The 68,163-nt window shown below is 36.5% G+C and overlaps 5 protein-coding genes across 5 annotated transcripts; 4 read left to right on the top strand and 1 right to left on the bottom strand.

Annotated features, from left to right (window-relative positions):
- Positions 1-8,761: 8,761 nt before the first annotated feature.
- Positions 8,762-19,841, top strand: LOC141359321 (uncharacterized). Its single transcript, XM_073861590.1, has 8 exons — positions 8,762-8,893; positions 11,755-12,072; positions 14,017-14,346; positions 14,428-14,745; positions 15,789-15,926; positions 16,622-16,906; positions 17,193-17,510; positions 18,269-19,841. Exons 1-8 carry the CDS (start codon positions 8,848-8,850, stop codon positions 18,319-18,321), a joined length of 1,806 nt encoding a protein of 601 aa, XP_073717691.1. The 5' UTR covers positions 8,762-8,847; the 3' UTR covers positions 18,322-19,841.
- Positions 19,842-22,880: 3,039 nt separating this feature from the next.
- Positions 22,881-24,882, bottom strand: LOC129452901 (uncharacterized). Its single transcript, XM_055216986.2, has 4 exons — positions 24,523-24,882; positions 24,093-24,422; positions 23,242-23,520; positions 22,881-23,163 (listed from the first exon to the last, which is right to left on the bottom strand). The coding sequence occupies exons 1-4, from the start codon at positions 24,623-24,625 to the stop codon at positions 23,045-23,047; spliced, it is 831 nt and encodes a 276-aa protein (XP_055072961.2). The 5' UTR covers positions 24,626-24,882; the 3' UTR covers positions 22,881-23,044.
- A 625-nt stretch (positions 24,883-25,507) lies between these two features.
- On the top strand, positions 25,508-27,332 carry LOC129452896 (SLAM family member 5-like). Its single transcript, XM_073861741.1, has 4 exons — positions 25,508-25,918; positions 26,028-26,357; positions 26,492-26,779; positions 26,853-27,332. Exons 1-4 carry the CDS (start codon positions 25,879-25,881, stop codon positions 27,056-27,058), a joined length of 864 nt encoding a protein of 287 aa, XP_073717842.1. The 5' UTR covers positions 25,508-25,878; the 3' UTR covers positions 27,059-27,332.
- A 1,018-nt stretch (positions 27,333-28,350) lies between these two features.
- LOC141359382 (uncharacterized) lies at positions 28,351-34,930 on the top strand. The gene is made up of 4 exons (XM_073861740.1): positions 28,351-28,733; positions 30,713-31,024; positions 33,329-33,667; positions 34,587-34,930. The coding sequence occupies exons 1-4, from the start codon at positions 28,688-28,690 to the stop codon at positions 34,913-34,915; spliced, it is 1,026 nt and encodes a 341-aa protein (XP_073717841.1). The 5' UTR covers positions 28,351-28,687; the 3' UTR covers positions 34,916-34,930.
- A 13,823-nt stretch (positions 34,931-48,753) lies between these two features.
- LOC129452902 (uncharacterized) lies at positions 48,754-50,882 on the top strand. The gene is made up of 3 exons (XM_073861800.1): positions 48,754-49,195; positions 50,311-50,595; positions 50,716-50,882. The coding sequence occupies exons 1-3, from the start codon at positions 48,754-48,756 to the stop codon at positions 50,865-50,867; spliced, it is 879 nt and encodes a 292-aa protein (XP_073717901.1). The 3' UTR covers positions 50,868-50,882.
- Positions 50,883-68,163: the final 17,281 nt, after the last annotated feature.

The following is a 68,163-nucleotide window of genomic DNA, read 5'->3' as shown; positions in this document are numbered from 1 at the left end:
CTCTCTGTTTATATTTCAAACTAAATTTCATTATGCTGCTGCCTATTAAGTGTGTCCGAAAGTGTAACTCACACCTGCCTTCATGCATCTTAAGTTATTGCCTCATGCTTTCAGACACAGTCGTTTGGGGACACGGGAAGTAAACTGTGTCCCGTAAACTGAATGGCTTAAAAAACATACTAAATGATCATTTTTATAAATTTAAGACAATGGTCTTTGTGATAGTTGGGGTTAGGGACTGTGGTAAGTAAGGGGAATAAAATATACAGTTTGCACAATATAAAATACATTTTGTCTATGGAATTGTAAACCACATATGCTCGTGTGTGCGTGTGCATGCGTGTGTTGAAATAGTCCAAACCAAACATTTTACTACAAACTAGCGTGCACTGAAAAAAATTATTCATTCAATGTTTTTAAATTATTTTTAATATCTCGAATGATCTGACCATTGTGAGGCGATATCTTAATGGTGAAAATGGTTTGGGATGGTCATCAGTCACTCAAAAACTGTAATCGTGTTATAAGAATCTGTCTCTGTTTGTGTCTTTAGGTGTGTTTGGTGATGAATTGAAGTCCATGTCAGTGATGGAGGGAGATTCTGTTACTCTACACACTGATATTACTGAACTACAGAGAGAAGATGTGATCCACTGGAGGTTTGGACCTCAAGAGTCTCTTATAGCTCGAGTCAATAGAGAAGCTAATGCAGTCTCAATATACGATGATGCTCTTGATGGGAGATTCAGAGACAGACTGCAGGTGAATAATCAGACTGGAGATCTCACCATCACAAACATCACAACTCAACACACTGGACTTTATGAAATGAGCATCAGCGGTATGCAGAAGATCTCATACAGATTTAATGTTACCGTCTATGGTGAGTAAAACTGGTTGCCGGTTTGATCAGAAAGAAAGTGAGCAAGGCACCTTATCCTCCATTGCTACCTGTGTTTGTGTGTGTGTTCACGACTGACTGGATGGGTTAAATGCAGAGGTCACATTTTGAGTATGGGTTACAATACATTGGCCATTATGTCACTTTTTTATGTCACAAAATATTTACAATGCACCATAGATTTTCACATGAATTAAAAAAAAATCTATTTTATGTTTATAATATGTGTATTTATTTTTGTGCATTCTCTTCTCTTATGAATATTCAGCTCGTCTGGCCATTCCTGTCATCAGCAGCATCTTTTCTCAAAACTCATCATCATCATCATCAAGCTCAAACTGTTCCTTCGTGTGTTCAGTGTTGAATGTGAGAGATGTGAATCTGTCCTGGTATAAAGGAAACAGTTTATTGTCCAGCATCAGTGTGTCTGATCTCAACATCAGTCTCTCTCTTCATCTGGAGTGTCTGGATGAATCTTACAGCTGTGTGGTGAACAATCCCATCAGTAATCAGACTCAATATCTCAACACAGATCTCTGTCAGCCGTGTTCAGGTATGATAACAGTTCTGTTTGGAAATGACTTAACCTTTAATCTTATTAAAGATACACACTGATCAGTTTCATGTTGTTTTTATTCCCTCAGATTGTTTTTGCTGTGGTTATGGTATTGAATCTGTGCTCCGATTGGCTGTCTCAGCTCTGGTGGTTGTGGCTACTGTTGCTGTTTTGGTTTATGACATCAAATCTTGAAGAATTCAGGCTTTACCATCAGACCATCACTGATGATCTGTACAGTCTCACACTACTAGATAAGTGTTAGTTTAACAGATGCATTAGTAGTCACTATAAAATTTCAATTGCTTGTAGAAAATCTTTGAATTTTTCACTTAAAGGGGTCATATGACTAGCGGATGAAGTGCAAACACTGATCACAATGATGGTGGTTTATTGTAATTGAAACTCTATTGTGCTGTCAAGTCCAAAAATGTGTCGTTTTGGGTGTGTTTTTTAAAATGCAAATGAGCGGATAAAGTGCAAACACTGATCACACTGATGGTGGTTTATTGTAATTGAAACTCTATTGTGCTGTCAAGTCCAAAAATGTGTCGTTTTGGGTGTGTTTTTTAAAATGCAAATGAGCGGATGAAGTGCAAACACTGATCACAATGATGGTGGTTTGTTGTAATTCAAACTCAATTGTGCTGTCAAGTCCTTCTTTTCTCTCTCTTTCAGAGTTCAGATTAAGGAGGCGGTATTATTCTAATAAGATATCCTTATGACATCATAATGAAAGCCAAATTTCAATGACCTGTTTTTGCTCACACCTACAAAGTGGCAATGCTAACATTTTCATCATATGACCCCTTTAAAGGTGCAATGTGTAAATTTTAGCGGCATCTAGTGGTGAGGTTGCGAATTGCAACCAACGGCTCAGTCCACTGCTCACCCCTCACTTTTAAAACACATAGAGAGGCTACGGTAGCCGCCACCGGAAAAACATGTCATCATCGGAGACAACTTAGTAAAAAAAGTTTGTCCGTTAAGGGCTTCTGTAGAAATATGCTGGCACAAAATGTAGATAAAAACCTCTCGTTCTAAGGTAATAAAAACATAACGGTTCATTAAAAAAGGTCTTTATACTCCCCTGATAATATAGTCTAATATAGTCTGTCAAGAGATCCTTCTAAAAATTACACACTGCACCTTTAACTGAAGCAGGAATGTTAAGGTCAAATTTTGTATAAAATGTTATAATTAAATAATAGCATAGTTAAAAATTAGTAAAATGAAAGCGAGAGAAGTTTGGAATGATGAATTGCAATATACAGTGGCATGTTTATTTTTTTATGATTTTTAAAATCATTACAATAATGTGAATGGTGATGTACAGATTGCAATAACATGCATGGTTATTATAATATGGCATATCAAATGCCAGACATAAAATTCAGCACTTGGGTTTAATTATGTTCCTGTGGAGACTATACGGGGCGGTTTCCCGGACAGGGCTTATAGTCCTAGACTAAAATGCATGTTTGAGCTGCATTTCATAAACATATGACACTGACATATTTTAACATATATTAGTGCTATTGTTTTGTAATGTATTTTTTTGTAAAGTTTGTTTGTAAAAACTACTTAAATGTCCTAAGCCTAGTCCTAGATTCATCTAAACCCTACTCGGGAAATTGTCCCTATGTTTGTGTAATCTGTAATATGATTTTTGTGCCTGTGATGTCATTGTTAAAAAAAGAGACGTTACATTTAAATTGTGTGTTGGATCATATGAAAAGAATGCAATGGTCCTGTAATCACCAAGATGGTAATTATGTGCATTATTTGTTTATCTCTTAATTTTTCTACTTTTCACGCTGACTTTAAACTGTGAAGTATTGCTATTGTGTCTGTTTTCTTGTCACACTGCAAAATCCCCGGTGCCAAATCAACACCGGCTCGGTGTCCACACGGGCACCACCAGCAGGGTGCCAAAAGCAACACCGAAGCAGTGTTAGAGTTAATTAGATAATTAAGCAATCATTTGAGTGATTATTTGATTATTGAAGACACCTGATGATAATGAGCCGAACTACATCTACAACTTCTAGTCACTGCCTTAGATAAAATCAACTGAAAAGACATCTCTCTTATTACAAACCAGACTGACTTTTGTCTACTTTGAAATTGTTTGGTCACCATTATGGTGATCTGTGGTTCCTTTAGTTGGGCAGTTTGACTCTTGTTTTTCTTTTAATGTCTTTGCAACAGTGTTTACTGAACACATTATTTGTTGTAAAGGTTGTTAAAGCAAAGTTTATATAGTTTTTATAACAGAGATTATAGATTTAAGTATATTGTTTAAACAGTCAAAAAATTCAGTATTCATGGAAAATAAAATGTTGACCAAATATATATTCTCTACACTGAAAAAAATGATTCATTGAATTTAATCAATTTTTTTAAGGTAAGTGGTTGCAATCAATTTATTTAAGCTACATTTAAACAAAAGTTTTATATTTTATTTTACTTTACTAATCGTTTTTGTTTAAATGTAGCTTAAATAAATTGATTGCAACCACTTACCTTAAAAAAATTGATTAAATTCAATGAATCATTTTTTTCAGTGTATTGGTTTTAACTTACAGAGCTTTTCAAATATTATTGTTAACAATACTTGCCGGAAAGTTTATATTGTGCCTCATGTGCAGATATCATGAATCACCCCATTAATCGCAACAAGGGTGACATAATTTATGTTGCAATGCATGATGGGAGTCATGAGTTTTATACTATGGTGGATCCCAGCATGCTTTGCAACATTATTGCTGGGTCCCAATTCGCCTACTTATACTACGACCTAAAAGTATGTACTGTTTTTGTGAGGAAAATGTACGTACTTTTGAGTGTGTAGCAAAAGAGTATGCACGTTCTGGGACGTACTTCGATGACGTCATGCAACGTGAACGACAACGTGGTTGCCTAGTTACGCACACCAAACGCAGGTCGTTTGTGAGGCGGCTGGTTACGATGTTCATGTGCAACAATGTGTGTAATGAAAGCTACTTATTTTAAATTCAAAATAGTTAAAGTTTATAGTATAACTATTGTTTAACGTATTTTATGCTTATTTTATACTTATGTTTGCAAATCAGAAATACCGCGATGAAAATGAACCATGCTTTTATTATAGTAAAAGTTAAGTAACTATATTTCTTAATAAAGTTAACATTTGTACAGCCACAGTATTACTACAAATAAGTCAGTGTGGTTAAACTATGATTAGTGTAGTAAAAGGTGTTTTTTCATAAGGGTTTATAGTAAGGTAAGACAGAAACATAAAAACAAATACATAAAAAAGACAAATGCATGACACAGTACTACAGCCATGGTACTTTATTTTCACAACATCAACCGAATATTACAAGACAATGAAAGATAACTTTAATTAGGGTTAAACATTTAAATTCTTACACTTAAAAGCTGAGGGCGCATCTCCGCTGCTGCGTCTGGCTGCCATATTTACATCACCACAAAGCTCCTCCCTCCCGCACGCAATGGGTTGTGGGCAATATTAGCCGTTAGAGTGTGGATCGATCTGCACTTCGAAATCTAACCGGAAATAGTAGACCATCCGGGTATCTTTGGGATACTCATTTCAACATACTACGTTTTGGGACGTACTAATTCTAGTTTCGAATACTATTTAGGACGGATAGTATGCGAATTGGGACTCAGCATATGTTTGTCACCATGATTCCGATTAGTGGGGTGATTCATGATATCTGCACGTGAGGCAAAAAAGTATTTCCAGCAAGTATTTAACAATACAATTTGAAAAGCTTGGAAAGCTATGTTACTGAAGTCCAATAGAGAATATATATTTGATCAACATCTAATTTTCTATGAACACTGAATTTTTTGACTGTGTAAACAACTTACTTAAATCTATAATCACTGTTATAAAAACTATATAAACTTCGCTTTAACAACCTTTACAACAAATAATGTCTTCAGTAAACACTGTTGCAAAGACCTCAAAAGGAAAACAAGAGTCAAACTGCCCAATTAAAGACACCACTGATCACCATAATGGTGACCAAACAATTTCAAAGTAGACAAAAGTCAGTCTGGTTTGTAATAAGAGAGATGTCTTTTCAGTTGATTTTATCTAAGGCAGTGACTGGAAGTTGTAGTTGTAGTTCAGCTCATTATCATCAGGTGTCTTCAATAATCAAATAATCACTCAAATGATTGCTTAATTATCTAATTAACTCTAACACTGCTTCGGTGTTACTTTTAACACCCTGCTGGTGGTACCCATATAAACACCGAGCCAGTGTTAATTTAACACCGGGGATTTTGCTGTGCAGGACATCCTTCAAAAAGTTACACACTGCACCTTGAAAGTACCCAGCTCTGTTAAAAAAGTAGTGTTCATTATTTAAAGTTTGTCATTTAATGCCAGGGCAATATACCGCAATGTAATTGGTGATATCAATTACATGTCTTTATCAATAAAAGGAAAATGTATAACTTGGCTAAATTTACAAATTATTATATGTTTTATACGGTCTCACTCTAAAACCTTCAGTAAGGCAAGTGTCTTCAACAGGTGGTCCTACGCTACTAGATATGAGATAGATCGATAAAGAGATATTACTCAACCACATACACTCAGCCACAGTGATATTATGCTCTCTCGTGCACACGCGTCTGTTGTACTGGAATCTAGTTATTTTAGTTTGTAAAGTTTCAAATATAGCACCAAAACACAATAAATTGCTGGTCTTATGCTGTTTATTCAGCAGGGGTCACTGGGACGGAACCTTTAAAAAATGTCCATTTTGGTACTGATATGTACCTCTGAGGTAACTTATAGAGACCAATGTGTATCTTTCAGTGGCGAACCGTGAGTATTACAGCTGGGCCTTCAAAATATGCAATGAAGTGCAAATGCCTCTCCATGCGCAATTACGCATGGCGCAATAAATTAAAGTCACAATTTTAATGGATAGGTTCTACTTACTACACCGCTTTAATTCTTAAAACAGGGAAACGGAGACAAGTGAGCATGGGGGAAAAAACACCAAAATAAATTGAGAGTAGTTTGTTTTTCATAAATTTTAAAATTCAGAATATAATACTAGGCTATTCGTATTTCGTTAAATCATACAGTGAACGTGTCAACAATTCTGAGCACGCAAAGTTAAATTACAGAATAGGCATCGTTTGCCTTTAAATGCAGTTTTAAAGTTTAAAATTACTTTAATCTAACTGATACAGACAAATACAGACTCTGCTGCTCTGTAAATTTGCATTTAATTTTTGTTTTTTGTAAATATATATTTAGCTGTAGGATAGCTTGTTAGTCTTTTTTCATAAGGGGAAATATAGCACCCTGCGTTCTCAGTGCACCTCCATGTGGCTTATAACTGTTATATTTTGCGGGCTCGCAAAATCCTTAGCCAGAGCCCCTGTGAATGTTTTTGCATTCTCTGAGATTTAGTTAGGTAATTATATTGTATGTAATTCGGCGTCTCCTGCAGTCATTACTATCCTCAAGTAAAACTGTCAGGAAGTGAAAGTATAATTAAACCCATTATTTTTCTCGTGTTCACGTCTGATATGCGCAGGCAGCTGCACGCGCATCTCTCGGCTGTGCTCTTCACGAGTACCCGCTTAAGTAATTTCGTTTTTACCTCAGCCCTATCAAACTAGCCACAACGTCAATCACGTTTTCTGCCATTTACCTCAACCACTCTCACCGCAGAGATTCGGGCCATTAGACGGTCTATGATTAGGACTTCTTCTTCTTTTGTGTTTTACGGCAGCTCGCATCCAGCTTGTTGCATGATTAGGACTTCATGAAGGCTTACAATGCTTTGTTTTTTACCCGCCCACTTGAAATCAAAGTGTGATTGGTCGATTTGCCCGTCACTCTCCACACCAAAACACAAATGCTGAGTCCCAATTCGCATACTATCCGTCCTAAATAGTATTCGAAACTAGAATTAGTACGTCCCAAAACGTAGTATGTTGAAATGAGTATCCCAAAGATACCCGGATGGTCTACTATTTCCGGTTAGATTTCGAAGTGCAGATCGATCCACACTCTAACGGCTAATATTGCCCACAAACCATTGCGTGCGGGAGGGAGGAGCTTTGTGGTGATGTAAATGTGGCAGCCAGACGCAGCAGCGGAGATGCGCCCTCAGCTTTTAAGTGTAAGAATTCAAATGTTTAACCCTAATTAAAGTTATCTTTCATTGTGTCGTAATATTCGGTTGATGTTGTGAAAATAAAGTACCATGGCTGTAGTACTGTGTCATGCATGTGTCTTTTTTATGTATTTCTTTTTATGTTTCTGTCTTAGATTTATACCTTACTATAAACCCTTATGAAAGTAAACACCTTTTACTACACTAATCATAGTTTAACAACACTGACTTATTTGTAGTAATACTGTGGCTGTACAAATGTTAACTTTATTAAGAAATATGGTTACTAAACTTTTACTATAGTAAAAGCATGGTTCATTTTCATCGCGGTATTTCTGATTTGCAAACATAAGTATAAAATAAGCATAAAATACGTTAAACAATAGTTATACTATAAACTTGAACTATTTTGACTTTAAAATAAGTAGCTATCGTTACACTCATTGTTGCACATGAACATCATAACCAGCGGCCTCACAAACGACCTGCGTTTGGTGTGCGTAACTAGGCAACCACGTTGTCGTTCACGTTGCATGACGTCGTCGAAGTACGTCCCAGAACGTGCATACTGTTTTGCTACACACTCAAAAGTACGTACATTTTCCTCACAAAAACAGTACATACTTTTAGGTCGTAGTATAAGTAGGCGAATTGGGACACAGCAATAGCTTGGCCTTCCTTGGGATTCTTGAAGTCCTAACCAATGAATGAGCCAGTTTACCGGGCCTTAATAGAGACAGACGATTCTGATTGGATATGAACCTGACAGTAAGCTTAACGTTAGAACATAGATGAGAGAAAATATATTACATGTATTAAATTAAATTAAATATAAATTTAAACATGTAAAAACATATTTTTATTGAATACTTTATTATTTATTAGTATTATTATAAAAAATATTTTTATTAATTTTTTTAGGCCTTCTCTGAAGGCGTAGAAGGCCCTGAAGGTTCCCCATACGTATCTTTAACCACGGGAATGGGAATTTTAGCATATGAACCCTGCCACAACGCAATTTTTACACCCGGAAAACGTTTGTTTCTGGAGGTTGGGATAGAGGAGCAATTGCGCGGGGTTTGCTGTGAAAACCTGGCAACCCACGCCGGTGTGATTTCGTCAGACTCCAAAACAAACACTACATGCGTCAATCCCACCCGTCAAGAAGTGCAGAAGTCCCATTTACGTTCAGCGCTCAAAAACACTACGTGGATCTTAGACACAGGAGTATGAAGATCAAATTTTTATTCCTAACCTTTTCACTATTCACAAACGGTAAGTTAACTTCTAAAACATTTGGATCCAGTAGGCTAGTTTCACTTTCGCCTTTAACAAACCGGAAATTTGTTTATCTCAGATTTGTTTTGGAATGGTCTATTTAAAGACAGATGTTGTGCAGATTGGCAGACGTTGTTGTAAGGGTTGTTTGTTGTACGATTGTATAATGTGAAAATTTAAAGTATAGATCAATGGACACTCAAAAGGCTTAAATTACCCACAACAACTCACCGCGAGATTGCGGAGATTAGTTGCGCAACATCGAATTTACAAATATAACAAAAATTATTGATGCGTCACTGAATCAATAAATTAAACAACAGGGTAAACATAACAGGACAAGTAATGAATGAAGAAATGCTTGAATGCAAATATGAGTTGTAGTAGGTCATTTAAATATGCACAGTAAGAGCAGGGCTGCGTTCCACTCCAGTTTTAAACACGCACTCGCGAACTTCCCTAAACACTTCCCCTCGAGGGAATCCCTGTCGCCATTTTAAAGTGCGTTCCATTTCGTCAAGTGGACGAGATATGAGCTGTGCCCCAATTCAAGGGATGCGACCTTATAAGCATGCAGCCTTAAAGGTGAGCACTCGGTCTTTCAAGGTGCCGCCTCAGAAGTTCGCGAAGAGAACTAAAATGAGATCTAACCTTCAGAGGACCCATAATTGGCGTCACCTGATGCACGCGCCCACCGCACCTGTCAGCAGGACACAGCAGAGACGTGTCTTATTAAAATAAATATGAAATCACAAAAATATAAATTTATTTTAGAAAATATGGCACGTTGATGTAGATTAAACTATTCAACAGTATATTAAATTAATCAACCTTAGAAATATACACAACATAAAAAGAATAATATTTACACAAAACATAACCTATAATACTGAAACAGTGACAAGAAAAATGTTTTCTGATAAATACACACTTTTATTTAATAAAGGTTTTAATTGTTTATTTTAGAATATCCAGCCATTATATGTAGCCGTTGCAGGGGCGCAATGAATCTTGGGATAGCCTCAACTGTTAAGGATCCATTTGTTTTATCCTTAACAGCGCAGAGAAATGAGGACGCATTTTGAGGCTTCATTCTAAGCATCCTTTGAATTGGGACGTGATTACTAGCCTCATGTCGCGCTGCTTAACGCAATCAGTCTTAAAATACGTCCTTAGAGGGTCGCAGCCTTTGAATTGGGACACAGCCATGGACAGACCCTAGCTCCCTTGATTTTGACAGAGGGAGCGAGTCTACTTCATATGCACACTTCAGGCAGCTCCATATACCACAATGCAACACGATTGTGTGACGTCACTTCAGCAGCTCGCGCTTTGCACAGTTCAAATGATGGAGGGGGCGGTCTTCACTTTTCATGTGAACAAAGACTTAGGGCGATCCATTTGAAAAACATAGATATAATACAAATATTTGAAAAATATACGTTTAAGTAGAAAGTAAACCCCCTGCTTGATAGTGACCCTAGCAACTTGTCAACCCACCTGTGGTCTGTGGAAGTTCATAGATATGTACACTAGATTTCGCCTTGGCTTCGGTAGTTCATTGGAACGAATGCGTCAAATAGAGCCGCCATCTTAAAACAGGGGATGTCACGGTTAAATCCGTGTCATGTTTTGTTTCTGTTCTGATCGTTGTCACCTGGACATTCATTGATTAATCACCTGATTGTTTCCACCTGTTTGTCATTAGTCTGTGTATTTATACCTGTGTTTGTGCAATACTGACTGCCGGTTCATTGTCCTTGCTACCTCGTCTGTTCCCTGTATTGGATGTTCCTGTGTTCACTGTATGCACCGTGTTACCCCTCGTGTTTTATCATTAAATGTTATTTATTTTCGAACTTTGCGTTTGCGTCCTGTCTCTCCTACCGTGTCATGACAGAATGAACCGGCCATTCAAGGACGCAGCAAGTTCACGGAGGGCGGCTCCCCCAGGAGTTTCGTCGAGGGGGAGTAGTGACATCGGGGTTCATTCCCCATCAGCCCTGATGTCTCTTGGGGACCACCGTGAGCGATCGCTCGCTCCTGCGGGCCTGCGGGAGGAGGATCTGCCCAGGCGGTCCCCCAACGGTTGAGTCGTCGACGACGGTCCCTCGGAGGACCACCGTCCCGCTTGTAGGGGGATCCGGAACGGACCACGCCCGATCATTTCCCCGGGGTGGCTACCGAGTGAGGGTCTCCATTTCCACGAGGGGACGGGAGATGATTTCCGGGGGGCACCTCATCGTCGACGATTCCCAGAAGGGGGGTAATTCGTCTCCCTCGGTTCTCGGAGCGATCGCTCCGGTTCTCCTGGCGCTGTCAGGCCCACCGTCCTGTTGGTTTCGTCCCGGCGGCTGCCGGCTTCGCCAGGGTCCCCAAGCCCTCCACCCCTCCCTTGGACTCTCGCTACCAGACTTTGTTTTTGTTTTGTGTTTATGTGAGTGTCTGGTAGCCACTCGTAGAAGGAGGGGTTATGTCACGGTTAAATCCGTGTCATGTTTTGTTTCTGTTCTGATCGTTGTCACCTGGACATTCATTGATTAATCACCTGATTGTTTCCACCTGTTTGTCATTAGTCTGTGTATTTATACCTGTGTTTGTGCAATACTGACTGCCGGTTCATTGTCCTTGCTACCTCGTCTGTTCCCTGTATTGGATGTTCCTGTGTTCACTGTATGCACCGTGTTATCCCTCGTGTTTTATCATTAAATGTTATTTATTTTCGAACTTTGCGTTTGCGTCCTGTCTCTCCTACCGTGTCATGACAGGGGAGCCCTGCATCAACGTCATTGTAGGCAATGGTGTAACAAGATTACATAAATTCAATCCTCCTTTCACTGTCTCTATATGTGTTTCAGGTGTGTTTGGTGATGAAGGGAAGTCAGTGTCAGTGATGGAGGGAGATTCTCTTACTCTACACACTGATATTACTGAACTAAAAAGTGATGCTGTGGTAGTGTGGAGATTTAAAAATAATCGCATTGCTACAATCAATAAAGAGGCTAAATCGATTCGTATGGAGTCAGATCGTAATAGGGACTTCAGAGACCATCTGCAAATAAACAATCAGACTGGAGATCTCACTGTCAGAAACATCAGAGCTGAAAATTCTGGAGTGTATGAAGTGGGTATCACCGGCATGAAGACTTCCATTACAAAGCTATTCAATGTTAGCTGTAAGTATCTTAATCATTACATTTGAACAAAAATGACCTTATTACATAATTTTTCTTTCTCTGTTTGATTAGTTTATATTATATTTATTTTTATTTGTATATGGTTCAGTAGTTAAGTAATTATACTTATATTTTTATAACTATACTATAGTTATAACCAGTAGCGGAGTGGCCATCGGGAGAGTCGGGATATTTCCCGGTGGGCCGGTAGTGTTTAGAGGCTGTGAGGGCCGGTCTGATAATAGTTATACATTGCAAGTTATATAGCAACCCTGTCTGGCGGCCTGATGTGCGGCCGCTTCCCTCTTGTCAAACTGTGCAGCCTCTTTGCTCAACACAGTAGGCTATATAAAGTGCTCAACCTGTTTCGGCAGGTCCAACCATGTTTTTAAAAAATATAGGGGGATTATTGAACGGCCCCTCTCCAAATTGCATAGCCTGTCGGCCTTTGATGTGAAAAGCCGCGTCGCCGAATGCTTGTTTATTTCAGTACATATTCGGTCAGATTGATCCATCAAGCGGAGACTATTTGATATAAAGTGTGGATTAAGGATGTTTAAAATCTCTAGCCTGGTGGTCAGTACTTGAATGGATAAAATCATCACATTTGCAAAGGTTTATCTCCATATGGCTGTATATAATAAATAAAATTTAGAAGGGTAACTTTGCAGTATCACATTTTATATTTCCTACTATTAGATTTCTATTAGATTTCCATATTAATAGACGAGAGTATTCAACTGAAATATATAAATATCCTCACAACATTATTATTTCTCAAAACTTATTTTCAAATGAACTGTATTCTTACAGTTATTCAAAGATGCACACATTATTCCGGATATGATTTGAATATTAGACGAGATAATATAACGGCAATGAACGTCTCATATGCCAATAAATATCCACATATAAATTAACATTACAGCATAATGAAATTAATAAAAAGACAAGGTAGCAGGATTGGCATGTAAATTGTATTATTATTAGCGAGAAAAAAAGCAATATTACTGAAATAAACTCTGAGGTAATGCGCCAAACACGTTAAAATAAATATGCAATAACCGTGGAAAAAAACATTATTATCTCTCAAAACTTTATATGACAAAAATTATATTTAAATGAAATATTCTTACATTTATTCAAAGATGCACAAATTATTCCATATTACTCCCGTTTATGAGCACATTCATCTCTGGTCTCGCTCTGTTATGTAATAGCTGATTGAGGTGCGCATCTCCACAGGTATAATTTTTTATACTCATTTAGGAAAATTAGCCATGATTTAATGATTTTATTATTATTATGATTTTTTTTTTTTTTTGGGCAAATTGATTACGATTTGTATTACCCTAGTTTTACTACAAATAGGCTACGAGACATTTTTTTTTTACCTCGGAGGGCTGGTGGTATACGAAATTTCCTGGTAGAGATTTTTTGGTCCCACTCCGCCCCTGGTTATAACTAACTTATATAGTTAGTATAGTTATATTTAATAATAATATTGTATAATATAATATATTATATAGTTATAATATTTTAGAACAGTCTTACAACTTTGGGTATTTGTTAACCTTGTTTATGATTGTATAAACCTGCCATTTTGAGGTTTTCTTTCCTTTAAAGGCGACATTTCACAAGACTTTTTTAAGATGTAAAAGAAATCTTTGGTGTTCCCAGAGTGCATATGTGAATACCAAAATACCATATGGATCATTTATTATAACATGTTAAAATTGTCACTTTGTAGATGTGAGCAGAAATGTGCCGATTAATGGTGTGTCCTTTTAAATGCAAATGAGTTGATTATGCAAATACTGATCACCATAATGGCTGTTTGTTAAAATCAAAACTCAATTTGTGCTGTCAATTATTCAAATCTCATCATTTGATTATGAGACTTTAACTTGGATTTCAAATGAGTTTGTATTGTATTGTCTTCAGGTGTGAGTGATTCTTCATCAGATGGAGTAAAGTCAGTGTCGGTGATGAACAGAGATTCAGTCATTCTACACACCGGTTTTACTGAAATAAAGCCAGATGATCAGATAGAGTGGAGATTTGGACCTCAACGTTCCCTTATAGCTTCATTTAATAAAACATCAAATATGTATAATGCTGTTTGGGGAATTGAAGACAGACGTCATTTGAACAACTGGAATGGAGATCTGACCATCAGACACATCAGAAATGACACAACTGGACTTTATGAAGTACAGATCAGAGGTGGCAGGAGCTACACTATAAAAAAGAGTTTCAATGTGACTATCAGTGGTGAGTAGATTTATGTGTGTGTGTGTGTGTGATCTCTATCTGTGTATTTATAATAACTGTCCGTGTTTGTTGTTGAGACAGATGGACTAAAAAGGGTCTCTGTGAATGAGAGACAATCTGTCACTCTGTGGTCTGGTGTTAAAGAAATACAGAGAGCTGATGTGATCCTGTGGTGGTTTGAACACGGAGATTATCCCATAGCTGAAATCAATAGAAAAGCTGGAAACTTCTCTACGTATGATGGTGATGATGGGAGATTCAAAGACATATTGCAGATCGATCATCAGTCTGGAAATCTCACCATTAAGAACATCAAACTTGAACATTCAGGACTTTATCATGTTGATAGCAGCAGCAGCACACACACTTTATTCACAAGATTCAGTGTTACTGTCTGCGGTGAGTAGATCATGCATTTCAATATTAACAACTACTTTATTATACTGTAGGGGGGTCACAATTAATCGATTGGGCGGTGCATTGCAATTCTGGTGTGGACGATTCTGCATCGATGCAGTAATACTCATAATCAATTATAAACTGCTGACGCCATTTGTCAGGTACGCACTTGTCGCGGTAAAGAAAATGGCGGAGGGTAGCGACAACAAGTCCTTTTATTGTCACAAAAATATATTTATTCATGTTACTGACACGACTTTCCACAGTTTTTCGTGCCTCTGGAGCACGAATGTCGTTTTCGTGCTTCCAGCACAAATTTCTATAAATGGTTTTTCGTGTCTGGCATTTTATATTTTTTTCTCATCGTTTTTCCCTATTTTTAAATCATTGTCGCTTGGGTTTAGGGTTAGATTCGGGTTTGCATTAGGATGTAACTTTATGCATTGGGTTCTACATGTTTTTTTTTATATGCTTTTAAAACTATTCTTGGAGTTGGGGTTAGAATTGGGGTTTGGGTTAGGAAGTTGCAGAAAGTGATTCTAACCCAAACCTCAAACAACACAATACAAAGAGGAAATTACTTCTGTAGCTTTAAAAAAAGTATAATTATATTTAATTTACAATAAAGACAGTGGTATCTGACTTCTTGCATTCATTGATATAAATGTGCAGTAATTCTAAAAACAGGATGCAACGCATCATGATATTGAATCTATTGTTAGCATAGTGAAGATTCACAGCTCTACTTTATTATTTTTATTATTATAAGTTAACAATACATAGGTGTTCCTGTATCTCAGTTGTAAAGCATTGCATTAACAGCACTGAAGGTTGGGGGATCGAACCCTAGGGAACACACATAATGATTAAATGTATGTCTATGGATAAAAGCATCTACCAAATGCATATATGTAAAACTAAAATTTAGAATATATAAATAAATTAAATGATATGAAAACATTTAGATACACATATTTGTCTTTAACTGTTATAGTTTAATACAACATGTATTTTTACACTTTTTCCTGTCTTTTTCATTACAGAAGAGTCTCTATATTCTGGTTTTATATCAAGAATATTTGTTCCCTCGTTTCTGGTTGCTGTTGCTTTTTGTGTTGTTGCTGCTGTTGTTGCGGTTATTTACTTTCGTCACATGTCCCCTAAAGCACGAGGCCTATTGGGTAAGAATACAGCAGGGGGAATATAATGATCTTTCGATACAGTAGAGATGTAGGGCCTACTAGCACTATGCAGTAAAGTTAGAAAAAGTAGATTTTCATAATATCAAAACTTTCATTTTTTTCTGAACTCAATGCCAAATACATGTCTGACTGTTGAAACGAACCAAAAGAAAACCAAGAAAATCACATTCATGACGATTTATGGTGATTTTATTTCCGTTACACCATTGCCTACAATGACGCTAATGCGTGGGTTCCCCTGTTTCAAGATGGCGGCTGTAGTTGACGTATTCGGTCCAATGAACTGCCGTAGCCAAGGCGACATCTAGTGTACATATCTATGAGTAATAATAAGGTCAGTCGCAAAAATAACTAGACCACACCCTTTCAGCGCTAATTATACACTGTGCGTCTTTAGTAAATCCCCACAGTTTGTTATTTAACGTCAAAATGATGGTTTGCTGTGATCAAGCTGTTATTAAATCTGGCCCTTAAAATGTTCATATTCAGGTTTAAACGGCATTATAATGACAATCTATAATAACTTGAAACTTAGGCTGATCTTTTGCGGTTTGTATGTGTGTGGGGTTTGAGTTTCAGAAGACATCAATTACTTTGCTTTTTTCTCTTGTCTAACTCCTGTTCTCTTTTTATTTCGTCTTAATGTGTCTCTGTTTTTGATGAACTGATGACAGTGATGGAGGGAGATTCAGTCACACTACACACTGATGTGTGTAGTATGGAGAAACAAGATATTGATGAGATGGAGTGGACATTTCAAAAGACTGTAATAGCTAAAATCAAGAGATCCAACAAAACAATATATGATGTTCTTGATGGAAGATTCAGAGACAGACTGACACTGAGCGAGTCTGAATCTGTCATCAATGACACCAGAACTACAGACGCCGGAGTTTATAAACTAAAAATCGTCAACAGAAGTGAAACCTCATACAAGAGATTCAGGCTGACTGTCACAGGTGAGTAGCCCGACCTTTTTCATACATTTACACATTGCCCTGATGCTTATTTTCAAAGCCACTTACAGTAAATTCACTTTAAAAATGTTTATCTTTATGCATGCTCCCTGAGAATTAAACCCATGACCTTGGGTTGCTAGCGCAATGCTCTAGCAGTTTACATACAGTGACACAATCAGTGTAATAATGGTCTTACTATATACACTTTGAAGATGTTATAAGTATCGAGTTACAATAGGGATTCTCACATGAATTGTACTAATTCCTGTGCTTCTGTGTGGTGCAGGTACACATAAACGAATGACAGTGAATGAGGGAGAGTCTTATACTTTACACACTGATGTCACTGATATACAGACATGTGAGGTGATCGAGTGGAAATTTGGAGATGAAGAAACTCTCATAGCTGAAATCATTCCTGCCAAGAATATCTTCAGTAAATATGATGGTGATTATGGTCTATTTAGAGATAGACTGAACCTGAATCCTCAGACTGGAGATCTCATCATCAATGAAAGCAGACAGGAACACTCTGGAGAGTATATGCTGAAGATAATCAGAGATGGAAAAACCTCATACAGGAGATGTAATGTGTGTGTCACAAGTGAGTAACTTCATAATCATAATTAAACATTTCTGAATATTCCAAAGAAATTATTAAGAGATATTGAATGACATTAAATGAAAAACAAAACTTTTATAATGTTTTTAATGATCAGACTTTATCAGATTTGGAACATAATTATCATCTGAGCTAGAGGATTTAAAGATGCTCCAAATCAACATAGATATTGTTTGAGAATATTCTTTATTCGTCAACATGATCTCACAAAGTTCCGTGGGATAGTCACGGAATTTTGTGCTCATTTTTCCGTGGCATTCTCACGGATCTCCGCATTTTTCCTTGGCCCTGCTATGGACTGTCTTTTTCCGTGGCATTCTCACGGATTGGTTACTCAACTGCTTTTTCCTATTTTCAAACCATTTTCGCTTCGGTTTAGGGTTAGATTTGGTGTTTGCGTTAGTATGTCACTTTAAATATTGGTTTATACAATTTTTTCTGATTTATTCTTTTATATTTTCTAAACTTTAAACAATTATTGCCTGGCGTTGGGGTTAGAGTTGGGTTTGGGTAGGGATGTCATTTCATGTAAATCTAACCCTAAACCGAAGCGAAAATGGTAAGAAAATAGGACAAAACAGTTGAGTAACCAATCCGTGAGAATGCCACAGAAAAATGAGCACAAAATTCCGTGACTATGCCACGGAGATTCGTGAGATCAGGTTGTTATTTGTACACTCGATCTTAGTCACAGATTTTCCTTTTTGATCCTTTTTTTCTGTCATCTCTGTTTCTTACAAAACCCAGTGAAGCTATGATGCCTTTGATCAATAGACAGCGTCGTGTAACCTGAAATCATGTCTGTATCAGTGAGTTTTAGCAGCTTGATATCCACTTGTATGTGCGGTTAAATGTGTCATAAATATAGAAACAAATTAAACAAATAGTGTTTCTTTAGCTATACCCACACTTGCAGTCTTTGCAGTTGACCACTTGACTACTTACATGATGTATTTCCTGTATTTGGGCCAAGTATTTAGTGGCATGAAGATCCTAAGCGTAATTATTCAGCAGATGGAACACACTTAGCAAGTGTAAAAATATCAAGGTAGTGGCAGCAGTTTGCACCAAAACATATTTGTTTTTTATTTAGGCTTAAAATATATATTTTTATATATAAGTTTTTCTTTAAATAAAATGAACACACACTATGAAATGAACTTAATAATTATTATCTTCACTGTTTGATGTAGAAGCAGAATTCTTTGCAACTGTGTAAACTTTTTATTTTGTTCATATAGTTGATTGTTTATTCAGTAGTCCCTGAACATTTGCAGATGAAGAGTTAGTTGAACTGTATAAAACAGGAATGGGACATTCCTACTGTGAAATACGAAGGTGCTGATGTTTTAGACATAGATATGTATATAAAGGCTAGATGGCTCGTCCGCGCTGCTGGCCAATGGAGTGCAGCGTCCGCATTTTGGCGGCCATCTTGCGACGGGGTGCTCGCTCACTTGTAGCATTGAGTTTTGATGATGCAGGTACTTTTGGATGGCCATGGCTTGCTTAATTTTTTACCGATTTTCAAACGGTTTGGTTTGTTATAAACGTCAAAGATGTACCTATGACACTGCATACCTATACTAAACATAAAAAATAAATTCATGAAACATGTTAAAGCATCCAGAATTATAGCCACGTTAATAACGTTTGTAAAAACCCAAACCGTTTGAGAATCGGTGGAAGGTTGAGCAAGTTGTGGTCATTTGGAAGTACCTGCACCATTGGGCTCGGCGCTACGAGTGAGCGAGCGCCCTGTCGTGGGATGGCCGCCAGGTGATGCCGTTAGGGACTCCGCCTTGAGCCATCTAGCCTTTATACATATCTATGGTTTTAGAGATGTATGAGTGACAAAGGTCATATACTAATATAGAGCATTAGTATATATAATAAAAAAATGGTTACAGTTACAGTGTAATACTACAATCTGTGAATTTTTTTTGTGTAGTCTCACTCTTTTACATATGCACTGAGTAGGAGTAAAAGTGATATTGTCATCTATTATATAAATGTGTTGATCATTGAATAAAGGGGAAAGGTACCAGTTCATGATGTTTGTTGAATTGACATTGGTGCTGCAGTTAATTTAAAGGTTTTGGGTATCTTTTCTTTTTATAATTATATCAATGTTCATGTTATCAGAACATCTTGGGTAAATTCTATGTTTCATAATTCATATTGTATCTAATTTCCCTACAAAAAAGTAATATAAATTTTGAGTCATATGAGCATTATAAAGTTTATTGTTTTGTCATTGGTTTAAAATATTCAAGATGTTGACGTCTGTAATAAATAAACATTTTGAAAATTGACATTAAATTTTGAGTCTGGTGACTTTTGGGAGACTTTTGTGCAGTGTTTCAGTAATTCACCTGATAATATATATTGTATAGTTTATATAAAATATACATCCAAAGCTCACTGTTAAATCACTTTGAATGAGAGCATCTGCCTATTGTGCCTAATGCATAAATGCATGCTTTACATTGTAAGTGCTACACGTACTAAGAAAGTGACATGCACTTTTTTTGCAGTGAAGGGGTGGATTTAATGTCCCTTCCCCTGATTTTAATTATTTTGTACGGTGTGCATGAGGGTTTCCCTGAGAGAGAAAAATATCCCAGAGGTAAGGAATTTCTTTAACCCTCAAGAGATCCTACAGTCATTTTGTGCCATTCTGATTTCATTTTAAACCATCTTGACTGTGTTGATTGAATATTGGCCAAAATTTCAGATGTTAATCATTTTTGATAAATTTTAGAATTTTGGTTTCAGTTTTTTTTTAATTAGCTTAAAATGGCTAAGCTACGCAAAAACCGACACATGTGGTCAAAATGCCCCATGCATTGAAAACCATTATAACTAAAATTTTTGACCCCCTATTTATCTTAACATAAACTAATACATACCTTTATGTCAATATATCATTAAATATTGACGTATGATATTTTTAGAGCAGTTTTTGTGAAGGTGTCATTTTTGGCCTTAGAAAGACATAGGCTACTTACGTTTTTTTGTAAGGATCTCTTAAAGCAACACTAAAGAGTTTTTGCTCTTTGCTCCCCCTACAGTTTGGAAGCGGAATTGTCCATTACCACTGTCGTAAATAATTTAGCCTACTGCAGCATAGCTGGCTCTGATTGGATTGTGGGTCTGCCATAAACCAAGTTTTTGTAGTTTTCACTCGAACTACAGGACCGCGACCCGACGGTTGGAAACTTCTTTAGTGCGGTTTTGGTCGATAGAGGGCTGCAAAGCGAATGTGAAAGTGCCATTCACCCTGTTTCGAGTGGATGAACGACTGAAACTATTTTAGAAACATTATTTTAAGGTAAAAAAAACTCTTTGGTGTTGCTTTAAAGGTTAAGAGCGTTGCATCAAACGTCTTAACTGTGTCACCCTTAAAGGAACAGTATGTAGGATTGTGGCCAAAACTGGTATTGCAAACAACAAAACTTGTGGCTAAAACTGGTACTGCAGTCAAACAACTGGTGGCCAATATACAAAATGACAACATTAACATCAGTTGAGGGCTGCAACTCCACTTTTTAAATGACAATATCCTGGCCAGACCACTGTTGTCAGTGATATAAGTATTTGAAATAAAAATGATTTCTTAATGTCTAGTGACATATCAGGGCCATTTTATGATTCATTGATATACATTTCTTATATACTGTTCCTTTAAGTGTTTATACTAAGTATTTTATGGTAGTTTCTTGCAAAACACGGCAATAGAGAAGCGCTTGCTATAGTTACAAAACCTCACAGCAACAAATCAAGGCACGCAGCTCAACAGACAGCGGATCTGTAATGATTCGTCGCAAATAGCAGACTGTAAAGTACCACATAAAGTCTCAAAGTATAATTAAAACTTGAAGCACTTTGGATTGACTGCTGATCAAACCAATATTCTCCTAAAAAATGCGCGCTTTTCTCTAAAGGATTATTTCGATCGTTAGAAATGCGCATTGGTACTTCCTCTTCTGAAATAACCATAAAATCAGTCATCGCTATACAACCGGACCTGAGGGGCGCAAATTCAAAATATGTGTTTGGAGTGTTATGTGTGTTACTCGTCATTCCAAAATATCTTTTTGTTGGGTCATGTGAACGATGTGCATGATGCGTCTTATCTAAATACGTGTCCGCTGGAAAGGTTTATGATAACAGAGACGTTCACAAGACACTAGATTAAACTAAACTCTGGTTACGCGAGTATCTGGCGAACACGAGTGTCTCTTTTATCAAAAATTCTTAAGATGCATGTGCAGCAGGCACTTATTTTGACAGTTCACATGACGCACCAAACACATATTTTAAAAACTGACGAACCACACACATAACAGGCTAAATTGTGACGAGCTTCGCATTGTGCGGACATCAAAAAGAAGACACTTGCCGCCACTGTTTAGGATACAGATTTGCTCCTGTGATTAACTGATCTTAACCGATTAAAATGATCAATTACATGCACAGAGGAAGAATTTAGTTATATATACTAACATTATTCTAATAACTCTTAAATTGTTTATTCTTAGTTGTGTATTTTTGCTCTTGTGTGTAAACTCTGAACACTGCAATGCTCTTCTGCTGCTTTATATATCACTGAGTTTTATCAACTCATTCTCTGTTTTCTTCGTTTATGTGATAAAGTTTCCTGACACGTGTCAGGTAAACATCTTTCAAAATTAAATATTCTTTCAGATCTTGAACCAACATTTTCAGGACTCACTGCAGGGGCCTCATTTATAAAGCATGGTATGCACCGATTTGATCGTAAAGTGTGCGTACGCAAAAATAAGTATAGTATATTTCATAAATATACAGATGTACGCATATAGACGCACACGTGTGTAAGATCAAAGCATGAGCATTAAAGTGATAATCATGCAGCGCAGATGTTCATGCATGTTTTTAAATTGATACAAAGCTCACAGTGGTATCCCTTTGATTGGTTGTGAGGTGTTTTGTAATTAATGGAAAATATTGGCTGGACAGGAAATGAAAAGTCACGTACTGTTCACACCACTTCCATAAACACACAATGCACCCACAATCACACATCTCATGTCCACCAGCACAACGAAACCACACGACTTTCCACGCCTACAGAATAAAGCCACACCGGGTTTCACTTGAAATGAAGCTAAAGGTGTCATATACATTCAGTGACAAAAAATAAACATACTTTGTGTATAAATATTTTTATTAATCACTGACTTTTCTATCTCGTTTTGGTATGATTTTTATTATGACTTACTTTGATTAGAAACACATTACAATAGTGTTATAATATAACATTGCCCTGTAAAACCCTTGCAATTGACCTGTATACTTCTGAAAAAATATACAGACCCAACATGATATTGAAATTAAAAACAGAAAAAAGTGGTGCAGAATACCATTAATAAATGATCAAATTGATATACCATAAAATTAATATATTTTAAATACATATATGCGAAAGAAATGTCATTATTTTTTTAAATACTTTTCTCTTTATATAGTTTTCATTTAACCTGCTGATGTGTCTTTCTGTGTTCCTTGCAAAAGCAGAAGATAAGAACCGCAGCTATCATCAGAAATCCAACAGAAGATGAGATCACAACTTTATGAATGAAGGTGAGAGCTGTAATGAATAATAAGAGACATTAATGTAACTGAATCTGATCTAAGATCAGCTCAGTGAACATCACATGTGACTCACCTGAACACGTCTGACAGAGATCCGTGTTGAGATGTTGAGTTTGATTACTGATGGGATTGTTCACCACACAGCTGTAAGAATCATCCAGACACTCCAGATGAAGAGAGATGTTGTTGAGATCAGACACACTGATGCTGGACAATAAACTGTTTCCTTTGTACCAGGACAGACTCACATCTCTCACATTCAACACTGAACACAACAAGGAACAGTTTGAGATTGATGATGATGAAGAACTTTGTGAAGGATCTCTCCTGATGACAGGAACTGGCAGATTAGCTGAAAAACATTTGTGAAATGAAAACATATTATACCAATATTATACCTATTATAAGTTAAACTATTTCAACTTGTTTTTATAAGTTATGTCAAAATTTTTTACAATAAGTAGGACTTTCCCCCATCTAGTGGTGAAATTGTATTTTGCATTCAAACGAATAGTGCTCTCTAGCGCCTCGCTTTTCCAAATGCGTATTGCAACTACGGTAGCCATTATGAATCACTGATCTCCGTGTAAAACATTTGTGTTTTATAGCAAACTTATACATTATTTTACGTATTAAACCAGCAGGCATATGACCGACCTTCAACATTGAAATATGGTTGAAATAATTTAGGTCCTTGTTTCAACATTGATACAACAGTTAATGCTAAATGGTTGCAAAGGGTTAATAAAATGCTTAACAATCAATGAAATTTGGTTAAAATAATGTTATTGTTTGTTCAACGTTGATTCAATTTCCAAAATCAAAAGGTAATTCAACGTTGATTCAACCTTGTCACTATTGAATCAACATTGCTGGGAAAAATAATTCTAACAGTAAATAGGTAAACAGTAAATCTTTACTCACCATAAACAGTAACACTGAATCTGTATGAGGTCCTCTGTTTGCCGCTGATGGTCATTTCATATACTCCAGTGTGATTGGTTGTGATGTCTGTGATGGTGAGATCTCCAGTCTGATCATTCACCTGCAGTCTGTCTCTGAATCTCCCATCAAGAACATCATCATATATTGAAATCTTATTGGCTTCTCTATTGATTCGTGCTATGAGAGACTCCGGTGATCCAAACCTCCACAGGATCATATAAGCGCTCTGTATTTCAGTAATATCAATGTGTAGAGTAACAGGACCTCCCTCCATCACTGACACTGACTTCACTTCATCACCAAACACACCTGAACAACACAAACAGAGACACAAAGCTTTCACATAAATTTAGCAGTTTTAAAAATGTATATATAAAAAGCTATTTTGGAAATGAGATCGTAAACTTACCCACCAGACAGCAGCAGCAGCACAAAGAGAGATAAACAAACTTGAAAAACATTTTTTTAAGTTTTAAAAGATGATTGTATAGTGCTGTGTTGTGAAAAGTCATCGATGGTGAGTCAACACAGGTTGAGATTAACCAAGACTATACAATAATAAGCTGCATGTTTTTTTTTTTACTGTGAATAGGAAAAAGTGCAACGCTTAAGGCTGCTTTAGTGAAAGGAAGTCCTGCCTTCCAGTGAAAAGGGGGAGTGTCCAGAGTGTAAAATACTTACAAGTACCAGTAAAAAGTACTTTACCTCTTAGTACTTTTTATGCATGCACAAGTTGATTTTTAGCACAGAAACTAAATATGTGATATTTTTAAAAATATCTTAATGTTATTTTCAGCATTTACTAATACATGTATAAAATCTAAAGTTTTAACATAAGTTAATACACAACTAAATAAACACCTGTATAACATTAACTAACATTAACAAAGATTAATAAATGCTGATAAACTACACTGTAAAAGTAAAAAGTTGGATCAACTTAAAAAAAAAAACTTCAATTGGTAACCTTAAAACTTAAGTTTATTCAACTTAAAATTTCACTTTAGATGAAAAATGTTCAAAAGTTATTTTTTAAGTTGATCCAACTTTTCACGGTGTAAAGTACTTAGTTGTGTTTCCATTACCCTTTGACATTGTGAATCAAAATTACAGCCGATGGAAACACGGCTAATGGAAATAGTCGTGTTTCCATGGGCCGTATTTTCAATTTGCGATTCTTTTCAATCTGCGCAATTCAAAGGGCAATGGAAACGCAGCTAGTTAGTTCGTGTTATAATGCATTTAACAAATACAACCTAATTGTAAAGTGTTACCGGTTTAGTTATTGGTAGATATGTTGTTTAATTATGACCTTAGCCAATAATTTAGGAGAAATTGATTTTCCTCTATTTAAGTTGATAGGACTTTGGTTTTGTACAGTATGTGCATGATACTTATAGTTTTACAGCATTGGATTTTCATTATGCTATTTTGTAAAACTTTTAACATTACAGCCTAACTAAATTCAGCTTATACAGAATCATGCAACATAAATTTTTGATTTTCAAACTCAAGATTTTATAAATGAATGATATCATAGCATATGAAATATGCTAAATATCAACTTTGCTTACTCCGCAAGATGATGGTTTATGAGAAATGGGGCATTGCGTGAAAGGATGATGGTGGTGGTCACACTCAGTGGTTAAATCTAACGGAAGTCAGCAACAATAGCAGTTTTAACTACAGTGATCTTTGTACAACCTTTCTTCAGACACACTTTTGCAGACCCTTGAAGTGTGAAAGTGTTAAAGTACAGTTTCTCATGTTTGTTTTTCTCTGTTTGTGCTTCTGCTGGTTGGTGGGTAAGTTATACATGTTTTATGATTTATAGTAGCAACTACATATTGGCTATGGAATTACTACTTTAATGTTTTCTAATCATTTACTTTAAATCTGTGTTTGTGTGTGCAGGTGTGTTTGGTGATGAAGTGAAGTCAGTGTCAGTGATGGAGGGAGATTCTGTTACTCTACAAACTGATCTTATTGACCTAAAGAGCGTTCATCTGATACTGTGGAGGTTTGGACCTCAAGAGTCTCTTATAGCTCGAGTCAATAGAGAAGCTAATACAGTCTCAATATATGATGATGTTCTTGATGGGAGATTCAGAGACAGACTGCAGGTGAATAATCAGACTGGAGATCTCATCATCACAAACATCACAACTCAACACACTGGACTTTATCAAATAAACATCAGCGGCAAACAGAAGAGCTCACACAGATTTGATGTTACTGTCTATGGTGAGTAGAGATTTACTGGTTGACCTCTGTATTATGTAACTGAGATCATATCAAGTAGTTATATGACTGAAGACATTAAAACATTATAATACAACAGACTTCTTGATTTCTGTTTGTTCTTAAATGTTTTTCAGCTCGTCTGCATGTTCCTGTCATCTCTAGTTACTGTCTTCAAAACTCTTCATCAGTCTCAAACTGTTTGTTGTTGTGTTCAGTGATGAATGCGAGAGATGTGAGTCTGTCCTGGTACAAAGGAAACAGTTTATTGTCACTCATCAGTGTGTCTGATCTCAACATCAGACTCTCTCTACCTCTGGAGGTTGAATATCAGGATAACAACACATACAGCTGTGTGGTGAACAATCCCATTGGGAATCAGACTCAACATCTCAACATCACTCAACTCTGTCAGACGTGTTCAGGTGAGTCTGCAGGTGATGTTTGTGTTTATTAAATCAGTTGATCTCTGTCTCATTTAGTTTTTACTTTCTTCAGATTGTGTCAGCTGTTGTGATACTACCGAAGTTGTGATCCGATTGGTCATTTCTGCTCTGGTGGCCGCGGCTACGGTTGCTGTTCTGGCTTATGATGTCAGATCGAGCAAAGATGAACCGAAGAAAAGATCTAAGACAGCTAGACACAAGGTGTGTTCGACAAAGTACAGTGAAAGAAAAACAAGACCAGCCAAGCTGCCTAGGTGAGGCCCCGGCAGTTCACTCAGAATCGGCTTTGAAAATCTCAGTGATGACACACTTTATTCTTACTAAATGGATTTACTGATGACAACAATTACCTGTTTAATCCTGACACTTTAATGAATGGTCACAAATTCATGTTTTTTAAACAATAAAACTCCTGATATAAAGTAAATGTATTAGATGTGAGATACTGTAAGTTTTAAAATCTTGTTGTCTTAATGCAATTTTTTTCTATCACTGTAAAAAATACACTGTAAAAAAATTCTGTGGAAATTGCAGTATTACTGGGTATTACTGGCAACTAGCTGCCAGTAACTTACTGTAGATTTTACATGTATGTTATTTACTGGCAACAGTTTGTTTGAGGTTGAATGAACATGAAGCATTTTCGGTCTTTGTCTTCTGCAGTGGGTTGCTGGCAACCAGCTGCATAATTACAGCAATTTTTTACAGTGTAGCTGTAATTGTGCAGCTGGTTGCCAGTGACTTGCTGTAGAAGATAAAGACTGAAAATGTTTCATGTTCATTTAACTTTAAACAAACTGTTGCCAGTAAATAACATACATGTAAAATCTACAGTGAGTTGCTGGCAGCTGGTTGCCAGTGATACCCAGTAATACTGTCATTTCTACAGCATTACTTATTCATCCTAATTTATACTAAAATGTAAAAAAAACTTGATTTCATGGGGACTTTTATAAGGAAGGCACTGGTGGGAAAGAACTTTTAGGGATAGACACGATCATACATCATATGCATATATGTATATAAATGTATATACAGGGATAATAAAGACCACATTGCAATTACTCTTCCTATTGAGTCTTCTTTACAAGTTGTTTAGTGTTGCATCTTTTGCAATCTGTTCCATTTTTAAAATATATTTTAAATCTTTAAAATATTTATCTTTTTGATTTTATCGTTGATTTTTAACTATATTTGACTTTATTCCTGTACATATTTTTACAATTTTATAATATTGTACATTTAATAAAATTACATAAAATATGGGGTTATGTCCTTTTATTCGGCCCTTTGCCCTTTATTCTCATTGTAAACCTGTAAAAATGTATTGTACTCTGTGCTTGTAACACTTTTTTTTCCGGAGAACGTACCTTTTTCTCAGTTAAATGCTTTAAGATGTTGTTACTAAAAACGTACATCGCAGTTTAATATCAAAGTACCGCGAGATCTATCCCAGAACAGTGATTTCGAATCGCTCTCGCGGTACTTAGATGTCATAGGCCGTTCGGTCTGCGCAGCGCTGCATGAGTTAACCATGAGGAAGTAAAATGTGCTGTTTGTCCACAGGTGTCTTCCCATAGGTGTATTTTACGGATAGTCTCGATAGACTAAACTCGCCAGTAACATTACTTTTTATATCCAGAGAGACACTTCATCGTCGGAGGAATCATTAAGATAATTCAACGTAAATCTTTATCGGTATATCATGCGGTGTATGTTTAGGTTTATTAGAGGATTTTATTATTTTCGTTCATATGTTGGTCGGACGGTGAGGGCTGTGGCCGCGGCTGCCGCAGATGTTATTGACAAATAGTCAAAGATCATGCACTGAAATACTTAAATATCATTACTGATCGTCTTTATTAACTAAACAACACCTACGTCAACATGAAAAAGACCACTTTACTCTTCTGCATTTCTTTATTTATCAACGGTAAGTTCGATGTATCAACGTTTACTTTCGGTTTCACTTTAATACTAATATGCTTCGTAGTGTAAATGTGTATGAAATTCGATATTTAAATCACCATAATAGTGTCAGATGCGTTGTTTTGCTCAAATGTTGTAACCTTGTTGGTGGTATCGGTTTTGTTTGTTTTTGAATAAATGATTACGTGATGGGCGGATATTTCACAGCAGATGACGTAAAGTCATACTTAATATATTTAATGTAGACAGCAGCATTTTCTATATTTGCTAGTAAAGACTTGATGATCTCAATGTAATCTTTGTATTGACCGTGTTTTAGTAGTAAGTTTCCCAGCTAACAGAAAAAAGTTCTAAGAACGTTCCCTGAAAGTTTTTAACGTTCCCAAAAACGTTCTGCCAACGTTAAAAGTGTCCAGTTTTCTTGACGTTCTAAGAACGTTTTTGTGTTGTCTCAACGTTAGAGGAATGTTACATTTGACCATTTTTAAACGTTATGACAATGTCATGTTTTAATGTTCACAGTCACACAATGTTTAAAACAACAGCTGTTTATTATATTGACTTCTTTGATTGTTATGTAAATGATAGAGAAACATTGCATTTTATTATATTTATTTTTTATATTTATATTATTTTATTATATTTATTATATATTATATATCTATTATATATTATATATCTATTATATGTAAGTTTAGATGTTGATGTTTTGTTTCATTTTAAGTCACCATTATTGTGATTAGTGTTCGTTTTAGTTGGGCTCTTGAGCCTTGTCCTTTGCTTGCTAGTTGTTTCCCTGGTTGTGTTAACTTTTTGTTAATACACCACATTTGTTATGAACATGTTAAGTTAGTAGTGTAATTCTGTGGTGTGGTGGTTGGTACATAATGGTAAAAAATCATTCCTAATTAATTTACTAATCAAATCAGTTTATTTTCTGTCAATAATGTAAATGAGATCCAGCACTTTCACAGCAGTTTGTCATTAAAGAGTTTTAGAAACTTTGGACAAAAAATATCCGCTGTTTAATTGGGACATACAAACATAAAGAATCAGACTATGAATCTCAATCATGGTGACAATTAAATGAAAAACTTCATGCTGCAATGCATGCTGGGTATTAACAAATTACAAATCTCATTCAGGACTCCCAGCATGCACTGCAGCATGGATAAATAAGGATTTTTTTTTCCAATTTTCTTTGTCACCATGGTTGAGATTCATAGTCTGATTCTTGATGTTTGTGCGTCCCATTTATTATGCAGATTTTTTTTGTCCAAAGTTTCTAAAACTCCTTAATGACAAACTGCTGTGAAAGTGCTGGATCTCATTTACATCATTGACCGAAAATACACTTTTGATTAGTAAATTAATTAGGAATGATTTTTTACCATTATGTACCAACCACCACACCACAGAATTACACTTCTAACTTAACATGTTCATAACAAATGTGGTGTATTAACAAAAAGTTAACACAACCAGGGAAACAACTAGCAAGCAAAGGACAAGGCTCAAGAGCCCAACTAAAACGAACACTAATCACAATAATGGTGACTTAAAATGAAATAAAACATCAACATCTAAACTTACACATAATAGATATATAATATATAATAAATATATAATATATAATAAATATAATAAAATAATATAAATATAAAAAATAAATATAGTAAAATGAAATGTTTCTCTATCATTTACATAACAATCAAAGAAGTCAATATAATAAACAGTTGTTGTTTTAAACATTGTGTGAACATTAAAACATGACATTGTCATAACGTTTAAAAATGGTCAAATGTAACATTACTCTAACGTTGAGACAACACAAAAACGTTCTTAGAACGTCAAGAAAACTGGACACTTTTAACGTTGGCAGAACGTTTTTGGGAACGTTAAAAACTTTCAGGGAACGTTCTTAGAACTTTTTTCTGTTAGCTGGGTTATTACTTAGTTGTATTCTCACTGTCTTATTTGCAGGTGTTGTGACAGATAAAATGGAGTCAGTGTCAGTGATGGAGGGAGATACTGTCACACTACACACTGATCTTACTGAACTACAGAGACAAGATGTGATTGAGTGGAGGATCGGAGTAAAACAAGAACTCGTAGCTAAAATTAACCGAGAAGCCAACACAAGCGAAATAGATGATGAGAGATTCAGAGGCAGATTAAAGCTGAATGATCAGAATGGAGATCTCACCATCACAAACATCACAACTCAACTAACTGGACTTTATTTTCTAGAGATCACTAGACAAAAGTCTATAACAAAAACATTCAATGTTAGTGGTGAGTATCTCAATGTTTACAAAAAATAAATACTTTTTACTCTGACTAGGTACTTGAGTACAAATTGTCAGCAATTTAACACTATATTTTACACTTCGTACTAACAACATTGAATTAAATGAATTATTTTTAGCAAATTTTCATCAACTGTATTAGTAGCTGAAGTACTTCCATTTGCTTTCAACTGCCTGCCTCACTTTTTTCACCTGTATTCTTTCTTTCCCAACTTTCCAACTTTCTCATCAGCTTGGTTGCAGCGGGTCATTCAGGTATTTGTAACTGCTTTTATAACTGCTGTGTATGCAGACATGCTATTCATTTGACATACTGCTTTTGCACACTATATAGTAAGGAAGCATGCATATATTCACTGAAAAAAATCTCCGGTTGCACATGATTAAATTATCTATGTAATTTAATTATGTATACCAGTTAACCATAATTGAATCAAGTTTTCTTAAAGGGATACTCCATCGTTTAGTCATATTAAACTATGTTATTACCTTAAAGGACAAGTTGGGTATTTTACACTTAAAGCCCTGTTTTCAGATTGTTTATGATGAAATAGAACGGTTTTGACTGAAATTTGGACACACGATGCTGGCCCGAAAATGTTCGGTTTCTGCTGTATCAGCCCCCACCTCCACAACGGCTGCATAGGTGCACCGGAACAATCCCTCCCAAAATGCACCAAACCCTCGCCCACAAAGACGTGAAACTCAGCGAGTGGTCAGGGGCGCTCACTGATACGCTCACACAAAATCGCCGCAAAAGATGCCTTCCAACAGGTGTTATACCATTCGTTGTAAACTTGTGGACCTATTTTTCCAAACGCCTCACACCCGTACATTCTTCTGTTGAGAGCTTAAATAATAGACACTCTAGCCTAGTTGGTGGCGATAATCCACCTTTGCCAATTGCAAGAATACAAATAAAGTTCCCGGTGTGGAGTAATATCTCACAGCACATCTAATACAAGTCAATGGAGTTGGACAAAAACTATGATAAAACCTGTTGGAATGCGTCTTTTGCAGCAATTTCCGTGTGAGCACACCAGTGAACACCCCTGACCACTCGGTGAGCCCCACGTCTTTGTAAATGAAAGTTTAATGCATTTTAGGAATGATTGTTCCAGTGCACCTATATAGCCATTGTAGAGGTGGGAGGTGATAGAACAAACACCCGAAAATACTTGGGCCAGCATCATATGTCCAAATTTCAGTCAAAACCGTTCTATTTTATCATAAACAATCTGAAAACAGGGCTTTAAGTGTAACATACCCAACTTGTCCTTTAACTATAAGAAGAGTTGATACATACCTCTATCATCTTAGTGCACGCACTTAATCGCTGTGGCGCGTGGCGACACTGATAGCACTTAGCTTAGCCCAGTTCATTCAATGGTATCAAACAGAGTTGAAGTTAGAAAAGACCAAACACATCAACGTTTTCCCTATTTAAAACGAGTAGTTATACGACCAAGTATGGTGGCACAAAATAAAACCTGGAATAGCACTTTGGGAGTACTTCGACTCTGCACAGTAAAAAGTCACGCCTGAAAAATCCACTCCTCTTCTCCCTCTCATAATGTAAGGGAGAGTTTTACTGCGCCGAGTTGAACTACTCCCAAAAGTGCTATTCCGCCATACATTATAGTTATCCTTTTTAACACACTTCGAAAAGCCCACGTTTTATTTTGTTCCACCATACTTGGTCATATAACTACTCGTTTTAAATAGGGAAAACGTTGATGTGTTTGGTCATTTCTCTGTTTGGTACCATTGAATGCACTGGGCTAAGCTAAGTGCTATCAAAGTGTCGCCGCACGCCTCAGTGCACGCACTAAGATGATAGAGGTATGTATCGACTCCTCTTAGTTAAGGTTATAACACAGTTTAATATGACAAAACGATGGAGTATAACTTTAAAATAAAATGAATTTTAATTAATGATGATTTCATTTTAAGAAAACTTAATTCAATCATGTGCACTCGATTTCCAGAAGTTTTTTTTCACTGTGCACACTGCACAGTATATTTATATGTTCATTACACTTAAAATAAACATTTATCACAGATGTTTCGATCAATCACAGGTGATACAGATCCTTCCTTGTTTACACCTGTGTTCAGTGCTGTCTGCTTATAACTGGATCACCTGAGATTGATTTTAGTGCTGGACTTAACATCTCCATCTCTTTCTGTCTTTCACCCCTGCAGGATCTTTCATCAGTTTTTAATATAATGTGGATGTGGACATAATGTGGCCTTAGAAAATGAGTATCTTGTCTTGTTTCTTTCTCAGGTGTGTTTGGCGTTACAGATGAAATGAAGTCAGTTTCGGTAAAGGAGGGAGATTCTCTCACACTACACATTGATCTTAGTGACAGACAGAAATATGATGTGATAGTGTGGCGGTTTCAACATGGAAACTTCCCTTTAGCTGAACTCAACAGAAAGACTCCTATCTTCCGTACATATGATAATGTTCATGATGGGATATTCAGAGACAAACTAAAGATGGATTTTCAGACTGGATCTCTTACCATCACAAACATCAGAACTGATCATGCCGGACTTTATGAAGTAGATTTCAGCAGCGGTACACACACCATACATCAGTCAATCACTGTGACTGTCAATGGTGAGTAGACTAAGGGCTTTGATATAATAAAAATCACCTTGAACAATTTAACCCTGTCATAAAACCACAGATGAAAGATATATTTAGCAACTAGTTATGTAATAATGAAAATTTCAGCCAATTTATGACACATATAGGGCCAGATTTACTAGCGCAAACCATAATTTTGGCATTAAATAATGACTGTCGTGATTTGCTAAAGACACGCATTGTTTCATTAGAGCTTTAAAGGTGTGATCTAGTTATTTTTGCAACTGATCATACGCCTTTTTAGGAGTTTCCATTTCAGACGCAAAATTTATGGGAGGAGAATATTAAATGATTCACGCAATGTGATTTACTTATGTTTGCGTGTGTGATATTACTGGTTTTTGTGCCATTATTTAACGTCGAAATTTTTTTCTCTTGAAATGGCTGCAATTGTTGCTGATAGGAGGAGGCATCAAAGATAAGAGAGCGTGTGGTACAAGGCAGAGGATTTTTTTCCCACACGTAACAGTTTTTTGGAATGCTAGGAACATAATATTAAAAAATATTGTTTGCCAAGCAATGTTATTTTTATTTATTTCTATAGCAGGTGTTTCAAAACTTTTTGTAAACCTTAATTTTTTGTTGTTCAGTGTACTATGTCTTCGTTAGATGGGATTAGCTGGGCCGTGGTGCTGAATTCAAGCGCATCAGGTGTTAGTAGATCACCAGCACCTCATCAGCTCCGCTTATTTGCAACCTTAAACTAATTTGTGCTGCTCATAGTAGATTGCGTTAGTCATTATGGAAATCAGCTGTGAGTTATTTAATTTGTGCCTTTTTAGTAAATGGCTTCAAATACAACTCAACAAATTATAACTACAGTGTATTATAAAGTGTTTAATCTCTGTTTACTGATTAAGCTTCTCTTGTGTGTTTGATGTTAATGCAGATGAAGTGAAGTCGGTGTCAGTGATAGTGGGAAGTGCTGTTACTCTTCCCACGGATCTTACCAAAATACAGAAAGGTGATCACATAGATTGGAGATTTGGACCTCAAGAGACTCTCATTGCTAGAATCAATAAAGACACCAATGAGACATCAATAAATGATGATGTTCTTGGTGGGAGATTCAGAGACAGACTGATGCTAAATGATCAGACTGGAGATCTCACCATCACAAACATAAGAACTGAAGATTTTGGACTTTATGAACTGAAGATGAGCAGCAGAAGACGATCCATTCAGAGGAAATATAATGTTAATGTCAGTGGTGAGTAACTAATGTATTTAAATAATATAATGAACTCATTTAGGTAGGAGTAGGGGTGAGCAGGCAACAAACTAACGCAGGGTTAATTATAACACGGATACTTTACATATTTCTACAGTGCCAAGCAATCTGTGCTTTTGGTCTTTTTCTCTTACTGTCAGATGATCTCCTGTGAATTTGTAAAATGTTTTGATGTGTAAGATATTAAACAAAGAGTGTTTTCATCTCATGTTCATTTTAACCACTGTCTTGTTACCTAAAACATAAAACCATTTTGAAAACATATCAGCAAGTCCTAGTAACTGATAGCTGGGATGGAAAACATTTTTACACAGCGGGGTTAGTTGTCACACAGTGTTTCAATTAAGCCTCAGTTATACAATGATAATGAAATGAAAACAATGTTAATACTACTGATCAAAATGATAAATGTTAATATAATATCAGAGGGAAATAACTCAAAAGTATGATATTAATTGATGCATAATAAATGGATGGTTAGATGAAGGATGATGGATGTATGAATGTGTGGATATCTATCTATATATAAACAATTATCCACCTTTAGTATATAGACAGAATTTGATTGAATTATTTTTGTTTAAACTAAATGTCTAGCAGGTGTTACAACAAACCCTCTGTTTGTTACAATGAACCCCATGATTAATCTAACTTAAATATTTTTTGAATGATAGAGCCAAAGTCAAAACGTGTTACTTTGTGCCCCACTCTCCCCTACAATAAACATTTCTACATTATACACTCTCTCTCTCTCTCTCTCTCTCTCTCTCTCTCTCTCTCTCTCTCTCTCTCTCTCTATTATTATTATAGCACAAGCACAAGGTCTTTCTTTTTGGGCTGTAGGAATATGTGTTCTCATCGTACTCCTCCTCATTGCTGTTGCTGGAGTGTTTTACTATCGCTATAGGATCACTAAAGCAAATAAATCAGTGGGTAAGAATCATCTACAGACAATACAACAGGAGCAATATAAGGATCTGATGTAATACAGATTTTGAAAATGTAAAATGTTTGTTCATATTTAGGGTTCAACCATTTCTGCTCATTGTGTGTCTGAAAGTATTGATTAGGTTTTGTTTCAAATAATAAAACACCATCAGTAAACAAAAAATTTAGACAAAAGTGATATTGTGTTGTTTGTATGGATATATATTCAGAAGACACAGATATGTATATCTATATACTGTATATGTAATAAATGCAGTCCTTTTACCATATGACCAGCACCTGTATGGATGTATGTTTGTGTGTGTATTTTGTTCTTGTTATAATTTCTGTTTTTCTTTCATCTGTCTCTGTGACTGATGACAGTGAAGGAGGGAGATTCTGTCATACTACACACTGATCTTACTGTCCTTCAGGAAAATCATGTGATACAGTGGACGTTTGGACCTCAAAATACACTAATAGCTCAAATCCCGAATTACAACATGACAATATGTGAGAGATTCGGAGACAGACTGGCACTGAGAGGTCAGTCTGGATCTCTCATCATCAATGACGCCAGAACTACAGACGCTGGACTTTATAAACTTAAAATCACCAGGGGCAGAATACCATCATACAAGAGATTCAAGCTGACTGTCACAGGTGAGTCAATATTTTTTTATTCATTTACATAGATGCATTTGACAGACACTTTCATCCAAAACAACTTTACACTGCATTCAATCTATATGTTCTATATAGACGTTTGTTCCCTCAGGACCAAAGTTATGACTTTTGTGTTGCTAACTAAAAACGATTGTTCATCCAAAAATGGAATTAACCCCATGATTCACTCACCCTCATGCCATCTGAGATTCTTTGGGCTTGAAGAAAGTGGACCATATTTTAAGTGTTATAAAGCTTGGGAAAGAGAGGAAATTTTCTAAAATAACTGAAAATGTTTTGGTCTGAAAAATTATGGTCATATGTTTCTCAGATGGCTTGAGGGCGAGTGAATCATGGGGTAATCTTCAGTTTTGGATGAACTTTTTCTTTATGCTTTAGCAGTTGACCTACTGATACACTTCCAATGTAATAATGGTCTCATTATTAATTTCTATTCTGTGTTTGTGTGTTGTTCAGATACACATCAAAAGATTACAGTGAATGAGGGGAACTCTTACACACTGAAGACTAATATTACTGATTTAAAGAGAGATGATGTGATCGAGTGGAGATTTGGAGAAACTCTCATAGCTGAAATCAATCCTGCCAACAATATCTTCAGTACATATGATGGTGATGATGATCTATTCAAAGATAAACTGAAGCTGAATCCTCAGACTGGAGATCTCAACATCAATGACATCAGAGAGGAACACACTGGAGTTTATAAACTGAAGATCATCGGAGGAGGAGAAACCTCATACAGGAGATTCACAGTGTCTCTCTTAGGTGAGTAGTTTAGGGTAGCACTATCTGTGACTATCAAAACAGTGGCATATAAATTAGTGTTTGACTGTTTAATGTGTGGAAAGTACAAACTTCAGTTTAAAATGGTTAACATCCCCAAACCGTTTAGTACTTTCCAGATATTATGGCCTTTTGCACTGCGGGAACCTTTTCATAGTAGCAGAACTATTTGTGAGACTACCCGCTTATAGTGTGTTCTTATCTCAGGGACTATTTTAGTACCGGGCCTCACTTTTCTGGGTCCAAATTAGCTCCTAGGGTCTAAGCAGCACAACTCAGCACAACACAAAACTATTTGTGATGCAAGTGTATGTCTATTGGCCAAAAGCATGTCATACAAAACATCAGAAGTCATATTTATTTGTCGGTGTGATGTCACATTAACAAGAGAATCAAAACAGCATGTCTAATGCCCTGGAGTGGGTAGATTTTTTCATTGTAGGGTGGTTGTGTTCACACACTGCCAAGACACATTTATATACAAACACCTTGAAAAGTTGATTTTGAATAATATGGGCCCTTTAACATTCATGTGCACTTTTATTCTAAACTTTATAGAAAAATATTGATATATCCTCCATTATTTAGATGGAATAATCATCCGTCTTCATTTTCCAACAAAGTGCAGTGCTGTTCATGTCTTTGCCATACTAAATTATCCATTTGCGGGTAAAACATACTGATTATTCACATTTCACAAACAACTGATAAATAACCAGCCACTAATCCAGTACTGTCAGCATGTATCGTCTTTCTTTCATGACACATGATGATGTGATGACAATATAAATGTGTATTATAGGGATAAAAGCTTATTATTTGGGCCAAATTGCTGTCTGGATGTTTTCTATATCACCCATCACTTTGTGAATGCCACTGCCATTTCCACTGATTTCAGATCAGCTATCAGACAAGTTGTACATCACTGAGTCCAACTGGCGGTGCAAATGCAACCAGGGAAATGGTTCTGAGAAATATTTGTTTTCAGGAAATCACCCCAGTACTCGTTTTTGTTAACTTATTACCCCAAATAAGTGGTGCGAAAGAAGCTAATATCTTAAAATAATTTTTTTGTGAGCTTTTGAATAGTAAAAAATTTATATATGCCTGGAATTTATGTCCTGGAAAAAATGTTGTTAAAAGAGTTTCATATGCATATATCTGTCTGAATATTTCTATTAATCTTATGAAAATTGTAAATGATGTGAAAATCCATAAAACCATTTATAAGGTTGTTAATAATAAATATCAAGTTTTCAACATTACTACCAACTGATAATCACAATCTAACAGAGACGCATTTGAGAACATCCTTCATTTGTAGATGTGTGTCACTGTTTCTGGTTGTATGTCACTGATTTGATGTGTAATCTGTCTTTTAGAGCCACGAATAGACCAGCCTTTGTTGAATGAAGATGGTGTTTCTGGGACCAGAGAGGCTTCTGTGTGAACACAAACACGCCTGTAAATGTTCTGGGATCGCTCCCGTAAAGAGGACCTACTGTAGGAACATTGCTGTAACATTCAACGAAAGCATTCTGTGTGAACAAGAGGCAGAAACAATGCTGTTAGGGGAGTGCCATAGTTAGGAAACATGTGTCATCCCAACCAGAAGTTAAGCTTTTTGACTCAGGAATTAAACGCAGATCAACATTCATGACTAGAAGTATCTGCAAACTGGACTGAAGCAGAGATCTGGGAGCTCATCACTATCAGTCGAGATCATTTACCAGTATGACAGAACAGCACATTACCTATGATCTTATAATAAACTAAAATGCACGTGCGTGGTATATCAACAGAGAAATCACAGAAAAACTTCAGACACTGTGGAAAAAGTTACCAAGTGCAGAACTTTAAACACGTAACGTATCTTTACGGGATCTTTACGGTATGTGTCTGAATGCACGGACATATTCTGGAAAATCATTGTCACTGTGAATGAACCAAAAGTCTAACTTTCTCAGAGAAATCCCGGATGCATTTTCTATGTTGTTTTTTTTGTGTAAACTCTGTGTGAAAAGGGTTTTATTTATATTTGCTCCTAAAAGTGATTGTGACTATGTTTGTGGTGCTTATTTAAAACACTGCCAGTATAAAACACAATGGGTAAAAGCAAGTATGCATACTTTTTCAGTACTACAGCATTTATTGTATGCAAAAGAGGATGAAATGATCAGCATTATTAGTGATAAAACGGCGTGTGATTTATGTGCCGTAAGACTCGAACCTTCAGGTTACAAGGCCAACTTAGCAATGACTGCCCCAAATTGTGTATTACTGTAATATACAGGCTCTTTTTTTATTGCACAATACTCTAGAAGTCATCTGTACTGTCCCACACCTAGATCAAGTTAAAGCGTAACTAAACCCATGGTCAGAGCCTGACTCCACCCACTGGCAATATTTGAAAAATGCAAGAAGAGTGGGCAGATCCCAACGGAGATAGAGGGGACGAACTAAGCGCGTACCAAGTGTGTGGTGAGATCGTAAGAAGGGCGTGGTAAGCTTGAACCTGCTTACGTCACGAGTTACTTTTTGGACCCAACATCCAATAGGAAAATTCAACTGCAGTAGCCACCGTTCAACCTGAAGAGGGCAGCACTCAGACGTTTTTACACCATATATTGTAGTATTGAAACACTTTATATCCAAATGTCAAAAAACTTACTAAAATCAATGAACAGCACTAATAAAGCATCATTCTTACAGATCATTAACTAAAAAAAGTTGGTTAAGGGTTTAGTTACTCTTTAAATATGTAGGGATTTTACTGATGAAATGCTTTTTTAAAGTTCATGATGGGTTTAGTGTGAATTTTAGTTGTAAATATTAGAATAACAGTGTTTTAGTTAAGAAGAAAGATTTTTAAAGTCTTGAGTTGTTTACTATGCTTTTTATTTCTTGTACTTTTATATTGTTGTAGTTTTTGGTCGCATCATTTTGTTTAAAACAGATATATGACCCTACTTGTGAAACCCAGCTAAAGTCATGTTTTGTGATTTAAGTGTTTTCTACATAAAATCATACTGCATAATGTATAAAGAACATTGTGTGAAAATATAACTTTGATATCTTTAAAGGAATATTCCACTTTCAAAAACTGATAATTTACTAACCCCCATGTCATCCAAGATGTTTATGTCTTACTTTGTTCAGTCGAGAAGAAATTACGTTTTTTTTTTTTTTTAGGAAAACATTCCTGTATTTCTTTCTCAATTTAATGAAGATGCTCCTCATCATTCCATTACAAGACTAACCTGGATTTCACGGACAGGCTCACATATTCTGTTTTTTAGCTGGGAATGCATTACCTCCTCATTTAAATCCCTGGCAAGCAATCAGTGTGAATTGCTGTTCTGTATGTACATTAAAGATCATGAATTCACCATTACCAGCCAGATAGGTCAACACTCACATTTTCCAGCAGTGTATCGGTTACATTTTGTAAACTGTTTATACTGTGTAATCATGATTAGTCTTTATGATCAGCTGTCCTTTTAATGTAGATCAAAAGGTTTGTTGCACAGACATTTCAATTTGGTACTGCTTTTATATTCTTATATTTAATTGTTTTGTTGGTAACACAAGGAAATAATGTATTGATTAATTCAAGGATTTTTTTAAACACTATTACTTATTGTATTAGAAGCTGAAGTGATGTCAATCGTCTGTGTGAAACTTTACACATTTAGTATTATTGGTCTTCCCATTTAGCATTATTGAGTATTTTTCCCCATAAAGAAAAGAAGCATTTTTACTTTTCAGGAATTTTTTGAGTGCTTTAAAATTTATATACAAAATGCACTGTTTTATTTATGTGTAAAATGCATACTAATAAAGTTTCATGAACTTTTTTGGCAGTGAATGGGTGAATTCACTTTTACTAACTTTAATGTCTCTGCCTCTTATTTTATTATTATTGTATTGATAAGTTACATTAATGTATTAGCAATGGTTATGATAATCATATAGTATGTCTATAGTCATTAACTGACTTGTGAAGAGAAGTGACTGTCAGGATAGAGTTAACGCTGTTTAACAATTTAGCTCAGACTTTAGGATACACATATGCTCATGTGATGTACTGATCTCACTAAAATCCTATACTGTTATGAATTGCATCAAACTTATTTTGTCATAGTTACGTGGTGTATGATATCCTACGTTCTTATAAAACCATGTGACTGCCTGAAACTCTGATGTCATTCTTTACTCTGTAGGTAAGATGGTATTAATCAGTCCATTTCAGAATCCGCACAACGGCCGGTGTGGGCTTATACGACATCGGTTATCGAATGAACGAGTTTACAGTTTTTTACGATTGCTATGACACTTTTTTCAATACTTTTAACAAATTTTCTAAACTCTTAACGCACCAACACACCTAAAACACACAACTGGCAAAACAATTAATTTTATCCTCAAAATCACACATTGTAAACTAAACTCTTACACTGTTTACAAAAACACTGTAAACATGTTTCAGAATCAACTAGTTATACCAGATCACCAACACATGTTCTCTTCCAACAGAAACATTTAGTCAATCGTAACACAATGTCATGAAAAACACAAACATAAGATGGAAAAACAAAAACTGCATAAGTTTATGTGTAAGTCCTTATACAATAGACAGTAGATTGTATTGATTATAGACTGAGTTTTGCACTGCAGTTTCTTTTGAAAACTTGGTTATATTTTTGTTTAGTTGGGTTTAGTAAATGCATTCATTATGTTTGTTTTGCTGCAGCAATTCAAGAGAAAAATTAATCATTCAGCTTAGATTACAGTTTATGAAAAAAAAGTAGAATTGTTGCAGTAAAGACTTTACAGTATTTACAACAGGACATTACTGCAATATAACAGTAAAAAGTAAAAAAAATACAATCAGAAAAAGCCACTGAAGAATAAAGCAAAAAAGAAAATCTCATCATCTAATCTATTGCGTTTCTATTTGGCCAAATGTTCTCATTCACATTACACCTGATTTTTCTCTGGCAAGGCATCTTGTGAAGAACCTTTTGCCATGTCTTATCCACCTCTGACAGTGTTCAGGTGTGATGTCTGGGAATGCACCATCTATTGCATCCAGGTGGGACTGGAGAAAAACCTCTCCCTTGTCCTGGTGGTCTTCCGCTGGCTCGTGCAGACATATATCTTATTTTTGTGTTGCTCATATTGTTCCTTTTCCACACAAGATCAACCTATAGAGGCCCTCCTTTACTCTATTCTATTGTATACCATATAGGCGTGCAATTGAAAGAACCTGAGTGTGTTTCCTAGGTGGGAATCAGCTGTGATTTATATATTTGCATTGGTACAATAAATTGTTTTTCAATCCCAATGGAATAAAATACAGGGGATATATTTATGTTTCAATTCATCATATAAACAGCTGTTTACTTTGACTATAAGTGAGGATAGCACATGATGTTATCTGTTTTGACATGCTGTGTTAAAGCATTTGTAAATTTGACATTCAAAATCTATTGTTTTGGTCTTGTTTGAGCTTGTCTGTAAAAGAAGTTAAAGCATCTTAAATTTGTGTTAATTGTATGCATTTTGTGTTAAACCAACAAGAAATGTGTTAATAGTATAGCTTACATAGGTGGATGTAGTGCTAACTGTGTTAAGAGTTTTGAAAACTTGTTAAAAGTATTGAAAAATCTGTCATAGCAATCGTGAAAAACTGTAAAGTAAAAGGAAAATCTCATAATCCAATCTATTGCATTTCTATTTGGCCATATGTTCTCATTCACATCACACCGGATATCTACTAAGAATCTTTTGCCATGTCTTATCCATCCCTGACAGTGTTCAGGTGTAATGTCTGGGAATGCACCATCTTTTGCATCCAGGTGGGACTTGAGGAAAACTGTCCTGGTGGTCTTCCGTTGACTTGTGCAGACATATATCTTTTTTTGTGTGTGTTGCTCATATTGTTCCTTTTCCACACAAGATCGACCTAAAGAGGCCCTCCTTTACTGTATACCATATAGTCATGGAATTGAAAGAACTTGAGTGTGTTTCCTAGGTGGGAATCAGCTGTGATTTATATATTTGCATTGGTACAATAAGTTGTTTTTCAATCCCAATGGAATAAAATACAGGGGATATATTTATGTTTCAATTCATCATATAAACAGCTGTTTACTTTGACTATAAGTGAGGTTTAGCACATGATGTTATCTGTTTTGACATGTTGTGTGAAAGCATTTGTAAATTTGACATTAAAAATCTATTGTTTTGGTCTTGTTTGAGCTTGTCTGTAAAAGAAGTTAAAGCATTTTAAATTTGTGTTAATTGTATGCATTTTGTGTTAAACCAACAAGAAATGTGTAAATAGTATAGCTTACACAGGTGGATGTAGTGCTAACTGTGTTAAGAGTTTTGAAAACAAACTTGTTAAAAGTATTGAAAAATCTGTCATAGCAATCGTAAAAAACTGTAATATAAACAGAATGATCAAATTTTTATCTAAATTCTATAATTACATAATTTTGATTCTTAATAACAAACTAAATGTTTATCTTTTGGAGTCAGATAAATCTACCCAAGTTGCGTAATGTTAAATCGTCATCTGCAAGCACCGGAAAAGACCGAACGTGCTTCGATCCTTCTGCCACGATGTTTCCGCCATTGGGTCAAACAAATGGATACATAATTTTTCCCTTACACTTCTGTCTACTGCAGAGAGTTTTAATGTAGGGTGAATAGTTATGTCTCAATTAACGTCTATCATTTAAAACTTTAGGATACAAGTGATGTTTAAATCAGTGGGATGCCATTAATATTATGGCTCAAAATAATTAATGTGAATCTGTCAATGAGTTTGACAGACTACAATTGAAAGTGAACTTAAACAAAAGGGTACAGGACATTACAGGATGTGCATCTGAGGTGTGAAATCGAGATGTCAAGAAGAGATTAAGCTTTCCGAGTGTTGGGTAAAACTGGAAATAACCTCTAATAAAACAAGGTCAGCACATGAGTAATGAAACATAAGATAATTGTATAATAAACTTGTGTAAGCCCTTGAATATTATCATAATATTTTACATTATTTCAATGTTAATCTGTTATTGTGTTATTGAGTAGGAGAAAAGCTGTATAGGAAAAATAAAACAAAAGGCTACACAAGCATTGTTCACACCTCAGACACACACAGATGCACCCACAAACATCCACTATCTGACAAACTCATGCCCATCAACAAAACAAAACCACATTTCCTTCCATATTAACACTGAAGACAGGCCAGGTCTTACTTGAAATAAAGCTGCAAGAGTGTTGCATGCCAAAATCAGTATATATATATATATATATATATATATATATATATATATATATATATATATATATATATATACACGCCCGCCGACAGGGGGGGACAAACGGGTCTGTTGTCCCGGGCCCAGGGTGGGGGGGGGCCCAGAACTGGAACCTATGGGATAATTTTTTTAAAATAAAGAAAATAGGCATATTTGTGGAAAAAAATATCTATTATTTGAGATACGTAAAAACTTTTTATTTGATTTCTTCCTGTACTTGAAATATTGGTCAAGAAACCCCCCGCCCAACACAAAAATGGTTTGGCCCCTGATCAAAATTGTATGATGTCATTTGATTTGAAGTCCGGTCAGACTCAGCACATCAGTCTTGCTCTGCTCTTGCCAGTGTACCCGCTGCGCTGTGTGCACTGACGCGAAGGGAATAATGTGTTTCCATTCATTATGGGGCATACTCACCAAAGCAAGTTTAACGATATGCGCGAGCAGTTTACATACAAAGTCAATGCAAAGACGCAATCAGACGCGTCCTCGCACGGGGCGATGCGAATGACGCTAATCGGGCGGCGCAATTGCCGCGAAAACACGCGCTTTTCCCTTTACACGTCTTCGCGCGAGTTGAAAATATGCTGCTCAAGCGAAAAACTCACAACCTTCAAGAACGCGCTCTCACGCAGGATCATTTGACATTGGAGAGAGAGAGAGAGAGAGAGAGAGAGAGAGAGAGAGAGAGCGACAGAGAGAGAGAGGGAGTGAGTGAGAGAGAGGTAAGAATGGTGCCCACTTCGAAAAACGTGTAAAGGATTAAAGTTTGTATGTCACTCATCTAATTACAGTATGTTAACTGGATAACACTGGATATAACTCATTGTATAAAATAATTTATTTTGATTACACAAATCAAACCTGTAGTGATTGTTTTACTAGCTGCTGACCAGCATAGGGAATATTGCTATGGCTTATTATAAGACATGTTGATGATACAGTGTTGTACCTTTTCTTGTTAATTGAGTCTTTTGGGTATCTTATGCCTAGAATTATTCAAGGTTCTTTTAACTTCCTTCAAAGTTTGATCAATTGTGCATAATGACATGTGCAGCAAATTCATATAGGGTGTCAAACTCATAGATTTGCATCATTTAAAATTCAGATGCTCTTTTTAAAATATTTAGGGTCAACCTCTGGCACAGCTTTAAAGCTGAAATGTATCAAATCCTATCAGAGGTCCAGAATGTCATTGAAACACACCAGTGGCTTTGGTGTCATCAGTATTAAACATGTTACCCCTCGAAGTACCCCTCCCACAACAAATCTCAATTTAACCCCTGTGTATAAGGGAATAGCGTGCTGCTAAAAACATGCACATAAAGATTTTTTGACGGATAAAACAAGAAGACAATAAACTCAGTTGGGATTATATATGGTCTATCTGTGTTCTTCCAGTCATGTCAGGTATTTTAATAACCAATACAGTATATTTGTTAGAATGCAACACTTATAAACATAACCTTTAGCACGGTAGAATACAATAACTTAATATTATAGTTTCATTTAATGATCCAAAGCCACATCACCTCACATATGGTTATTTAAAACACTCAAATTCTGTTATAAACTGAGTTTGTAGCAAAAACATGGGTTTAATCCCACTATTTGTTGTGTTTTCATAGTGTGCTAAGCTTATGCTTTTAGTGCAAAGGCTTCATGAACTGTATCTAATTTTAGTTTGGGTATGACTTTTTGGGGTTTTCAAAAGAGGGGGTTGACGTTTCACTGGTTTTAATAATAATGAGTGCATTTACACATCTATTTTTGCTGCGCTGATCATGCTTAATTAAAGTGAAACACACTTTTAATGGACAAAATAAATATGATTTCACAGAAAAAGTGCCACAGATTTTGCATGTGTGTTTTGACAAGAACTGCAGTAGGCTATGTCAGAAAAGAAAATGAAGGCATTTAAAAAGTAAAAAGTAGGGGGGACGGGGGGCGGCCCCTCTAAGATTATCTTGTCCCGGGCCCAGGCAAGACTGTCAGCTGGCCTGTATATATATATATATATATATATATATATATATAAAACAAAAATGAAACTCCTCCCCTAACTCCAATATCAGGAGCGAAAGCAAATCAGGCGAAAATCGTACAAATGTGGTTGTACAAATTTTTACGAATTAGCCATCTTGTGGAGACGAATTGAGATCATTGCTATCTGCCAGAATAAAAAATAAGACCGATTCAAACTGTGTTCTTAATATTAATAATCTTAATATTAATCTCTGAATTAAAGCTCGTAAATTTTCAATATTTCAAAAAATTTGATTCCTCGTTATATTCAAATCAATGCAATTTCACGTTTAATAAAATTGGTCAATTGAGTCAATTGAACTTATTATACCTTTTTGACTAGTATATAGTTGGCATAACATAAATCCAGATTGTAAATATTTAACTTAATTTGTTAAGTAGGAGTAAAACTAAAACTTATGTTGATATAAAAATTGTAAAGTTCGTAAAGTTTTGTATGATTCGCTTTCGTTCTTGTGACATTGGTGTTATTGGTGGAGTATCTTTATTGTTTTTATATATTTATTGTATGTTTTTGTACTATTTGCTTCGTACGAATTTATACGAATTAGCAAACTCGTAACAATTTCCATAGTTCGTAAATATAGTTGCGTTGCAGCATCTTTAGACTGCCTGCCGATGACCTTTGCGAATGTTGACATGAAAACTCACAGGTTTAAAACAGTTTTTACGATTTTCATTATTTCCTTTTCACAATTTAGTTTTTAGGAAGAATGAAAAACAAAATGTTAAAGAAAGATAACAATTCTTCTTTTTGCATCTTTTTGTTTATCATGAACAGAAGATACTCAGATTCTTGTTTCTTTCTGTTTTGGTCATCTGCCCCATGGCGTCAGTACCAGTTTATGTTTTCCTGTTTATGAGTCAAAGTGAAAGAAAGTGTTTTATAATCCTCTGTCTCATCATTTAAAGATGGTGTCTCTCTTCCCGTCCGGTGTGTGCAGGTGTGGGTTTTTAAAAGAAATGGTGTGTGGTTTAAAATGGGCGTTGTCTAATTCAGTGGCGAAACTTACAGCACAGGTCAGCAAAATGTTTAACATGATATATCACACCGCTTCACTGAATAACACAGGATATATGACTTGTCATAGTTGACTGGTATTGTTAATTATATCACAGACATCCGAGACACTGAAGGAAATGTTTCTCTTGTTTGCTTTTCTCTCAATGTGTTTGAACTCTCTGGTGGGTAAGTTTATGTTCTTTTACTGTATATGATTTATTACATAAGTTAAAGAGTTTGTGATGGATCTAAATATTTTTAAGCTTTAATTCTGAGTTTAAAACTGACAAATTGTCATGAACCATTTGAATGGTGAGATAGCTAACAATCATGTTGATATTTCTTCAAAAAGGTGTTTTTGGGTGTGGTTATCATAGTGGTTTTTTAAGTCTATCATGAGGTCATGTTATAAGTCATAATATTATCAATAATTTAGGATGTTGCGGTAAACTTTAAAATACTTTTTCTATGAGATTAATGTGATTGTCACCAAACTTTGTCGACATTATATAGCATTACATGTATGCGTTTGGTAGTAGGGGTGAGACGATACAGAGTAGTATCACAATATTTCATGTGGTGATATTGTATTTATTCACAGACGCTGATCATATCGATCTTTTATTAAAGAAATTGCACATGAGAATTTACCTTTTTGGTAGAATAATAAAATGAGATGAACAGACAGGAAATATGTATTTACTTTTTAGATAAAACCAATGTTAACAAAGGTTTTCTTTGGGGCCATAGTTTGAAGTCTGAAAATGTAGGGAAAAGCGCAATATAGTGCAACAGCAAAAGTACCATGATGATAATGCATCGTGGCGCCTCTGATGATTCCCAACTATTTGGAAGACCAATAGTTTAATCCAAAGCTACTTACAGTGCATTATGCCAATACACTGAAATGGTAAATTGCAAACTGATTTTAGATCTTGAACAATGTTCCCATGGTGGTTTTGGCGGAAATTGAATACAGGATGTGTCTTATCGTCTACGTGCATTGAGTGATTTGGATCAAACTTGAGCTGTATGTTTGGTCATGGAGTCCAACCACATTGATGTGACTTGTGCATCATGGGCACCAACGGGCAACAGGAAGTTCAATGATAAGAATTCTTCATGCAAGATTTTCTTTCCGTTTGTGTGTGCAGGTGTGTTTGGTGATGGAGTGAAGTCAGTGTCAGTGATGGAGGGAGATTCTGTTACTCTACACACTAATATTACTGAACTACGAAGTAAAGATGTGATAGTTTGGAGGTTTGGATCACAAGGGTCTCTCATAGCTCGAATCAATAGAGAGGCCAATACAGTCTTAATAAATGCTGATGTTCTTGATGGGAGATTCAGAGACAGACTGCAGATGAATGATCAGACTGGAGATCTCACCATAACAAACATCACAACCAATCACACTGGAGATTATCAACTGACCTTTAGCAGCAATCAGAAGACCTCATACAGATTCAATGTTACTGTCTATGGTGAGTAAAACAGGATAAAATGATTTCAATTACATTCATAAATATAAATATTTTTCACAGTAATACCATAGAAAAAACATTTTTGGCTACTCAAAGAACCATTCAGTCATGGTGCGTTCACACTAGATGGGACTGAAGCGTCAAGTAGGCGTGATTGAGTTAAGTCAATGCAAAGATCCGATTGACATCCTGCGGCACGATTTGCGCGAATGAGGCGGCGTGAATGATGCAATTCGCACGAAATGGGTGTTTCTGGTGTCTGAGAAGTTGAAAATATGAACTTTATATTCACCCTGCAATCTAAAGCTTGCTCTAGTAATGATGTTATTATGATGTAGCGAGCTGAGGCAGAAATACGAAATGACAATGGAGGACAAAATTATGGTTGTTGTATGTGGACAACCGGAGCTGTACGCAACATCTTAGTACGTACTTTTTTGGAAACAAATAAAAATGATCTTGCTTGAAAGAAGCAGGTCAGAAAATCTGGTAAATTGTAAAAACCCTCTTCACCCAATTTGAGATTGAGACTATATACATATTGAGACTACAAGCTAGCTAAAGTCAGCCAATTGAGCGTATTAGCATCTGAATTTCACATACTAATAACGCAAGTTAACTCAAATGTTTAATGGGGCGTACACACCAAATGTGAATTCAACGATTTACGTTAATATTAGATACAAGTCAATGCAAAGACGCTAATAGACACAAACTCATGCGTGGCGCGATTGGAGTGAAATTGCGCTATTCACCTCAAACGCGTTGAAAATATTCAACTTGAGCAAAAACTTAGCATGACACGAATTTAAATCCCGCTAGTAACCTAGAGCGAAGAACACTGTTCCTATTTGCTATTCGCGTATAGTTGGACGCTTATGGGGCGTACACACCAAATGTGAAGCATTGCAATTTATTTGCTTCATTTGCATCTTGCACAATCAAAGGTTCATCAGATGTTAAAGGTTCCTTATGGAAACTTTCAGCCAAAAATGGTTCTTCTATGACATCATTACAGAGCTTATTTTTAAGAGTGTAGTTTTTCTTTAATATCGAGTTCATCCTATAGCATATTTTCGTGCTATATTTTTCATTATTTTCTTCTAATTATTCAGCTCGTCTGCCCATTCCTGTCATCAGCAGAATCTCTCCACAAAACTCCTCTTCTTCAGAAAGCTCAAATTGTTCCTTATTGTGTTCAGTTTTGAATGTGAGAGATGTAAGTCGTCTGTCCTGGTACAAAGGAAACAGTTTATTGTCCAGTATCAGTGTGTCTGATCTCAACAACAACATCTCTCTTCATCTGAAGTGTCTGGATGATTCTTACAGCTGTGTAGTGAACAATCCCATCAGTAATCAGACTCAACATCTCAACACTGATCTCTGTCAGACGTGTTCAGGTATGATAGCGGTTCTGTTTATAATTAAAATGCCTTCTTTATTAATACTAAAAGTGTAATGAACTGGTTCCTTTAAAAATGAAATACTTATCGTTTTTGTGTTGTTTTTTATTTCATCAGACTGTTTTTGCTGTTGTTATGGTCCTGTAGCTGTGATCCGATTGGTTCTCTCTGTTCTGGTGGGTGTGGCTGCCATTGCTGTTGTGGTTTATGACATCAGAACCAGAGGAGATCAACAAAAGAAAAAATCACAGACATTATACAATCACTAATGAGCTCTATCTTCTTACATACCCAGCTAACAGAAAAAAGTTCTAAGAACGTTCCCTGAAAGTTCTTTACGTTCCCAAAAACGTTCTGCCAACGTTAAAAGTGTCCAGTTTTCTTGACGTTCTAAGAACGTTTTTGTGTTGTCTCAACGTTAGAGGAATGTTACATTTTACCATTTTTAAACGTTATGACAATGTCATGTTTTAATGTTCACACAATGTTTAAAACAACAACTGTTTATTATATTGACTTGTTTGATTGTTATGTAAATGATAGAGAAACATTGCATTTTATTATATTTATTTTTTATATTTATATTATTTTATTATATTTATTATATATTATATATTTATTATATATTATATATCTATTATATATAAGTTTAGATGTTGATGTTTTGTTTCATTTTAAGTCACCATTATTGTGATTAGTGTTCGTTTTAGTTGGGCTCTTGAGCCTTGTCTTTTGCTTGCTAGTTTTTTCCCTGGTTGTGTTAACTTTTTGTTAATACACCACATTTGTTATGAACATGTTAAGTTAGTAGTGTAATTCTGTGGTGTGGTGGCTGGCACACAAAGGAAAAAAATCATCCCCAATTAATTAAAGCCTATTCTCTGTCAACAATGCAAATGAGATCCAGCACTTTCACAGCAGTTTGTCATTAAGGAGTTTAAGAAACTTTGGACAAAAAATATCCGCTGTATAATTGGGACGCACAAACACCAAGAACCAGAATACGAATCTCAACCATGGTGACAAACAAAATTGTAAAAAATAAAAAAAATTTTATCCATGCTGCAGTGCATGCTGGGAGTCCTGAATGAGATTTGTAATTTGTTAATACCCAGCATGCATTGCAGCATAAAGTTTTTCATTTAATTGTCACCATGATTGAGATTCATACTCTGATTCTTGATGTTTGTGCATCCCAGTTATACAGCAGATATTTTTTGTCCAAAGTTTCTAAAACTCCTTAATGACAAACTGCTGTGAACGCACTGGATCTCATTTACATTATTGACAGAAAATAAATTTTTGATTAGTAAATTAATTAGGGATGATTTTTTACCATTATGTACCAACCACCACACCACAGAATTACACTACTAACTTAACATGTTCATAACAAATGTGGTGTATTAACAAAAAGTTAATACAACCAGAACAAATGTGGTGTATTAACAAAAAGTTAATACAACCAGGGAAAAAACTAGCAAGCAAAAGACAAGGCTCAAGAGCCCAACTAAAACGAACACTAATCACAATAATGGTGACTTAAAATGAAACAAAAAATCAACATCTAAACTTATATATAATAGATATATAATAAATATAATAAATATAATAAAATAATATAAATATAAAAAATAAATATAATAAAATGCAATGTTTCTCTATCATTTACATAACAATTAAACAAGTCAATATAATAAACAGTTGTTGTTTTAAACATTGTGTGAACATTAAAACATGACATTGTCATAACGTTTAAAAATGGTAAAATGTAACATTCCTCTAACGTTGAGACAACACAAAAACGTTCTTAGAACGTCAAGAAAACTGGACACTTTTAACGTTGGCAGAACGTTTTTGGGAACGTAAAGAACTTTCAGGGAACGTTCTTAGAACTTTTTTCTGTTAGCTGGGTAGATGGTGGTATCACTGCAAAAGCTTACCTGTTTATATCAATTTTCACTGAACTTATTTTATATTAAGCTAAATGTTAGATGGATTGTTTTAGTTAAACATTATTGTTGTATTAATGCTTGAGACTATCAAAGTTCAAGTTCAGATAGTGTAAATGGTCCATCTGTCTTACAATTAAACTAAAATGTATGGCTCTGTAACCCATTCATTTTAATTGAAAAAACTGTGATTGAGGAATTGTGAATTTGATTTGATTTGAAATTTTATATGATGCTTATAATAGTGAATAATGATGTACAGAGTAATATCAATGTGTAATTTTAATCTACTGTTTTAACGTAATAGCACTTATTTTCATAACATATATTATTATTATATAGGATGCATTTCATAGACCATTAACATTCAACACTTTATTTTTGTTACATTCCTGTGGAGACAGTATGTGTTTGCATCATCTTAGAGCTGCTTTAATTGCCTGTGATGTCATCGTAAAAGATGCCACTTTTAAAGTTCAACCATCGCGACAGAGTTCACTATTTATTGTTTGTCAAATATCTGTATACATTTGTTATATAGCAATGTAATGTGATATAAACTACACCTCATTTTTTTCAAATAAAACACAAATTTGATAATTTATGATTAATTTAAATTATGAAAGGCTATCCAACAGGTGCACATAGTGGTACTCCCCAATAAAACTGAAAATAAATAAATAAATATAGCTGCAAGCAGCGATACCGGGGTCAAGCCAAACATGGCAAAAAATGATTCATACCTGATGACTGTCATGATTTAAGATCTAAGTTTGCATTAGTTTTACGAAAAAAAGCTATTTTTTTGTAACTTGAGACCACTAGGTGGCACTGTGCCGAAACAATAGATGGTGCCTCAGGCCATGACTGTGATGACACATACCAAATTTAGTGTAAATACAATAAAGCGATACGGAGATATAGCCTTAAATGACTTGACCACTAGGGGGCACTGACCAAACAATAAATTGTGACTCAGGTCTTGATTGTGATGACACCCACCAAATTTGGTGTAAATACAATAAAGAGATGCAGAGCTATAGCCTTAAATGACTTGACCACTAGGGGGCACTGACCAAAAAATAAATTGTGACTCAGGTCTTGATTGTGATGACACCCACCAAATTTGGTGTAAATACAATAAAGAGATGCAGAGATATAGCCTTAAATGACTTGACCACTAGGGGGCACTGACCAAAAAATAAATTGTGACTCAGGTCTTGATTGTGATGACACCCACCAAATTTGGTGTTAATACGATAAAGAGATGAAGAGATATAGCTTCAAATCTTTTGTCCACTAGGGGGTGCCGAAAAGTTTACAAGTCCTCCCAGAACATGTTGCTGATGAACCATACTAAGTTTCATAACAATACGCAATTGCGTTTCTGAAATACTTCAATTTAAAGAAAAAATTCAAAATGGCCGACACACAAAATGGTCGACCAAGAACCATTTGGTATCGTTTGACTCGGCATGCCTCACGAAATCTAAAAAGACCAGTCTCATAATTTTACATTCAAGTTTGCAGTAGTTATAAGCAAAAATAGACATATTTTATATCTCATGACCAGTAGGGGGCAGTGTGACGAAATGGTGCATGCACCCTCAGGTCATCACTGTTATGACATGTACCAAGTCTCATATTAATACGCAAAAGTTTTGCGAAGATACAGGCTCAAACACATTTTGGCGTGCTCGCCCTCGCATTCTTTGATGCGTTATACGACAACGGATAGGTCTACGGAAAATCTTTTGATAACTTTTTGTCTAGAGTGACTCTAGATGATGCCTACCAAAATTCAAGCCAATCAAACAAGCGCTCTAGGAGGAGTTCGAAAAAGTAGGTCTTCAATATAATTCAAAATGGTCGACAGGAAGTAGGTTTGACTCAGACATACTTGGTACAGTCGGACTCAGCATGAGCCAAGGAATCAATAGAGTGAAGTCTTATGTCATAGTGGCAATTTAATCAAATGAAATAAAGATTTTAAACAATTTATTTACATATCCTGACCACTAGGTGGCGCCGTCCTAAAGATTTATAGGTGCGCTCAGAACATGTCACTGATGAACCATGCCAAATTTCATAGCGATACGCCATTCTGTTTGTGAAATACTGAACTTAATGAGAAAATTCAAAATGGCCGACACCCAAAATGGCCGACCGAAAACCGTTTGGTATCGTTTGACTCGGCATGCCTCAAGCAATCTAACAAGACCACCTTCATGATTTTAGACTCAAGTTTGAAGTAGTTATAAGCGAAAATAGGCATTTTTCGAATCTCGTGACCACTAGGTGGCGCTGTGACGAAACGTTGCAGGCACCCTCAGGTCATGACTGTAATGACATAAACCAAGTTTCGTGTCGATACACCAAAGTGTTGCGAAGATACGGCCTCACGTCCGTTTTGGCGTGCTCGCCGCCGTATATGTTGTTACGGTATACGAGAACGCATTGGTCTATCAAAAAGCTTTTGATAACTTTTTGTCAGGGGTGTCTATAGATGCTAGATACCAAAGGACATGCAAATCGGAAAAACGCTCTAGGAGGAGTTCGAAAAAGTAGGTTTTACGGAAAATTCAAAATGGCGGAAAGATGTGCATGACACAAATGACATCAATGTGTGCATTTGAATCATCATGAGCCAAGGATTCAGAGGAAACAAGAACTTAGTTTCTAGGACTCACGGGTCAGAAGTTGTGAGCATGAACATAGGTGGATTTTTGGACTGTTGGTGGCGCTAGAGGGTTTGAGTCAGACACACCAATGTTGCTATAGTAACTTCTGAGACTGTCCTCTGCATGTGTGCCAAATTTCATAACTTTCCTACGTACGGTTCTATGGGCTGCCATTGACTTCAATGGCGGAAGAACAAGAAACAGAAATATAGCTGCAAGCAGCGATACCGGGGTCAAGCCAAACATGGCAAAAATAATTCATACGTGATGACTGTCATGATTTAAGATCTAAGTTTGCACTAGTTTTAGGAAAAAATTGAAATTTTTTGTATCTTTTGACCACTAGGAGGCACTGTGCCGAAACAAGAGATGGTGCCTCAGGCCATGACTGTGATGACACATACCAAATTTAGTGTAAATACGATAAAGCGATACGGAGATATAGCCTTAAATGACTTGACCACTAGGGGGCACTGACCAAAACAATAGATGGTGACTCAGGTCATGATTGTGATGACACATACCAAATTTAGTGTAAATACGATAAAGCGATACGGAGATATAACCTTAAATGACTTGACCACTAGGGGGCACTGACCAAAACAATAGATGGTGACTCAGGTCATGATTGTGATTACACCCATCAAATTTGGTGTAAATGCAATAAAGAGATGCAGAGATATAGCTTCAAATCTCTTGACCACTAGGGGGCGCCGAAAAGTTTACAAGCCCTCTCAGAACATGTTGCTGATGAACCATACCAAGTTTCATAACAATACGCAATTGCGTTTCTGAAATACTTGAACTTAAAGAAAAAATTCAAAATGGCCGACACACAAAATGGCCGACCAAAAACCATTTGGTATCGTTTGACTCGGCATGACTCACGAAATCTAAAAAGACCAGTATCATTATTTTACATTCAAGTTTGCAGTAGTTATAAGCAAAAACAGACATATTTTATATCTCGTGACCAGTAGGGGGCAGTGTGACGAAACGGTGCATGCAGCCTCAGGTCATCACTGTTATGACATATACCAAGTCTCATATTAATTCGCAAAAGTTTTGCGAAGATACAGGCTCAAACACATTTTGGCGTGCTCGCCCTCGCATTCTTTGATGCGTTATACGACAACGGATAGGTCTACCGAAAAGCTTTTGATAACTTTTTGTCTAGAGTGTCTCTAGATGATGCATACCAAAAATCAAGCCAATCACACGAGCGATCTAGGAGGAGTTCGCAAAAGTAGGTGTTCAATATAATTCAAAATGGCCGACAGGAAGTAGGTTTGCCTCAGACATATTTGGTACAGTAGGACTCAGCACGAGCCAAGGAATCAATAGAGTGAAGTCTTATGTCATAGTGGCAATTTAATCAAATGATATAAAGATTTTAAACAATTTATTTACATATCCTGACCACTAGGTGGCGCTGTCCTAAAGATTTATAGGTGCGCTCAGAACATGTCACTGATGAACCATGCCAAATTTCGTAGCGATACGCCATTCTATTTGTGAAATACTGAACTTAATGAGAAAATTCAAAATGGCCGACACCCAAAATGGCCGACCGAAAACCGTTTGGTATCGTTTGACTCGGCATGCCTCAAGGAATCTAACAAGACCACCTTCATGATTTTAGACTCAAGTTTGAAGTAGTTATAAGCGAAAATAGGCATTTTTCGAATCTCGTTACCACTAGGTGGCGCTGTTACGAAACGTTGCAGGCACCCTCAGGTCATGACTGTAATGACATATACCAAGTTTCGTGTCGATACAATAAAGTTTTGCGAAGATACGGCCTCACGTCCGTTTTGGCGTGCTCGCCACCATATATGTTGTCAATTTGTACGAGAACGCATTGGTCTATCAAAAAGCTTTTGATAACTTTTTGTCTGGGGTGTCTCTCGATGCTACATTCCAAAGGACATGCAAATCGGACAAACGGTCTAGGAGGAGTTCGAAAAAGTAGGTTTTACGGAAAATTCAAAATGGCGGAAAGATGTGGATGACACAAATGACATCAATGTGTGCAATTGAATCATCATGAGCAAAGGATTCAGATGAAACAAGAATTTATTTTTTAGGACTCACAGGTCAGAAGATATGAGCATGAACATAAGTGGATTTTTGGACTGTTGGTGGCGCTAGAGGGTTTGAGTCAGACACACCAATGTTGCTACAATAACTTCTGAGGCTGTCCTCTACATGTGTACCAAATTTCATAACTTTCCTACGTACGGTTCTATGGGCTGCCATTGACTTCAATGGCGGAAGAACAAGGATGAATAATAATAATAAGAAAACTGACAATAACAATAGGTGTCTACGCCACTTCGTGGCTTGACCCCTAAATATAGCTGCAAGCAGCGATACCGGGGTCAAGCCAAACATGGCAAAAAATGATTCATACGTGATGACTGTCATGATTTAAGATCTAAGTTTGCATTAGTTTTATGAAAAAAACAGCAATTTTTTGTATCTTGAGACCACTAGGTGGCGCGGTGCAGAAACAATAGATGGTGCCTCAGGTCATGACTGTGATGACACATACCAAATTTAGTGTAAATACGATAAAGCAATACAGAGATATAGCCTTAAATGACTTGACCACTAGGGGGCACTAACCAAACAATAAATTGTGACTCAGGTCTTGATTGTGATGACACCCACCAAATTTGGTGTAAATACAATAAAGAGATGCAGAGATATAGCCTTAAATGACTTGACCACTAGGGGGCACTAACCAAACAATAAATTGTGACTCAGGTCTTGATTGTGATGACACCCACCAAATTTGGTGTAAATACAATAAAGAGATGCAGAGATATAGCCTTAAATGACTTGACCACTAGGGGGCACTGACCAAAAAATAAAGTGTGACTCAGGTCTTGATTGTGATGACACCCACCAAATTTGGTGTAAATACGATAAAGAGATGCAGAGATATAGCTTCAAATCTCTTGACCACTAGGGGGCATCGAAAAGTTTACAAGTCCTCCCAGAACAAGTAGGTAATGAACCATACCAAGTTTCATAACAATACACAGTTGCGTTTCTGAAATACTTGAACTTAAAGAAAAATTCAAAATGGCCGACACACAAAATGGCCGACCAAAAACCATTTGGTATCGTTTGACTCGCCATGCCTCACGAAATCTAACAAGACCAGTCTCATAATTTTACATTCAAATTTGCAGTAGTTATAAGCAAAAATAGAATTTTTTTATATCTCGTGACCAGTAGGGGGCAGTGTGACGAAATGGTGCATGCACCCTCAGGTCATCACTGTTATGACATATACCAAGTCTCATATTAATACACAAAAGTTTTGCGAAGATACAGGCTCAAACACATTTTGGCGTGCTCGCCCTCGCATTCTTTGATGCGTTATACGACAACGGATAGGTCTACCGAAAATCTTTTGATAACTTTTTGTCTAGAGTGTCTCTAGATGATGCATACCAAAAATCAAGCCAATCACACGAGCACTCTAGGAGGAGTTCGAAAAAGTAGGTGTTCAATATAATTCAAAATGGCCGAGAGGAAGTAGGTTTGACTCAGACATATTTGATACCGTCGGACTCAGCATGAGCCAAGGAATCAATTGAGTGAAGTCTTATGTCATAGTGGCAATTTAATCAAATGATATAAAGATTTTAAACAATTTATTTACATATCCTGACCACTAGGTGGCGCCGTCCTAAAGATTTATAGGTGCGCTCAGAACATGTCACCGATGAACCATGCCAAAATTCGTAGCGATACGCCATTCGGTTTGTGAAATACTGAACTTAATGAGAAAATTCAAAATGGCCGACACCCAAAATGGCCGACCGAAAACGGTTTGGTATCGTTTGACTCGGCATGCCTCAAGGAATCTAACAAGACCTCCTTCATGATTTTAGACTCAAGTTTGAAGTAGTTATAAGCGAAAATAGGCATTTTTCGAATCTCGTGACCACTAGGTGGCGCAGTGACGAAACGTTGCAGGCACCCTCAGGTCATGACTGTTATGACATATACCAAGTTTCGTGTCGATACACAAAAGTTTTGCGAAGATACGGCCTCACGTCCGTTTTGGCGTGCTCGCCGCCATATATGTTGTCAATTTATATGAGAATGCATTGGTCTATCAAAAAGCTTTTGATAACTTTTTGTCTTGGGTGTCTCTAGATGCTACATACCAAAGGACATGCAAATCGGACAAACGGTCTAGTAGGAGTTCGAAAAAGTAGGTTTTACGAAAAATTCAAAATGGCGGAAAGATGTGCATGACACAAATGACATCAATGTGTGCAATTGAATCATCATGAGCCAAGGATTCAGAGGAAACAAGAATTTAGTTTCTAGGTCTCACGAGTTAGAAGTTGTGAGCATGAACATAAGTGGATTTTCGGACTGTTGGTGGCGCTAGAGGGTTTGAGTCAGACACACCAATGTTGCTATAGTAACTTCTGAGACTGTCCTCTACATGTGTGCCAAATTTCATAACTTTCCTACGTACGGTTCTATGGGCTGCCATTGACTTCAATGGCGGAAGAACAAGATGCAGAATAATAATAAGAAAACTAACAATAAATATAGCTGCAAGCAGCGATACCGGGGTCAAGCCAAACATGGCAAAAAATGATTCATACGTGATGACTGTCATAATTTAAGATCCAAGTTTGCATTAGTTTTATGAAAAAATAGCAATTTTTTGTATCTTGAGACCACTAGGTGGCGCTTTGCCGAAACAATAGATGGTGCCTCAGGTCATGACTGTGATGTCACATACCAAATTTAGTGTAAATACAATAAAGCAATACGGAGATATAGCCTTAAATGACTTGACCACTAGGGGGCACTGACCAAACAATAAATTGTGACTCAGGTCTTGATTGTGATGACACCCACCAAATTTGGTGTAAATACAATAAAGCGATACGGAGATATAGCCTTAAATGACTTGACCACTAGGGGGCACAGACCAAATAATAAATTATGACTCAGGTCTTGATTGTGATGACACCCACCAAATTTGGTGTAAATACAATAAAGAGATGCAGAGATATAGCCTTAAATGACTTGACCACTAGGGGGCACTGACCAAAAAATAAATTGTGACTCAGGTCTTGATTGTGATGACACCCACCAAATTTGGTGTAAATACAATAAAGAGATGCAGAGATATAGCCTTAAATAACTTGACCACTAGGGGGCACTGACCAAAAAATAAATTGTGACTCAGGTCTTGATTGTGATGACACCCACCAAATTTGGTGTAAATACGATAAAGAGATGCAGAGATATAGCTTCAAATCTCTTGACCACTAGGGGGCACTGGAAAGTTTACAAGTCCTCCCAGAACATGTTGCTGATGAACCATACCAACTTTCATAACAATACGTAATTGCGTTTCTGAAATACTTGAACTTAAAGAAAAATTCAAAATGGCCGACACACAAAATGGCCGACCAAAAACCATTTGGTATCGTTTGACTCGGCATGCCTCACGAAATCTAACAAGACCACTCTCATAATTTTACATTCAAGTTTGCAGTAGTTATAAGCAAAAATAGACATTTTTTATATCTCGTGACCAGTAGGGGGCAGTGTGACGAAATGGTGCATGCACCCTCAGGTCATCACTGTTATGACATATACCAAGTTTCATATTAATACACACAAGTTTTGCGAAGATACAGGCTCAAACACATTTTGGCGTGCTCGCCCTCGCATTCTTTGATGCGTTATAAGACAACAAATAGGTCTACCGAAAAGCTTTTGATAACTTTTTGTCTAGAGTGTCTCTAGATGATGCATACCAAAAATCTAGCCAATCACACGAGCGCTCTAGGAGGAGTTCGAAAAAGTAGGTGTTCAATATAATTCAAAATGGCCGACAGGAAGTAGGTTTGACTCAGACATATTTGGTACAGTCAGACTCAGCATGAGCCAAGGAATCAATAGAGTGAAGTCTTATGTCATAGTGGCAATTTAATCAAATGATATAAAGATTTTAAACAATTTATTTACATATCCTGACCACTAGGTGGCGCCGTCCTAAAGATTTATAGGTGCGCTCAGAACATGTCACTGATGAACCATGCCAAATTTCGTAGCGATACGCCATTCTGTTTGTGAAATACTGAACTTAATGAGAAAATTGAAAATGGCCGACACCCAAAATGGCCGACCGAAAACCGTTTGGTATCGTTTGACTCGGCATGCCTCAAGGAATCTAACAAGACCAACTTCATGATTTTAGACTCAACTTTGAAGTAGTTATCAGCGAAAATAGGCATTTTTCGAATCTCGTGACCACTAGGTGGCGCTGTGACGAAACGTTGCAGGCACCCTCAGGTCATGACTGTAATGACATATACCAAGTTTCGTGTCGATACAATAAAGTTTTGCGAAGATACGGCCTCACGTCCGTTTTGGCGTGCTCGCCGCCATATATGTTGGCAATTTGTACGAGAACGCATTGGTCTATCAAAAAGCTTTTGATAACTTTTTGTCTGGGGTGCCTCTAGATGCTACATACCAAAGGACATGAAAATCGGACAAACGGTCTAGGAGGAGTTCGAAAAAGTAGGTTTTACGGAAAATTCAAAATGGCGGAAAGATGTGCATGACACAAATGACATCAATGTGTGCAATTGAATCATCATGAGCCAAGGATTCAGAGGAAACAAGAATTTAGTTTCTAGGACTCACGGGTCATAAGTTATTAGCATGAACATAAGTGGACTTTTGGACTGTTGGTGGCGCTAGAGAGTTTGAGTTAGACACACCAAATTTGCTATAGTAACTTCTGAGACTGTCCTGTACATGTGTGCCAAATTTCATAACTTTCCTATGTACGGTTCTATGGGCTGCCATTGACTTCAATGGCGGAAGAGGAAGAATAATAATAATAAATATAGCTGCAAGCAGCAATACCGGGGTCAAGCCGAACATGGCAAAAAATGAATCATACGTGAAGACTGCCATGAACTGATGACACCCACCAAATTTGGTGTAAATACGATGAAGAGATGCAGAGAAATAGCTTCAAAACTTTTTGACCACTAGGGGGCACCAAAAAGTTTACAAGTGCTTTCAGAACATGTTGCTGATGAACCATACCAAGTTTCATAACAATACGCAGTTGCGTTTATGAAATACTTGACTTAAAGAAAAAAATCAAAATGGCCGACACCCAAAATGGCCGACCAAAAACCATTTGGTATCGTTTGACTCGACATGCTTCAGGAAATCTAACAAAACCACTCTCATAATTTTACACACATGCTTGCAGTAGTTATAAGCCAAAATACTCGATTTTCATATCTCGTGACCACTAGGGGGCGCTGTTACCAAATGGTGCATGCACCCTTACGTCATCACTGTTATGACATATACAAGTCTCATATCTCATAAGTTTTGCGAAGATACAGGCTCAAACACATTTTGGCGTGCTCGCCTTCGCATTCTTTGATGCGTTATACGACAACGGATAGGTCTACCGAAAAGCTTTTGATAACTTTTTGTCTGGAGTGTCTCTAGATGATGCCTACCAAAAATCAAGCCAATCAAAAGAGCGCTCTAGGAGGAGTTTGAAAAAGTAGGTGTTCAATTTAATTCAAAATGGCAGACAGGAAGTAGGTTTGACTCAGACATATTTGGTACAGTCGGACTTAGCACGAGCCAAGGAATCAATAGAGTGAAGTCTCATGTCAGTGTGGCAATTTAATCAAATGATATAAAGATTTGAAACAATTTATTTACATATCCTGACCACTAGGTGGCGCCATCCTAAAGATTTATAGGTGTGCTCAGAACATGTCACTGATGAACCATGCAAAATTTCGTAGCGATACGCCATTCTCTTTTTGAAATACTGAACTTAATGAGAAAATTCAAAATGGCCGACACCCAAAATGGCCGACCAAAAACCGTTTGTTATCGTTTGACTCGGCATGCCTTAAGGAATCCAACAAGACCATCTTCATGATTTTAGACTCAAGTTTGAAGTAGTTATAAGCAAAAATAGGCATTTTTCGAATCTCGTGACCACTAGGTGGTGCTGTGACGAAACGTCGCAGGCACCCTCAGGTCATGACTGTAATGACATATACCAAGTTTCGTGTCGATACACAAAAGTTTTGCGAAGATACGGCCTCACGTCCGTTTTGGCGTGCTCGCCGCCTTATATGGTGTCACTGTATACGAGAACGCATTGGTCTATCAAAAAGCTTTTGATAACTTTTTGTCTGGGGTGTCTCTAGATGCTCCATACCAAAGGACATGCAAATTGGACAAACGCTCTAGGAGGAGTTCGAAAAAGTAGGTTTTATGGAAAATTCTAAATGGCGGAAAGATGTGCATGACACAAATGACATCAATGTAGGCAGTTGAATCATCATGAGCAAAGGATTCAGAGGGAACAAGAATTTAGTTTCTAGGACTCACGGGTCAGAAGTTATGAGCATGAACATAAGTGGATTTTTGGACTGTTGGTGGCGCTAGAGGGTTTGAGTTAGACACACCTATGTTGCTATAGTAACTTCTTAGACTGTCCTCTACATGTGTGCCAAATTACATAACTTTCCTACGTACGGTTCTATGGGCTGCCATTGACTTCAATGGCGGAAGAACTAGGATGAATAATAATAAGAAAACTAACAGATACAATAGGTGTCTACGCCACTTCGTGGCTTGACCCCTAAATATAGCTGCAAGCAGCAATGCCGGGGTCAAGCCAAAAAGGGCACCGAAGAAAGTAAAGTTGAATTCGGATGAGCAGTTTAAAGAACCTAGGAAAATCTCTTGATTTCAGACTAAATAATATAACAGTTATCAGCAAAAAAGCTGTGTTTTCATTCAGTGTAACCTCTCCCTCTCTTCTTGAGGAGCATTGACAACTAGAACACTGAAGAAAATGTGAGTGGTGCTTGCAGTGGCAATTCTCAGCTCACAAAATGTTACAGTGGTGTTAATGAGTCAAAAGAGACCACCCCCATGTCTCTACGATGTTCTGATGCAGAGATATAGCTCTTGTAAAAAGGGTTGATAAGGTATCCTAATTGGTTTCTAAGGAGTTAATTGGCATGCACCAATGATCTCCAAGCCATGAAAGGAATAATACATGATGACCCAAGATTTTAGATGTACTGTTGGAGTAGTTTTAGGCAAAAATACCATATTTCTATCTCAAAACCACTAGGTGGCGCAATGACAAAGTTGTGCATGCAACCTCAGGTCATAACTGTGTTACATCTAGCTAGTTTTATGACTATACACTTTAGTTTAGTGAAAAAACAGTTGTATGACCATAGGGTGGCTTGATTTCAAAGGTTTTGTTCAATTATAAGGCCAACTAGTGGTGCAAGCATACAATTTTTTTTGTGTAGCCTCAGATTGTGGTCGTACATCAGTGTATCAAATATGGCGAAAAAATCTCTTTGCTTTACGAAGTTATAACCATTTATGTGTAAAAAACACAAAATGTAAAGGTAATTTTTCGTTTTTTGCAATTTTCGGCCATTTCTGATGAAAACTTTAATATAACGCCAATAGAACTTTTTGTTCAGAAGGTAAGGTTAGTTTCTTCCTATGGTGTTTTCGAGTCGATCAGAATAACGCTCGCGGAGATATTTGCGCTTGTTTGTTAAGTACTTTTTTTGCTGCGCAGGGTTAATTATAAGGCGAATTCTGGCATCTTTGGTATTGTTGGACTTGCCAACTATTCAGGACTCCAAAAAATCAAGTCCCGTGAAAATACGTTGATCACAGCCAAAGTTATAAGCATGTACAACATTCATATGACCACTAGGTGGCGCTGTGACGAAACTCTGCATGCCCCCTCAGATCCTGACTGGCATCACAACTACCAAGTGTGGCGTCAATAGACATAAGATTGGCGAAGATACACACTAAAACCTGTTTTTTTGCGCTCTACGTAAAATTTGTTGATGCGCCATACGACAACGGATTGGTTTATCGAAATTCTTTTGATAACTTTTTGCCAGGAGTGTCTCTAAATGCTACACACCGATTTTCGTGGCAATCAGGGAAAATCTCTAGGACAAGTTCGCAAAAGTAGGTTTTACAAATAATTCAAAATGGCGGAAACATATTCATGATGGAAATGACGACATTGGGTGCAATCGAATTGTCTTGAGCCAAGGAATCGGGAGAAACAAGAATTTCGTTTCTAGGACATATGGGTCAGAAGTTATAAGCAAAAACGTAAGTGCAACTTTGGACTGTTGGTGGCGCTAGCGGGTTTGATATAGAGACTTCAATTTTACTGTGGAAACTTTTTGGACTGTCCTCTATCGGTGCGCCAAATTTCATAACTTTCCTATGTACGCTGCTATGGGCTGCCATAGACGCAATGGCGGAAGAAGAAGAAGAAGTAAGAATAATAATAAGAATACTAACAATAACAATAGGGTTCTACGCCCCTTCAGGGCTTGACCCCTAATAAGAAAACTAACAATAACAATAGGGTTCTACGCCCCTTCGGGGCTTGACCCCTAATAAGAAAACTAACAATAACAATAGGGTTCTACGCCCCTTCGGGGCTTGACCCCTAATAATAAGAAGAAAACTAACAATAACAATAGGTGTCTACGCCACTTCGTGGCTTGACCCCTAATAAAAAGAAAACTAACAAATACAATAGGGGTCTTCGCCCCTTCGGGGCTTGACCCCTAAATATAGCTGCAAGCAGCAATGCCGGGGTCAAGCCGAAAAGGGCACAAAAGGATGTTAAATTGAGTTTGGATAAGCAGATTGAAGAACCTAAGTAAACCTAATAATTTTAGATGAAAAAACAAAAAAGTTATCCACAAAAATAATCTTAGTTCTTGTCTACTGCAATCGTCCTTCTGTTATTGACAATCATGGAACATTAGAGCACTGAAGGACATGTGAGTGGTGTTTGCAGTGGCAAAACATGGGTCACATCATGTTATAACACGTTTAATTAGTCAAAAGAGACCATCCCCGTGTCTCTACAATGTTCTGATGCAGAGATATAGCTTTTGCATAAACTTTTAATAAGGTATTCTCAATGGTTGCTAAGGAGTGAATTGGCAACCACCAGTGATCATAGTCAAAGCCATGAAAGGAATAATCCATGATGACTAATGGTTTTAGATGTGTTGTTGCAGTAGTTTTAGGCAAAAATACCATATTTCTATCTAAAAACCAGTAGGTGGCGCAATGACAAAATTGTGCATGCAACATTAGGTCATGATTGTGTTACATCTAGCTAGTTTTATGACTATACACTTTAGTTTAGTTAAGAAACAGTTGTATGACCATAAGGCTAGCTTGTTATCAAAGGTTTTGTTCAATTTTAACGCCATCTAGTGGTGAAAGCATACAATTATTTTTGTGTGGCCTCAGAATGTGCTCATACATCAGCGTATCAAATCTGGTGAAAAAATCTCTTTTCATCACAAAGTTACAACCATTTATGTGTAAAAAACACAAAATTTGAAGGTAATTTTTCGTTTTTCGAAAATTTCGGCCATTTCTGATGAAAATTTTAATATAATGCCAATAGAACTTTTTGTTCAAAAGGTAAGGTTAGTTTCTTCCTATGGTGTTTTCGAGTCGATCGGAAAAACGCTCGCGGAGATATTCGCGAGTGTTTTTTAAGTGCTATTTTGCTGCGCAGGGTTAACCGTAAGGCGAATTCTGGCATGTTTGGTATCGTTGGACTCGGCAACTATTCAGAACTCCAAGAAAATAAGTCCTGTGAAAAAAAGTTGCTCACAGCCAAAGTTATAGGCGTATAAAACATTCGTCTGGCCACTAGGTGGCGCTGCAATGAAACTGTGCATGCACCCTCAGTTCCTGACTGGCATCACAAGTACCAAGTTTCGTGTCAATAGTCCTAAGTTTAACGAAGATACAGGGTAAAACCTGTTATTTTGAGCTCTACGTAAAATTCGTTAAGTTGGTATATGACAACGGATTGCTGTATCGATCAGAAGTTATAAGCAAAAACGTAAGTTCAACTTTGGACTGTTGGTGGCGCTAGCGGGTTTGAGATAGAGACTCCAAAAGTGCTATGGATATTATTTGGACTGTCCTCAATCAGTGTGCCAAATTTCATAACTTTCCTACGTACGGTTCTATTGGCTGCCATCAGTGGGGAACCTTCAGGGCCTTCTACGCCTTCAGAGAAGGCCTAAAAAAATTAATAAAAATATTTTTTATAATAATACTAATAAATAATAAAGTATTCAATAAAAATATGTTTTTACATGTTTAAATTTATATTTAATTTAATTTAATACATGTAATATATTTTCTCTCATCTATGTTCTAACGTTAAGCTTACTGTCAGGTTCATATCCAATCAGAATCGTCTGTCTCTATTAAGGCCCGGTAAACTGGCTCATTCATTGGTTAGGACTTCAAGAATCCCAAGGAAGGCCAAGCTATGTGTTTTGGTGTGGAGAGTGACGGGCAAATCGACCAATCATGCTTTGATTTCAAGTGGGCGGGTAAAAAACAAAGCATTGTAAGCCTTCATGAAGTCCTAATCATGCAACAAGCTGGATGCGAGCTGCCGTAAAACACCAAAGAAGAAGAAGTCCTAATCATAGACCGTCTAATGGCCCGAATCTCTGCGGTGAGAGTGGTTGAGGTAAATGGCAGAAAACGTGATTGACGTTGTGGCTAGTTTGATAGGGCTGAGGTAAAAACGAAATTACTTAAGCGGGTACTCGTGAAGAGCACAGCCGAGAGATGCGCGTGCAGCTGCGCTGCGCATATCAGACGTGAACACGAGAAAAATAATGGGTTTAATTATACTTTCACTTCCTGACAGTTTTACTTGAGGATAGTAATGACTGCAGGCGACGGCGAATTACATACAATATAATTACCTAACTAAATCTCAGAGAATGCAAAAACATTCACCGGGGCTCGGGCTAGGG

The sequence above is a fragment of the Misgurnus anguillicaudatus genome, chromosome 23 (genome assembly GCF_027580225.2).
Source record: "Misgurnus anguillicaudatus chromosome 23, ASM2758022v2, whole genome shotgun sequence".
NCBI lineage: Eukaryota > Metazoa > Chordata > Actinopteri > Cypriniformes > Cobitidae > Misgurnus > Misgurnus anguillicaudatus.
This window is presented reverse-complemented; position numbering and strand designations above follow the sequence as displayed.

Excerpts from the sequence above, each read along its gene's own strand:
- LOC129452896 (XM_073861741.1), top strand. The coding sequence starts at position 25,879 with ATGTTTGTTTTTCTCTGTTTGTGCTTCTGCTGGTTGGTGG. Across the intron at positions 25,919-26,027 it reads GTGCTTCTGCTGGTTGGTGG|GTGTGTTTGGTGATGAAGTG; the intron begins GTAAGTTATACA and ends TTGTGTGTGCAG. Across the intron at positions 26,358-26,491 it reads ATTTGATGTTACTGTCTATG|CTCGTCTGCATGTTCCTGTC; the intron begins GTGAGTAGAGAT and ends AATGTTTTTCAG.
- LOC141359321 (XM_073861590.1), top strand. The coding sequence starts at position 8,848 with ATGAAGATCAAATTTTTATTCCTAACCTTTTCACTATTCACAAACG. Across the intron at positions 8,894-11,754 it reads CTTTTCACTATTCACAAACG|GTGTGTTTGGTGATGAAGGG; the intron begins GTAAGTTAACTT and ends TATGTGTTTCAG. Across the intron at positions 14,347-14,427 it reads TTTCAATGTGACTATCAGTG|ATGGACTAAAAAGGGTCTCT; the intron begins GTGAGTAGATTT and ends TTGTTGAGACAG.
- LOC129452901 (XM_055216986.2), bottom strand. The coding sequence starts at position 24,625 with ATGACTTTTCACAACACAGCACTATACAATCATCTTTTAAAACTTAAA. Across the intron at positions 23,521-24,092 it reads ATTCAGTGTTACTGTTTATG|CTAATCTGCCAGTTCCTGTC; the intron begins GTGAGTAAAGAT and ends AATGTTTTTCAG. Across the intron at positions 23,164-23,241 it reads TCTCTGTCAGACGTGTTCAG|CTCTCACCTTCATTCATAAA; the intron begins GTGAGTCACATG and ends TATTCATTACAG.
- LOC141359382 (XM_073861740.1), top strand. The coding sequence starts at position 28,688 with ATGAAAAAGACCACTTTACTCTTCTGCATTTCTTTATTTATCAACG. Across the intron at positions 28,734-30,712 it reads CATTTCTTTATTTATCAACG|GTGTTGTGACAGATAAAATG; the intron begins GTAAGTTCGATG and ends TCTTATTTGCAG. Across the intron at positions 31,025-33,328 it reads AAAAACATTCAATGTTAGTG|GTGTGTTTGGCGTTACAGAT; the intron begins GTGAGTATCTCA and ends TTTCTTTCTCAG.
- LOC129452902 (XM_073861800.1), top strand. The coding sequence starts at position 48,754 with ATGGAGTCCAACCACATTGATGTGACTTGTGCATCATGGGCACCAACG. Across the intron at positions 49,196-50,310 it reads ATTCAATGTTACTGTCTATG|CTCGTCTGCCCATTCCTGTC; the intron begins GTGAGTAAAACA and ends CTAATTATTCAG. Across the intron at positions 50,596-50,715 it reads TCTCTGTCAGACGTGTTCAG|ACTGTTTTTGCTGTTGTTAT; the intron begins GTATGATAGCGG and ends TTATTTCATCAG.